The sequence below is a fragment of the Antechinus flavipes genome, chromosome 2 (genome assembly GCF_016432865.1).
Source record: "Antechinus flavipes isolate AdamAnt ecotype Samford, QLD, Australia chromosome 2, AdamAnt_v2, whole genome shotgun sequence".
NCBI classification, from domain to species: domain Eukaryota; kingdom Metazoa; phylum Chordata; class Mammalia; order Dasyuromorphia; family Dasyuridae; genus Antechinus; species Antechinus flavipes.
Window position 1 is genome coordinate 119,646,070 of NC_067399.1, and position 65,191 is coordinate 119,711,260.

Here is a 65,191-nt window from a genome sequence, read left to right on the forward strand (position 1 = left end):
GAGAGAGAGAGAGAGAGAGAGAGAGAGAGAGGGGAAGGAGAGAGAGAAACTGGGAAAATATATGTTGTAGGGTACATTTTCATCCCTAGTTCATAATATAGTATCTAGTACAAAGCAAATGCCTACTAAATGTTTGTTGATTTACCATTTGTCCCCCCCTAAGATAATTCTAATAACTTTCTAGGAATCCTAAAGGATTCTTCAGCTTACTTACACTGTTGGATGAGTGAGTTACCTGGACAGAAGGCTTCTAAACCCTCCAGGGAGAGAAGGAAATTCATTGTTACCCCTATTCTACTTGTTTAAAACACATATACACATACAAACATATATATGCATATAAAAACACACAGAGAGACTTTCTCTAATACAGACTCATGAAGTCATTTTTTTTTCAACAGACATCCCAGATCCCTCCTCTATAACACATACCCCCAAACCTCTTATTATCCTACTAATTATCTTATTTCCCTCTCCAATTAACAATCCTCCACAATTACTTTTAACCATTTTGCTTCTGGAGAAATTTGGACATTCTTGGCTAATCAGCAGCTACATCAGTTGTCTATTATCAAAAGCTTTAGTATCTTTTGTGAAGTCCAACATTTACCTCTGATGATGGACTTAGGTCTGTCACACAAGAAGCCAAAGGGGACCATAGAAATTAACTAACTCAGACTTGCCCTTTTACAGCTAAGTATCAGAGTACTCCAATTTGTCCAATGTCACACAACCAGGAAGTAGAAGGACTAAAATTAGTAGGATATCCCAGAGATAACTCTATCATATGAGTTAAAAGGCAAAAAAGGTAGCTCACTATGGTTATAGCTCTAGGGTAAGGGTACTCTTTATTTTTATTTATTTCATTTTTAATTTATGGAATAAAATAAGCAATTCCATAGCATAATATAATAAAAAAGATGATTGCATGTGAAACGCAAATCTACTACATATATCTTGCTACGCCTTTTAAATACACAATAAAGATATCGTGTAAATTTCTTTTTTCCCCATTTTTCTTCCGTCCCTCCTCCCTGCCCTAGAGATAGCTACCATTCCAAATGGGGCATGCATCCGTGTGTGTGTGTGTGTGTGTGTGTGTATGTGTGTGTGTGTGTGTATGTGTGTGTACAATTACTCTCAAATCTCTTATATCAAAGACCCCTTTGGCAATCTAGTGAGGTCCAGGGACCTCCTTTACAATGCTTCTAAGTCCCAAAACAAAATATATAGGATTAAAAAGTAAATCAATGATATTGAAATATATTTATAAAAAAATTTTTTAATAAGTTTGTGGACCCCAAGTTAAGTATCCCTGCCCTAAAATCACTTCTTGACTTTCCGGGATGATTCAATTTAGATTGGTCTTGATTGCCTTCACTCTGTAAGGCTCACTACTCAGCCAGGGCAAAATGAAGGAAAAAGCAGTAAGGGCAGGATTTCATCTTCCCAACACTAGAAGCAGAAGAAAGCTTTTGGCATTAATCAGGAGTGGAAATGTTCCAGCAATTCACACAATCCCACAATTACCTTGGACAGTTTGACTCAGGAAATGAATGGAAGACTGCTGCCTGTTGTATTGGCTCTCGACTCTAGTATCAGGTTGTACCATCTGCTAGGCAGTTTGCCCATGTGTTGGTCTTACTGTGGCAGGTCTGTATTTAACTACAATAGCTATCTCTAATAGAAGAGGACAGGCTTAGCAGAAAAGGAATTAAGTTTGGCTTCCTTTATTTGATTTTCCAAGATGCCTTTACTGAAGATGATCATTTTCTAAGTGTCATATTCCAGATTCCCAAACATGTATTTGCCTATTAATAAAACTTGCCAAGTGAAAGGCAGTTGAAATATGTGAAAAGAGTTATTGAAAGCTGTCCAGGAAAAGATACCACCTTTCATTTGGATGGCACTGCCACATTTTCAAAGCTTTAACAAATTTATTAGCTTATTTGATCCTTATAATTATGTCATGGAGATGCTGAGACAGTTCAATTTTCTGTAGCACTTTAAAGAACCTAAAATGCCCCCTTTACCCTGTAAGCATAAGCAGGCATAGAATGGGAACTAGGTGTGGTAACATATGCTGGAATAAGCTTTATAAGTGATTTTTCCCCTTATGCTGATGGCCAATGGTGATGTTTAACCAAAGGTGTACCTATATACTGAGACTAGTCATGGGCCTAGACTAGGTGCAGATGTATCTCTGAGGTAGTCATTTCAAGAACTGTTATTTTCATTTATGATTGATACTCAGTCCTTAATATGATTTACTCATATATACAACTGGCAGTTCATATTCTACCTTGTACAAGAGGCCTTTCCTGAAACACTTGTGTCTTCCTTCCAACATTAATTCCCATTTCCACTGTTCACATTTCATACATATGTAATTGCTTGCATGTTGTCACCCTATTAAAATGTATACTGATCAGAGTCAGAAATTAAGTTTTTGCCTTAATATTCATGTGATCTCTCTTTTCTTTTTTAAATAGTGTTTTATTTTTCCAAATACATGCAAAGATTGTTTTCAACATTCATCTTTGCAAATTTTTCTTCCTGCTCTCTCTTTTCCCCATCCTTATGACAGCAAGCAATCTGATATAGATTAAACATGTACAGTTCTTCTAAATATATTGCCATGTTTATCATGTTATACAAGAAAAATCTGATCAAAAGGGAAAAAAAAAGAAAAAAACAGGCAAACAAACAATAACAAAAGTGAAAATATTTTACTTTGACCCATATTCTCTGGATGTGGATGGCACTTGTCATCACAAATCAATTGGAACTGTCTTGGATTAACTCATTATTGAAAAGAGCCAAGTCCATTACAGTTGATCATTACATAATCTTGTTGTTACTATGTACAATGTTCTCTTGGTTCTACTCACTTCACTCAGCATCAGTTCATATAAGTTTTTCAGGCTTTTCTGAAATCAGCCTGCTCATCATTTCTTATACAACAATAATATTCCATTACATATGCCATAACTTATTCAGCCATTCTCCAGCTGATGGGCATCCACTCAATTTCCAGTTCCTTACCACTACAAAAAGAGCTGCTACAGACATTTTTGCATCATGTGCTGAGCCTTAAAAGTTATTGACAGACTCCACAACCAAAACTTTCTCCTCCACATCATGTTATCCTCATTTGACAAAAAAAGTTTAAGGCATAGAATTTATATATTTACTTCAGTCACTTACCCAAAATTGTACAACTTAGTTACTGATAGGATCCCTTCTCCACAAAGGTCACAAACTCTGATGAAGTGGTTCTTTTCCTTTCTCTGGTACTGTCACCAGGACTGTGGCCCACTTGCTAGCAAGGATATACCTATAATCTCCATCTGATCTTGTTTGATCCGCTTATTGTCTGTGGGTTTAAACCTCCAGGAGGAGTCACTAGGGCTGCTGATTTAGTGGCTATCAAGGTCTGCTCCTGTTTTGCTAGGGCCTGGCATGGACTGGCATGGACTGCACTGGACATTTTTCACTTTCACTCAGATGAGACAGACTTTTCTTTCTGAGCATCTAAGCTGTCTTTGGCTGAAAAATTATTTCACTCTATCCTTTTTATGGATTCTATTGCTCCAGGGATTATTTTATGTCACTACTTAAAGTTGTTCAGAGGGGTTAGAGGGAGAACCACAGGACTTGTTATCTGTTCTCAGCTATTTGGTTCTGACCTCTTAATTGACCTTTGTAGCTACAAATTCTACCTTATCCCATTTCTTGAAGTTGTAGAATATCACTTAGGAACTGTTTTTTCATCAAATTCTGCCTAGTTTTTTTTTTCTATTCTAACTGACTATTTAACAGATTAAAAAAAAAAAAACTGCCTTCCCTGCACAATTATCAAGACACTTGTAACAATGTACCAGTAAGGCATATTTAATCTGAGATATGTGAAAATTTAAAAAAAAAATCTGTGATTTTATTAGTACTGGATTTTCTTATGTTGGAACTCACTTCACCCAATAATCTTGAAAACCACTTATAAACTAACTGATAAATACTTGGAATACACGAGACATGTAAGAAGTGAAGTCACTTGTCTAAAGTCACATAGTTTTTGAATTTCAGGTGGCAAGATTTTAAAAGCAGATCTTTCTAATCCAAACCTAAAACTCCAGAAAAAGGCCTCAGGGATTAGGTCCAAGTTTTTAATTTTTTTTAGATAAGGAAACTAAAGTATAGTGAGGTGAAATGACATTTCTTTAATGATTTTTAAGAGTCTGTTTTGATATGTAATAATGAATCTATAACACAAATCTTCCCCATTAAAAAAAAAATCCCTCAAGCTATTAGTTTAAATCTCTCATGGATTTTTTTAAAAAATCTTGAAATGTGAGTTTCTTCTAATTCTCTTACTAATTCCTGAATATTCTGAAATGTAGTTTCCAATCTCACCATTCTCTGTTCTCTTCAAAAGTACCACTAATCTAATTGTCCAATCATAAGATGCTAATTTTTCAGCTGTCCTTATCTTTGTTGATTTTTCTACTGCATTTTACCCTATAGGTCAATCCTTCATTCTCAAATATGTGGGCCTTCCAATTCCTTAACTTTCTCTTTCCACAGTAATATACTGAAAAAAGATGATAAAAATAGGAAATATGTATGTGCAACTTTGTAGTTACAAAGCACATCATGTGTATGTATACACACATACATATATAGAGACATATATATAACAAAATTGAGGTTTTCTTTGGTCAAAATACCACACCAAAGCACTCCGATTTTACCCAACTGTACTCAGTCAGTTATATTTAACAAATATAATAATTTGGGCTAAATGAATGTAAAATACTGACTTTGCCTCCTTAGGCTACTTTTTGATCTAACTATAATTTATATACAGCTAAATCATAGAGGATCTTGGGAGTACACTAGATTCTCTGAAATCTAGGTTGTCTATAATTTTTTTAAAATACACACAACTGGTCTTCTAGTCTAGACAAAGGGAAAAAAACAAATTTTAGCCTGTGGTTCCTCTAAGACAACTAGTGAGGAACAGGCCCAGTGAGCTCAACAGAGCAATGCAGCATCAGACTATATAGTCAGCAAAAAATAGGATTATTGACTGCAGTGTGATAATAACTAGTAGATATCACATATCCTGCAGTATCAGAGGTATTAATTGCATCTGTACAAATATCACCCCCTTGAGGATCCATGCTCCTCATATATGCTCACTCTCCCCCTCTACAGTGTGAATATTCATGAGAGCATAACCTATATTTGGTTCTATCACAAATCTTCTTCTAATGCTATTCTATTAATATTCTATTGATAGTAGAATATATAAGAAATATATTCTATTAATATATTAATATTCTAATAAATATTATATCTCTTTCTATTAAAATGGGAGCTCCCTAAGGGCAAGGACTATGTTACTTCTCTATTTGTATCCCCAGTGGTTGTACATAATAAGTGTTTGATTTTTTTCATTCATTCATTTAGTCAAATGATGGTGCTTTGAGTAAATAAATGTGTCTTCTGGCTCTCTAGGAAAAAAGTAAGCACCAGTAGAAGCTTCTGAACTATTGTTTTACTTAAATAATACATAGAACCAGGGATAATTATTCTGGCATCCTCCTGTGTGAGAAGGAATTCCATCCATGTTACATATAAATTATTTCATTGGACTGTCACAATAACCTTGGATAGTGTAAACATCATTATCTGTATTTGAGGATTGAAGAAAAAGGTTAAAAGAAATTAGTGCTCCTATTTCTCTAATTTGCAATGTATTTGTGTCCTGTCATTACAAATTTACCTTTGTAATGAAGAGACACCATATTCTGGGGTGAACCTATTCTGGGGAGATAGAAATATAGCATAACTGCTCTTCAATTCTAACTTCTGAGAAGTCAGCACCCTAGTGGAGGAGATATAAAATAGCCTACTGAATTGGCTTAATTATAATCATTTAAAAAATTGAATTTAAAGAGCCAAAAAATAAAAAATAATAATAAAACACACACACACACACACACACACACACACACACACACAATGTTCTAGAGGCTCACTCTCAAATGTGCACAAGAGATCATAGAGAAATGCCAGAGACAAAGATCAACTTCACTGAATATCCTTTGTTTTGTTTCAGGACTTCACTGGTTCCAAACCTGGTAGCCTAGATGTCAAAATGGAGATTCAGGAATCAAGGAATTCAAATCTTTGACTTGGGGCAAAAGAATTACCTCAGATAGTTAAGAATGTCAATCAAACATGTTAAAACAATAAAATTATTTCCCATGTAAATTTAGAGCAAATGAATAGACATTATTGTCACCAATCCAAAAGCTCATCCACATTACTTTTTACCATGGATCTTTTGAAGATTATTGAAGAAAACATTTATGGAAAATATATAGAATTTTCCAGAATATAAATTCAGAAACTTTGTAATTGCATAAGTCTGGTGAGACTGTGGTCAATAAAGTAAGGACCTTCAATGGGATCTTCCAAGACCATCTACGTCCAATATTTTCTAGCCTTCTCTATGAGGAAAAAGGATTAACTTTAAAAAAACCTAAATTTTTTTAAAAAGAGTCACTCAATTCCATCTTCTAGTTAATGAATGAATGAAATAGTAGAGGCATGATTTTTGGCCTGAGTTCATGGAAGAATTTTTGGCACCCAGTAGTTTAAATACATATATAGAGGATTACAAGAATTCTGAAAAATCAGCCTGACTAATAATCTCTATTTCACAATATTCAGTGAACATGAGTTTAAATCAAAGTCTTCCTGGGAAATGAAATCCTACATTTGTGGGAGGAGGGAAAATCAAGCAAACTGACAACTACTTTCATCTACTAAAAAGTAACTTATACAACAGATTGAAAGGAGATGACAATTTGCTAACTGTAGAATCCCAAAACACTCAAGAAATGTTAGGAACAAACATATCCAAATTTTTTTTAGAAACTCAACTGGCCATTTTCCTCCTCAAGGATCCCAGTTCCATCATGTCACTTAGTCATTTTAATTTTTTAGGATTTTTTTCCAGCAATCTCTTTAAATTTTACAGTATCCAAAAGTGATATTTAAGTTTCATAAAATCAAATGTAATTTCAGTACACTACTCTAATATTTTCCCATTCCGTCTAATTTTTCTCAAGACTTTCAAAGTCCTCCTTAAGACAATTTCTCTTAATTGAACTACTCCAGTTGTGAATGATACCCTACTTTTATGAAGCAATCATTTTGATTTTATTGTAACATCAGCTGATGCAATGAAAATTCAGGGAAAGGAAATTCTGGTTAGATTTGATTTATATACTTTTTAGGGGGGAAGAAGCTTAATTTGGTTGGTAATACAGCAGAAAATCCTCAGCCTCAAGGACTAAGTGGTTAGATTCCTAAAAAATAAATCAATATTATTTCACAGATTGAGAAGGCATCTTAAAGCTTTAGCACAATCTCTTAGTTTAGAAATCTATTTTGAACCTTCCCTGAGAGATGATTATCTAGTCTTTGCTTGAATACATTTATTGACAGGGAATTCACTACTAATAAAATGGCACAAAATGGAAAAGTAGAGAGACAGAGATATACCACATTAAAAAAAAAGCAAATAATATTGAAATTTAGCCTGGACATTAAAAGGAAGATATTGAGAATAATGCTTATCTTTCTTGCTTGGAACTGGACTTGAACTCAGATCTTCTTAATGGTAGTCCTGTGTCTCTAACCACTGAAACATGTAGCTGCTGTTTTGGCTTTCCTTCTTAATGAGTCTGAATGGATCTTCCAACTCAGGGTACAAAGTATGATGCTCTCTGCCTCACCTACCTACTTTTACTGGCATCTCATTTCCAAAGATATATTGAGATTAACTTCCTTCTGAGATGTTTTGAAGTGAAACCAAAATAAATAATAAATCTTTATTTCAGGTCCTTTGTGAAGATTTTTTTTTTTCAAAAAGTTGGGAGTCAGGGGAAAACAGGGAAAGATTTGAACCCTAGCTCTGCTACTGATTTTCCATGAAACCAGTCAAATTTTATAACTTGACCAACTAACCAGCAAGTGTTTTTATTAGGTGCCTGCCACTGTACCAGGTACTCTGCTAGGGGATGAGGATACAAATATAAAGAATGAAATAATCCCTACTCACAATGAGGTGGGTTTATTTTTATTGGGGGAAGGGTAGTTAGAGAGGTTTGTGATTCAAACTAACTCCTTTCACACACACAAAAAGTGACCTTTTAATTAATGTCCTCAAGTATACCTCATCTCCTTGATACCATAACATTGTTAATAAGAATACTTTAAAAGTATCCATGGCTTCCCTGATATAAGATAGGAACAAATATAGTTGTTGGAGTCATGGAAATGGAGGCAGTTGGTATCTCTCATTAAGAGCTGGTTGTTAAATTGTTAGTGTGAGCATTTATACCTTGGAAATTGGCAAAAAAACAAAAAAAAAACAAAAAAAAAACACTACATATTAGGAAGGGCAGCTAGGTGGTTCAGAACATAGAGTGCTGGACCTGCAAAGGCCCATCTTTGTGGCCTCAGACCTGCCCTCACACCTTAACTGTATGACCATGGGCAAGTCACTAAATTTCGTTTACCTCAGTTTTCTCATTTGTAAAATGAGCAGAAGAAAGAAATGGCAAAACACTGCTGTATCTTTGCCAAAAAAGCCCCAAATGGGGTCATAAAGACACAACTTTAAAATGACTTAACATATAAAAAGCTTGATTTATTGTTATTATTGTCTAGACATAAGAAAGTGATGGAGAAAATGTTAATAAGACAGTCTAAACTTAAAAGTATTTTGTGCATACTTTTTTCCCCAAGAAAGCTAGTTGTTAAACATTTAGAAGAACATCTCAAACACACTTATGTACCATTACTGATCCCAGCCCTCCTATTAGTTGACATACTTTGTGAAATACTAAGTCCATAAAAAATTAACACCTATTGACCAGCCTGACCTGTGGACCTCTCAGAACTTAACTGGGATATTTATTGGATGAAAGTTGAAGACACCCTCTCCAAAGCCCAGTCAGAGCTAGTGTTTTATTATAGCTTTTCAGAACCCATGGCTGCCTTTTTACTACAATGAAACATTGGAAGATTCCAATGCAGCAATATTAAGAGCATTAAAACATCCCTCACTCCAGCATAATCTTTTTTTTTTAAACTTTTCTATGTGTCTTCAATATATAGAGTTCTCCTTGAAGTAAAATGATTTTATTTTTTCCCATTTTTGAGAGGATAGAATAGAGGTTCAGGAAGAATTATCCAAATTCACATGGTTAGTTGAAAACAGATTTAAGATCAGAACCTGCATTTTGAGAGTGAATACTCAAGAAAGAGCCTCAGGGATTGTCTGCAATAGTTTTGAAAATAATTAGCTTCAGCCTAACTCTAATAGGCAGTTGGATGGCACAGTAGATAGAGCATCAGGCCTGGGACTAGAAAAACCTGAGTTAAAATCCAGCATCAGCCATTTACTAGCTATATGAGATGTTTTGAAGTGAAGGAGTCATTTGAAATGAGGTTGTCACTTAACCATGTCAGCCTCAGTTTCCTCATATGCAAAATGCAAAATACTGCTAGCTTTGGATCAAAAGGTATAGAGAATTTCAGGTTTCCCTGTTTTGATCGTCTCTAGGATCTCATCTCTGCCTTTTAGGTCCTATCCTATCCTTTCCTTTTAGCACTGTTGTGCTCCTTTACTATGAGAGCCGATTATTATACCTAGGACTTGGAAAAATATCACTGTCAAACTCCAGCCTCCTACATTTGGCCCTATCCTGGAATCCCTCAAAATTATAGATAGATGCCTTGGGATTAGGTCATATAAGAAAGCTTCATAGGCCTTTTCATTAGATGCTCATGCCTTGATGCCTCCTGGATTCTGACTCTGGTGCCAATTAATGTTCTTAAATATTCATGGCTTCAGATGAGTAACCTAGATTCACCTCTCCAACAAAGGACCTCCTCTCTCCATCTTTGAAAACCCAGCTAACTTCTAGTTTCAAGTACTGTTGGCAATCCATAAGGAGATAAAAAAAGAAAAAGGAAGAACCTTTGAAATGTTTATGTCTGATGATGATAATTAAATTCATGATAATTTTTTTTATAAAAAGGAAGCCACATTGACAGGAATATTGCACAGTATAGCGGAAAGATCTCTAGATTTAGAGCCAGATTATCTGACTTCAGATCTTAACTCTGCCACTTATGATGGTGGGCAAGTCACCCAAAATCTATGGGCCTCAGTTTCCTCATGTGCAGGAGGTGTACCAAGTTTGCTTACAGCTCTAATTCTGTAAAGTTTCCTCAATAAATGAATGAATGTTTCCTTAGAAATTCCAAAAGAGTTTCAAGTAACAACTAAAAATTTCATTGTGGTTTTCATCCTCACGTACAGTTCAGATCCAGGGGAAATTTGTGATAAAAGCAGACTCTTGCAGAAGGAAAGAAGGACCTTTCTTTTGGGGTATCAGCTGAAATTACTTCTATTTTGACAGAGGAAGTCTGGAGTTCCTCTTTGCTCTTCTGTGCCCTGCTCATCTTCATTGATCATTGGAAATACAGCTGACATTACCTAATATTGAGACACAATGAAAGAGTAAGCTTAGAAAATAGAAAAACCCTTTTATGCCCATCCTAGATTTGATCATGATATACTCTAGTGGATCAAGTCTCTCCCTCAGAATTCTTCCAGGCATAGCCAGAATTATATTTTTGGCTCCCAAGATTTCTCTTGGCCAGTTCTCCACAAAACTAGTTGCTTAAATTAAATGCATTAATTTATGAAAAGCAAACTGCACACTCAAGAATCTCCTTGATGCCCAACAAAATACTATGGGAATTATTGTGTCTTTACCCTCTATAATGGGAAACAGTCCCAAGTATAACAACCTCACTAGTTCCAGAAGACTGTGGTCAGATTTGCTTTTAGCTAGAGTAGAAATCAACCCAGAACCCAGCACAAAGGGATTTTCAGGGATGTTTTTCCTATTACCTATCTTTTGCTTCTTTTCCTCTACCCCTTTCCTTTTTTGTCTCTATTTTTCTTTGCTCAAAATTGCATAGAAAGTAAGTGACACAACTAGGATTTGAACCCAGGTACAAATTCAGAGAATTCCACTACACCAAACTGAATATCATATTTCAATTCATTTCAACAAAAAATTCCTAAGTAAAAAATTCCACAGATCCCATTGGACCAAGAACTGGATAGACAAAGATAAGAACAAAATAATTTCCAAAGAATTTATCTTCTACTGGAAACATATAGCACATGTCTAAATGAATATGTTATAAGATATTTTTGGAAAGAAAGAGCTGCACAACTGTGGGAATCAGGGAAGTTTCAGTGAAAAGATGGTACCTGAGATGTTCCTTAAAGGAAGCAAAGATGAAGTAAGAGTGCCCATGAGGCATGAGAACATACATTGTATAAAAACACAGTGGTAGAAAATGATACATTGAGTTCAAGGAATAGCTAGTAGCCTAGTTTAGCTGGAATATAGAGGGTGAGAAGATGAAACTATGAAATAAAGCTGGAAAAGTTGGTTAGAAAAGTGGATGGTCTTTAATATTAAGAGATAATGTCAGGAACTATGATAATGGTAGTGTAAGTGGAGTGAAAAGATGGATGGGTGTAAGCAATAATATAGAAGTATAATCAAATAGACTTGGTAATTGATTATATATGTGGGGGAAAGGAGTGAAGAAGACACAAGAAACAAAGAGGATGCCATTTTACATCTTTCAAATAGGCAATTTGCCACAGTGCTAAGCCACAAAAGCTATTTTTTAAATAAATCCAAAGGAATGTGGCTCTTTTCAAACACGGTAACGCTGAAAGCCTTTTTCCTTGTTTCATTTAACACTGAGCCAGTCTCAACACTCATCATAGTGTTTATAGAGCTTTACTCAGTTGAACTGAAGATCCAGGAAGCATCCTGCAGTTCTCAAAGAGTAATAGGGACTTCTACTGCCAGTTCTGCTAGTCTTTTTGGCAAAGATGTTAATTTGCAATTCACAGGGTACAGATTATTATGAATGTACACAAGATCAACTTTCAAGACCACAGCTCTTACAAACCCCACCTGTTTCCTGAAGCTTCATATTTTCAATCGAGTCCTAAATAGATGATTTTGGAATAATGGACAGATATGCATGGATATTGCTTCTGATACTTTATTCATGGCATGGGATCAATAAAAATTAACAATAATAACCCTCTCAAAACTTCCTTATTATCCACACCTTGCATACAGGACAAGGAGAATGAACAAGTAGAGAATGCCAAATAGGATGATGTACAGTAATGACTTTATGTGTGTTGAGATAAACAAGAGATCCATGAAAATCTGGCAGGATTTCTAACAAGATGATCAGGTAGGTGCTCACAATTCCATTAAGGGGATTACCTCAGTTAGTGAGATGTAACTATTCCTATGAATCTAAGAAATATATGTGACAGTTTAGGTTTGCAAAATGGCACTACTAGAACTTTATGGTTATTGGTCACACATGAAGGCTATTGGAGTGACCAGCAGTCCTTTATAGTGCAGTAACACAAGATTATAAGATACATCAGAACATATTAGAAATATCTACATCTAGGCAGCTAGATGGCATAGTCAATAGACCACCAGCCCTGGAGTCAGGGAGACCTGAGTTCAATTCTGATCTCAAATATTTAATACTTCCTAGGTATGTAGCCCTGGGCAAGTCACTTAACTCCAATTGTCTCACACACACAAAAAAGAAGAAATATCTACATCTATCTCTACATACATGTATAAGAGAGAAATATCGATATATACCAAAATCGATAGATAGATATTTCTTTCTATAAGAAAAAATATCAATATATGTATAACCTGCCATAAATGTTTTGGCATAGATAGCACCAACCACAAACAACAAATCTACATGAAATGGTCCTATGATTTTAATGTTTTATTATACAGTAGAATTATAAGCAAATTGGAAATAGATATTGCCAGTTATAGACAAGGCTTTCATCCTGCTCTTTGTTAATGATATCTTTTGCACTAATAATACTAACAGCTAGCATGTATCTAGGACTTTAGGTTTGTAAAACACTTTACATACATTATCTCATTTGTTATTATTTCTCCAGTTTACAGGTGAGAAAATTGAGGCTAAGAGAGATTAAACGACCTGTGAGAATCCCACAGACAAAATTCAAATTCAGGGTTTAGTAACAACCAAATCCAATACTCAATCTAATGCGCCATCTAGTGGCCTTTTACTATATATTGTACTGCTAAATTAGAAGAAAATAAAGGACAATAATAAGAAATAGTTTCATCCCTAAACCAAGATTAAATTAAATAAAAGCAGAAACTGAGATTTAAGTAAGATTAAGATTAAGAAAGTAAGATTTAAGTAACTTTTAAGAGGGAAAAACTGAATAATCTGAAAGTATTAAAAATTTATTTTCTGATAAATATTACTCAAACCATGTAGAGTTTATACAAAATGGAGGCTTCCAATATTTTCAAGGGCCTCCTCCTTTCCCTATTCAGATTTATGTAACTTCTCAACTAAAAATCTACCCAAAAGAGTCCAGAAGATAGGAGGTAGGTAGATTGAAGAGTTTCTTCAGTTTGGGGAACTCACAGAAGACTTACTTTTGCCAACATAATTCAAAGGTCCAAAATGGGAATTGTCCTTTGTTGTTCTTTGAGGTGGTTCAGATGGAGCTTTTATTCCTCCCACCCTCAAAGAAATGAATTCTTATTGTTGCTAGTATATCATGGATGACAGCATGACAAGGAGGTGAAGTTACTAAAAATTTTGGCTTTGTAAACTAAGTATATGTGGTTCTCCTCTCCCCACCCATGTACTATAAAGGGCACTTAGATTCTGCTTTGTAGGAATCTGACTTTAACCATAGGCCTACCACATAGTACACCACCATATAGGATACATTGACTGGTAAAATTTGAGTGGCAGATCTGGACAGCAGTCACCAATTGTGCAAATAGATCTCTTGATGTCAATAGGTACTCTGGGGATATCAGAAGGAAGTACCATTCCTGTAGATTCATTAGGAAAACAGAGGGAGGTTAACTGTTTGATAGGGGTATCTTTAGATATAGTTCATGAAACAGAAGATAAAGAAACAATTGGGAAACAATTGATTACCTATTGGGGGTTAGGAATAAAACTGGACCATAACATCCAGGATCAGGATCTTAAGCTATGTCCAGGCCTAAGGCAATTCCCAAAAACTACTTAGTAGTCCTGAGCCAGTCAAGTCTCCATATCCAAATTTGAGGGACTTTAGAGATTAATACCTCTAAGACCAATGCCAAGATTGCCCTGTGTCTCATCCTAACTGTAAGATTATGAGAGAACTAGAAACTATATGCCTGAGTTACAATGCTCTAGAAAATTGACGACTGCCAAATATATAAGGAGCTGTTACATACCAATAGCCAGGTTCCTATCATCTGAGGGAACTCCCAGCAGTCTGATAGAGGTACCCCAACATTGTTCAGGAACTGAGGGAAAGGGCATTATTGCTCTGCTGGAAGTGGGTACTACCTGTCTGTCATAGTCATGGTGGCCAATCAGAATGAATGTTATTGTGAAAATAGACATCATGAGCTCTCGGAAATAGGCAATCTTCATTCAGGTTATTGTTAGTAAGGACAAATGGATACCCTTGGAATTGCCCAAACTTGATATTGTAATTAATACCAAAAAAAAAAAAAAGAAGAAGAATATATATATGGATGGAAAGAGGAGAGAGACAGAGAGAGAGGAGAAAGAGAAAGAAGGAGAGAAAAGAGAGAATGAAAGAGAAAGAGAAGAAAGAAGAGAGGAGAGAGAGAAAATGTGTGTAAAGAGAAAAGAGAGACCTAGAGAGAGAGAGAAAGAGAGAGACAGAGAGAGACAGAGACAGAGAGAAAGAGAGAGAGAGACAGACAGAGAAAGAGAGAGAGAGAGAGAGAGAGAGAGAGAGAGAGAGAGAGAGAGTCAGTCCCCAAGATGAGGGGCAAAAAATATTTTCTCCATAAAATAAAGCAGTTTTCATCTTAGAAGGACAATCCCTTCACAATCTTTTCCCAATGCTACCTTTATTCTCCTTCATCTCACCAGAGGCTAGTGGGCTTTTTTTTAAGAACTGGAAATTTTATAGTGTTAAAAGAATAGCACCTTTCATTACCAAATGAAAACTTGTTCTTAGCACTGAACAACAGCTTTCTGATGTTTCTATGAGAATGAAGACAGACAGGGACTTTGGTACTAAAAAATCATGCTTTGAATTAAATCATACTCATCTATGAGAGAAGAAATTAGGCTTCTCTGGAGAAAATCAAAGTTTGGAAACTGTGAAAGCTATTTAACATGTGTAAAGAATATTAAAAACCCTCAAGCTATACTGGTAAGGCTGTAGTCTGGTTAAGTGGAAATCTTGCTTGTTCTCTACGTACTTGTGGATTCTGGGTACCGATTCTTATGCTACATTAAACATTTAAAAAAAAAAAACCCTGAAACATGCCCCTCTTCTGAGTGCATTGATGAACAATAATATCAAAAATAATAGATTCAAAACATGGGATAATCCTGGAAAACAACTTAAGCCCATTATTATTGCCCCTAAATAGAACTGACTATGGCTTTCAAGTCAAAGAGGTAGTCATACTAAAAGAGTGGATTTAGTTACTTGATGTGCATGGGTGGCATTAAGTTACCTGGTTCTACTGAAAATTGCATTAAAAACTATTACATCAAATGGCAACTTCCACCAAAAATATCAAAAGGCAATTTGAACTCAACAAGTATAAAAGTTTTGATGTGCAACAAGGAAGAATACATAGAAAAGTCTTTGAAATTTAATTTACAGATCTTAGGAGCTATACTTGTAAATAACTTCATCTTTTTCAAATAAGAAATATGGTAAAGAAGGCTATTAAGGAGAAAGCTGAGCCTCTGTATATTAGAGAATAACTGAAGTCAAAGCTTAATGGGAAGAGCACATTTAGAGTAATTATGACCTATGCAATACCAGTCTTAAAAAAATTTTTTTTAAGTATGGGTAAAAGAGATGACAACCAATTTTGTACAATGCTAATTAAATGTAATATGGAGATATGTTTTGCATAATAGATAGAATTGATATCATATTGCTTGCCTTCTCAGTGGATGGGAGAGGCACTGGAAGTAGAAACAGAATTTGGAACTCAAAAATATATTTTTTTCAAAAATGAATGTTAACCAACCCTGGAATCAGAAGGACCTAAGTTCATATTCAGGTTCAGACATTTGACACTTACTAGTTGTGTGACCCTAGGCAAGTAACTTAACCCCAATTGCCTTATAAGATATGAATATTAACATCATTAATGAAACAAAATTTATCATATCAAGGTTATCAAAGCAAGATAAATGTTTTTATCAAAAAAGGAAGAAGATTGATAGATTTACTCAGAATATAGGAAAAACAAGTTTAAAATGTTCAGAAGCGCTTTGAGGAACAAACTACTTCACAAAACAATAGTGAAGGCTAACAACCTGCATATACCTATTGATTTATTGAATGTAATAAAAAGTGGCTCATCTCTAGATGCAACCTAAAAACATGGCTAATATTCAAGGGTGAAATCATCCTGTGGGCAACATCCACATTAATTCAACTATTGAGATTTCAATAAAATATCAAATAAATGATTGAGTCATGAAGATTTATTTTTTAAAATGGAAGACTTTATTATAACAATGAAGAATCAGGTCATTACCGCTAGGAATTACATTCATCAATGCAAATTATGCAGAAAAAATAGTGTAAACTGCATATCATATAGCTATAGGTTGCAAAATTTTAGCATCTTCTGAACATGTAAAGGGGCATGATCTGGTGGCTAGAATTATATACTAGAAGCTCACTAATCCTTACATAATAAATATTTATTTCAGTTACAAACTTCAAAATGTCCTTGCAAATAGAACAATATTATTACAGATACAACTTTTGAACACAACAAACTAGTAATAACATTGCTGTATAAAAACTGAAGAAAAGTGATTTTTAAATAAAAGTTATAATATCAAATATTCATAATCTCCAACCTAGTTGGATTTTTAAAAATATTTAAAACCATGCACAACCAGACTAAGATATGTGTCATTTTTCTCTTTAGTCTATCACTGTGTTGTCCCAAAGTTTCTTGTTGTGACTATGCAGATGAGATTACATTCCAATGTTCTTATTCACTTATAAAGAGTAGTGTTTTATCCACCCATACAATAGTAGGCAGAACATAAATGAAAAAGAATAAGAATATTATCTTTAATGGGGATAAGCTAGAAGCCTTCTCAATAAGATCAGAAATAATTATCACCACTTATTGTACAATATTGTACTAGCAATGCTACTATAGCAGTAAAAAAAGAAAAAGAAATTGAAGGAAATAGAATAACCAATGAGGAAATAAAACTATTGTTTGTTTCAGACGATACAATGGTATGCTTAGAGACTCAACTAAAAAACTAGTTGAAACTATTAACAACTTTAACAAAATTGCAAGATGTAAAGCAAACAAATAAATCATCAGTATTTGTACATATTACCAACAAAATCCAGCCAAAAGAGGTAGAAAAGAAAATTTCATTTAAAATAATTACAGAAAATATAAATACTCGGGAGTTTATGTGCCAAGACAGACTCAGGAACTATATGAACACAATTATAAAATATTTTTCACACAAATAAAGACAGATCTAAATACTAGAAGAAATGTTAATTATTCATGGGTAGGTCAATCTAATATAATAAAGACAACAATTCTATCTAAATTAACTTATTTGTTCAGTGCCATACTATAATACCAAATAATCATTTTATAGCACTTGAAAAATGACAAAATTCATCTGGAAAAACTTTTAAAATCAAGAGTATCAAGTGAATGAAAAAAATGTAAAAGAAAGTGGTCAAGTAGTACCAGATCTCAAACTATATTATAAAGTGGTAATCATAACAACAATCTGGTACTGGTTAAGAAATAAAGTGCAGCAAAGTTTTTCAAAGGTAATGTTGAAAATCATCTCTGCATGTATTTGGAAAAATTAAATACTATTAATATGTGTGTGTACATGTATGTGTGTATGCGTTATGCTGCTAGATCTTGTCAAAACCAGAAAATACAAAAGAAGAATGAGAAAGAGGAGGAGAAATAAAGTGCAACTAGGTGGTGCAGTAGACAGAGTGCCAGGCCTGGAGTCAGAAAGACTCATCTTTCACGACAAGATTATTTGAAGATCAGTTCTAATAGACAGGGCTCTTTCCATCAGTGAGATGATTGAAGCCAGTTCCAATGATCTTATGATGAAGAGAGCCATCCACAGACAGAGAGAAGACTGTGGGAACTGAGTGTGGACCACAAAACAGCATTTTCACTCTTTTTGTTGTTGTTTGCTTGCATTTTGTTTTCTTTCTCATTTTTTTTCCTTTTTGATATGATTTTTTTTGTGCAGCAAGACAATTGTATAAATATATATATACATATATTGGATTTAACATATATTTTAACATGTTTTACATATATTGGATTACTTGCCATCTGGGGTGGGGAGGAGAAAATTTGGAACAAAGGTTTTGCAAGGGTCAATGTTGAAAAATTATCTATGCATATGTTTTGAAAATAAAAAGCAGGAAAGAAAGAAAGAAAGAAAGAAAGAAAGAAAGAAAGAAAGAAAGAAAGAAAGAAAGAAAGAAAGAAAGAAAGAAAGAAAAAAAGAAGAAAGAAAGAAAGAAAGAAAGAAAGAAAGAAAGAAAGAAAGAAAGAAAGAAAGAAAGAAAGAAACTAACTCATCTTCTTGAGTTCAAATCTGACCTTAGAGACTTAGTAGTTCCTGGGCAAGTCATTTAACCCAATTTATCTCTGTTCTTCATCTGTAAAATGAGCTGGAGAAGGAAATGGCACTCCACTCCAGCATCATTGTCAAGAAAATCTTTGTGATGGCATCACAAAGAGTCAGACAAAACACTGAAACAATTGAAGACAGCAAGAGCTTACCCTTTTCAAAGCAGGAAGGAAGGGAGAAATGGGAAGGAGGGAGAAATAAGGCAAAGTGTCCTAGGAAAATGTGGGGAGAAAGAACAGGTCAGGGACTAGAAAAGACTTAGAAAACTGCAGAAACTGAGCAAAAGAAGGAAGACAAAAGATGAGAAAGGAAGATAAAGCAAGAGGGATAGCTTGAAAAGATCTATAGAAGCTGAGGTTGTCATTTGATAAGAAATAGAATTGAACCTTGAGCAAGACCAACAGATCCCCAGATCAGCTGAGGAGGGACTTTCTCACATGATACCTAGTGGATACTATCTTATGGTGAAGTTGGAAGGGAGAAAGCTTCATGCTGTTTTCTCCACAGCCTTGCTTACTCTTACACTTGCCCCTAGGATCAGATTGGAGATTACATTAAAGGAACCCTCCTTTCCCCCTCCCTTGTTCCACTTTGTTCCTGTGGCTTTAGTGATCAATAGGCTCAGAGTCTGGATGAAGGGATTTCTTTGTGGCAGGAGGTGGCAGGTCAGCCCCCACCTTGCAGCTACAGAGAAGCAATTATTGTCTTTCATAATCTCTGACCTTCACTTATGCTGCTCTTATTCCTGTTGCACTAACTGCTACTAGCTGTGTGAGTGGAAATGGAGGTAGGAGAAGAAGATGAGAAGTTCTGTCTTTATAGCTACCACTCTAGAAGTTCCATCATTGTTCTCCCTTGACTTCCCCTATGTCTCTATTGTTGTATGAGACTTTCTGCTCTCAGCCTCAAGATAGCTGATCTCTGGATAACTCTGACTGCCTCAGAATTCTGTGAATGGAGTTCCTTGGAGGCAACTGTGAGCACAAAGATATATGGGAGAAGTTAAAGTGGAAGCATCCTTCTCACAGAGGCAGCTAGGTAATGCAATGAATAGAGTGCAAGGCCCAGAGTCAAGAAAACTCATATTCCTAAATTCAAATCTAGCCTCAGACACTTACTAGATATGCAACCCTAGACAAATCACTTAATCCAGTTTGCCTCAGTTTCTTTGTCTGTAAAAATGAACGGAGAAACCACTCTAGTATCTTTGTCAAGAAAACCCCAAATAGGGTCACAAAAAATTCAGCCTTGATTATAATAACTGAACAACATCCTTCTCCCAATATCCTCTTCAGCATTCCAAGTCACCTATGAGAGATCTTACATACTGCCTGGGGATAAAACTACATGTTGCTTCATTTCACCTTTCATCTTTCCCTCCTCTTCTCTTATCTCCAGTTTTGACCCTACCTTCCAAGAAAGCATTCTACCCACCCAGAGCTTTGAGCTTTAAGGTTTCCTCACCCAGATCCCCAGGTGCAGGGAAGACAACTTATACAACACACAATTACAGCTTCCTTTGGGAGCTCATCCCAGATTCCCCCAGGATCATGTTCCCAGTCTTCGTGTCTATGATACTAGTAGCTGTCTTTAGAGAATTAAAAGAAAGAAAAGACTTTTATGCATCATTTTTGTAGTCCATGATTAAATTGGATGTGAATTCTATACTATAAACATTTTTTTCAGGCATTTTCTATGTGCCAGACACTGTGCTAAGCACTGAAATATAAAAAACAAAAATAAAACAATCCTTTGAGGTAATTTACAATCTAAGGTAGGGGAGGGAACAATATGTAAAAGATAACTAAAGGGGAAGGAGATTCCCTCCAAGCTTGAGGCATATAGATAGTGGATTCAAAATCAAATAAAGCAACTAGTAGAATATGAAGAGTTGGCTGAAAATTCTGACCCCTCCCTACAGGGAGGTTAGGGGAGGAGTTGTTTTTTTTTTTTTTTTTTTCCTTTCCAGCTCTCCAGAGGGCAGAAGGAACTGAGGCTACTGATGAGGTATGAGTAGCAAAGCTAAAGAATTTCCATAATGAATTTCCTGGTGATAAACTTATCCCTTAGGGGCATGATGAGGGTGGATTTGATGTCAAACAGAGCAACTGATAAGAAATTAAGAAATTGGGCATGATCTAATCCAAAGTCAGTTAGATAGTGGGCTAAACAAGTTTGCACTCAGTCAAATTGGGCCCTTTTCCCACTAAGTGCTAGATACATAATCTTCTCCAAGACACTCCCTGCTGTGATCCAAAACCTTGCTCTGCCCACTCTTTTTTTATATAATTTTAATTTTTCTCCTATTACAAGATAAAACAATATTTTAAAATTTACCTTTTTAAAAAAAAATTTGGAGGTCCAAATTCTATCCTTTTTTCCCTCCCCCCCAACCTCTGTTGTGCCACAGTCTCCTCTAATTGTCTTGCCCCAGTTTCCCTAAATTGTTCTGCCTCAGTTTCCCTAATGGTCCTGCTCATTTTTCCTAAACTGTTCTGCCTCAGTTTCCCTGAATTTTCTGCCTCAATTCCTTGAATAATTCTGCCTCAATTTCCCTGCTTGCAACCCCCTTTTCTGCTCATTAGACCTGAGATAATTAAGGCTGTGGAGATCTGACATTCCAGAAGATAAGACTCCAGATGTCCTGTTTCACATACCTAATTGGCACTGTCTAAATCTCTAAGTTTCAGACTTCCTGGCTCTAGTTGGACACCTCCTAAGTCCTTTTTTTAAGAATTTATGGTCCCACCCCCAATCTATCAGAACCAGATTGATGGTCCTGCCTAGAGATTCCTGCTCACCAGAGTTTGGACTTCACTCTCCTTTGTCTACCCAAGCTTGGAGCTATGTTGTATATATTTCTTGGGAAACTCACATTTACTGCTGGGTGCTTTGAGACATCAGCCCTAGGAGCAACAAGCCCCAGCACAATCTCTCCCTCTCAAATAAAATATTAAAAACTTTCCAATCTCCATCTTGCCTCAGTTCCTCCAGCATTATATCTCAAGATGGTAAGCAATCTGATATAGGTTATATATGTGTAAACATTTCCATATTAGTCATTTCATACAAAAAGACTAAAATAAAAGAAAACCAATGGAAAAAAGATGGAAAATAGCATGCTCCAATCTGTATTCAGACAATATCAGTTCTTTCTCTGGAAGCAGATAGCATGCTTCATCATGAGTACCCCCTTTCTTCAATATCTCTAGTTCCCATTGTTGAGATTGAGAAGGGACCCCAAAAGGTTGGGGGTCCCAGACGGGTGTCATGAGGTGTCTCAAAAGAATTTTCAGGCTTGAACCGATATCCAAGTCAAGGGGCAAAGTTTATTAGAATTGTAACCCCAATTGAAAAGGGCTAAAGTCCAAAGATTTTAGCAAGAAACCTGAAGCAAGGGGACAAATTTATCCAGTTCATGTCATTGATATGCTAATTTTATGGCCTAGAGGTAGAACTGAGGACTGGCCTCAGGAATTTGATTATCTCTGACTAGCAGACCTAGGACTATCCTAAAGCCAGGAGACTTTAGAATCATTGACAGACAGATTGTCAGAACAATAGCATCCTAAGATTAGAGAGTCTTGGGATCACTAATATATCTTCCCAAAAGTTTAAAGGAAGAATTATTATTATATTCCTAGGCCATAAGACTTTTAAAATCATTGGCAGAACAATAACATTCTTAGATCAGAGGGCTTCAGGTTCACAGATTCCAAAGCCAGAAGAGTTAGAATCATTGACATTGTTTGTTTGTTTGTTTGTTTGTTTTAATTTATTTATTTTACAATAACTTTTTATTGACAGAACCCATGCCAGAGTAATTTTTTACAACATTATCCCTTGCACTCACTTCTGTTCCGATTTTTCCCCTCCCTCCCTCCACCCCCTCCCCTAGATGGCAAGCAGTCCTATATATGTTAAATATGTTGCAGTATATCCTAGATACAATATATGTGTGCAGAACCAAACAGATCTCTTGTTGCACAGGGAGAATTGGATTCAGAAGGTATAAATAACCCGGGAAGAAAAACAAAAATGCAAGCAGTTTACATTCATTTCCCAGTGTTCTTTCTTTGAGTATAGAAGCTTCTGTCCATCATTGATCAATTGAAACTGAGTTAGGTCTCTTTGTCAAAGAAATCCACTTCCATCAGAATACATCCTCATACAGTATGGTTGTTGAAGTGTATAATGATCTCCTGGTTCTGCTCATTTTACTCAGCTTCAGTTCATGTAAGTCTCTCCAAGCCTCTCTGTATTCCTCCTGCTGGTCATTTTTTACAGAACAATAATATTCCATAACATTCATATACCACAGTTTACCCAGCCATTCTCCAATTGATGGGCATCCATTCATTTTCCAGTTTCTAGCCACTACAAACGGGGCTGCCACAAACATTTTGGCACATACAGGTCCCTTTCCCTTCTTTGATAGCTCTTTGGGGTATAAGCCCAGTAGTAACACTGCTGGATCAACGGATATGCACAGTTTGATAACTTTTTGGGCATAATTCCAGATTGCTCTCCAGAATGTTTGGATTCGTTCACAACTCCAACAACAATGCATCAGTGTCCCAATCACTGACATTGTTAAAACAGAAGTACCCTAAGGTCAGGGGACCTTAAAAACATTGCTATCTCCTATAGACACTATATTCCATCACTATGACCTTTGTCTCCAAACTACCTCAGCCACATATGAGAATCATCATCAAACTTTAGATCTTCACGTCTACCATGAATTTTGTCTCTGGCACCAGAATTTCCAGTTATAGCTCTGGCTGGGGATCAGATGAAGACAGAACAATTTTCATCAAGCCTAAGATTTTTAAAAATAATTTACTATTAATTCATCTTTATTTGCATTATTTCATATGTAAAGTTAAGATGTCAATTATAATTGTGAGAAGTGTATAGGCATTTGTTTTCCACACTTATGAAAATTAAATTGGATAAATGAAATTTAAATCAGAATAATGAAATCTACCAAGACATCAAGAAATAATCAAGGGTGGAGTTATCTTCCCCAAAAAGAACATAAGCTCTTTGGGATCAGGGACTGACTTTTGTAATGAAGGGTGGTGGCCTGAGATTTGAAAAGAATCTTTTATTCTTTGCCTTTAGCCCTTTTCTGTTACCCTTCCTGTAATGTTCTTCTGTAAAATATAATGTTCTCTGGAAGCAGCTTTCTTGGGGGACTTCTGGGAACAGCCTTCGTTTCAGTTCAGTGTAATCACCCCAAGTGCAGCCATGAGTTAAAGTCCAAATCCTCCAGAGATTGGCATTGTAATGCCGAGTGGAGATTCATGACTATAACTTCTATAACATCCAATTAATGGAGAATGAGGGGAGGGACTTATGTTTCAGGAGACGAAATAAAATTGCTGCCTTTGGAGTCCCAAAAATGTGTCTATTCCCCTAGGCACCCATTCTTGCAAGAATGTAAAAGAAATGTTTCCTGCATTCAGTGAGTCCCTAGAGTTCTTGGTTAAGATATTTTGTTTCTCATGTATTGAAGAGAACACTGGGAGCAAAGTAGATAGAAGTCAGAAGGACCTGAATACAAATCCAGCTTCAGACATTTACTAGCTTTTTGACTCTGGGCAAGTCACTTACTCTGTCCGCCTCAGTTTCCCCTTCTGTAAAATTGGCATAATAATAACATCTAAGTAAGGCTATTGTGAAGATCAAATGAGATACTATTTGTAAAGTGTCTTGCAAATCTTAAAACATCATGTAAATCCTTTACGTTATTATAGAGGGTTCCCCCCATCACCAGGTTTCAAATAACCTTGAAGCAGAATAAAACTGCAGTGGAAAAGGGGGCAGAAAAAGCTTCTAGTCCCCTATTCAGTATCTCCAGTTTAGAAGGAAAAGGTCAAAGCATTTCTGCGGTCACAGTGACCAATGACATAGAAAAATCCATATCAGAATACTAAGCACGAGGAGGGCCTAGGCGTCTGGTCTGGGAACAGAGGAAAAGAGATGAGACTAAACCCAGAACCTAGTGAAAGGAGGCAGCAATCAGTCTGGGAAAATCTGAGTAGGCGCTCTTCTGGCTAATCGCCACTGGATGGCAGCAGCATCTTACTCTGCCCGGCCAGGTGTTAAACCTGAAGCATCCCAGAAGCAGGTGCTTGCGTTGGAGCTAGGAGCTGGGGAGACAAGTGTCCCGAGAGTCTAACATAAAGATCGGGCCTTTTACTGTGAGTCACAACAGGAAAGAGGAGAAAGCGGAAGGCCTGGAGCTTGGCCTTCAGATTGCGGCTCACGAGTATAGTCCCTGTCCCTACCTCCCCTTTCCTTGTCTCAGAAATCTGGGAGGACAAAGTCTGACCTATCTTCCTCCTACTCCTCCTCTCCAGCCCCCGGGACCCAAGAATAGGAGGCTGACTCAGAGATCAAGTTCTTCTGGAAGTCCCTGCTCCAGGTCCCTTGTCCACGCTTCTGTCCTTACTGGCCTTTCCGGCCCAGGCCAGCACTGTCCGGATTTTGAGTCAGTCCTTCAAGGACCAGAAGTAATTGATGTGGAATTGGAAAGATAATGGGCTTTGCACCTATTTGAGAACAGTCACCCCAACACTGTGATGCAAAGACTAAGATATTTGGTTCTCTTGAAGGGAAAGGGGAAACAGGAAGATTTAAGGCATGTGAAAATTAGTGGAATTATCTGGAATTGTCCCTCAAATCCCCAGAGCTCAGTGTTTATTTAACCACCTTGTATTTATATATTGTAAATGCAGGATATCTTCCTCTTTCTCATGCATTCTTCTGTCTTCCCTTCTTCCCCCATGTAAATTTTTGCAAGAGCAGAAACTATTTCAGATTTGTGTCTTTGTATCCCATGTCTAGGACAAATGTATGTCAAAAGGGCTTAATAAATATACTTTGACCGCCCATTGACAAGGATGAGGTTTTAATTTTATTTTCCCTCATTCTCCTGTCTTCCTTCAAGTCTCAGCTAAAATTCCATCTTCCACAGGAAAATCTTCCTAATTCTTCTATAGCCCTAATGCCTTCCTTGTTGATTAATTCCAACATAACTCGATGTAATTATAGATTACAAAATTGTTTGCATGTTGTCTCTCCCATTATACATGAATTCCTTGAGAGGAGGAGTAAATACACAAACATTTCTCCAATGTCTCTCACATCTGGACTGCTTCAAACATCTGGTCTGGCTTACTTTGGCTACAATCTAGCCATGGATGAATACCCATGGATTCCCAGGTTTGATTCTCCATCTCCTGCACCTAGAACCAAAAAAAAGAATAAATTTTAAAAGCCCAAAATTCAGGTCTGATGGCCTAAATTGGGGGAAAAGGAGGTATTCTTCGGAACTTGCATGGTATCACCTTTATCAGTTGTCCTCCACCTGCAGACTTGAAAAGAAGAAAAACCTCAAATACACCAAGACAGTTTTAAATATTAAAAACAGTTCTAGCCAAACAGTCAATGGAATGAGTCTGTTTCCGTCCATGGTAAACAAATTCAGAGTGTCCACTTAAATGCCAATTTTCCTGTTCCGCAAAAGATTTAAGATTGGAGTGGACCACACAGTACTCCTTCACTGTTGGATGAGATGCTAATGTTCTAAGTGAAAACTCTTCCATGATTCTATTGATGTATAATGGTTGCCCACTGTGATCTAAGAAAAAATTCTAAATATGCATTTCTACAAAGAACATCAAAATTCTTTAAAAGTTCCTATTCCATAGAAGAGCCCCCTTAAAAAAATCCAGAAAAATTTTCTCTGGGTCCTTATTCTAAGGATATTCAAAATTATGGGGAGGGAACCCTGAAACTGTCCTCTGACTGTAGCGGGGGAGAGAAAATCTCCTTGAACTCTTGAGAAACTCTACTCTGAAGAGGCCTGCCTCAGAGAATGAAGATAAAGTGGCTTTATTCTGTTTTCTTGGTAGGACTAGCTGTACCCACTATTGAGCTGAAAATTACTCCAGGATCACTCCTATTTAGCTTGAACTAAGTGTTCTCGTTCAATTGGAAATCTAGGCCCAGGGGCAGTGACAACATTGAAGGAATTTCATTCAATTGATCTCTTGTAAAAAAGGGCAATTTTAAACTCATAATTTACAGAGGCCGAAGTGGCACAGCTGCATATCAGGACCCCTGCAGGCTGTGAAGAGACACCCTCTTCTCAGTGTTAATACTTCTGTTTATCTCTCTGCCAGGACTGACTTCTCAGTGCCAATAAAACTTCCCTTTTGCCATCCAAATTTTTAAAGTTCGTGAATTCTTTTACACACTGGACCTGCATCGACCAAAGCGGGGTTGCCACAACTCTCTGTACTGCCACTAACCACATCAAAAATAGATTTCCCCTAATGCATTTCTAACACTTCAATGAATTTATGTGGAATTTCATAGTCAACAAAAAAGACAAGTGGGACCAGAAAAGTAACAAAGAAAATCAAATACTTGTACTAGCCCTGAAGTCAGGAAGATCTGAGTTCAAAAGTGGTCTCAGATACTTAACAGTTCCTAGCTCCCACTTCTTAGGGGTATATATCCTGAGTCAGGGTTACTTTCAGGCCTTTTTCTATGTTCAAATAATATTTTTTATTAAAGTTTTTTATTTTCAAAACATACACATGTATAATTTTTCAACATTGACCTTTCCAAAACTTTGTGTTCCAAATTGCCTTCTCCCCCTCCTCTTTCTCCTAAATGGCAAGTAATCCAATATAGGTAAAACATGTTTTAAAAAATATGTTAAATCCAATATATGTATACATATTTATACAATTATTGTGCTACATAAGAGAAATCAGATTTATGGGGGTGAATTGTAAAAGGTTGAAACTATGAAAAGGTTTGCTTGAATCAGACAACGGAACACTTAAGGCAAATTACCTCTTTGAAATAAGACAATGACTCTATTAGCATATGTTTGGAAAAATGGCCCTTCTGTTTGATGCTTACTCAATGTTTGGTGTATGCATAGGCAAGGATTAGGGGGTGGGGTGAGACAGGACAGACCTCACTTGGTGGCAGGACAAGGAGGAGAAAGGTGGAGATTCTGGACTCCTGAATCGAGGAGAGATCTTTGGCAAAACTCCTGGCAGTTTGCCTTCTTCTTTCATTCCTCCTCCTAAAGATCAAGGACTTTTATCCTGACTCTGGCCAATCCTGAGGCCTCCAGGGAGGTAGCTTGGACTTAACAGTGATCCTTGAAACTGTGTTCCCTTTAATCTATAAAAGAAGGATGACGAAGGATGACTCGGGGTCTCAAGCTCTACCCTGGGAAAAGCATGCCTTTCCCAGACAAAGCCTTCCCAAGTTAAGTGATTTTATTTAGTTGGAGATCTCAGCCTGATAATACTACTGAGTGGCTGAAACTCCAATATAAGTACTCTCTTTTCAACTACAAATCTAGGCCCACAGCATTGATTGAAGCCAGAGCCTCAAACTGCTAACAAAAGACAATTCTGAATGCCAGATCTTTGCAGAAGTCCAAAACAGGATTATGTTTGCCAATGAAGCTCTCTTCTTGGCAAAGCTGTTCTGCCGGGACTCTTGCCCACTGTGAAGATATTCTCTTCTCGGTGTTAACCTTTGCCATCTCCCTAACAGGATCTTGCCACTAAGAAGTCTGTCTTCCTAGCAAAGCTGGCTTCTCAGGGCCAACAATAAAGCACTTTTGCCATAGAGACTTTTCGTTGGATCTGCATGGATCAGAGGGGATTCCCCACCCCAATTCTCACACCTCTTCACTACCACTAGCCTCATCATTTGTACCTCATTAAGATCAAAAAGGGAAAAAAAGAGAGAAAGAAAATAAAATGCAAGCAAACAACAACAAAAAGAGTGAAAGTGCTATTCTGTGAACCACCCTCAGTTTCCACTGGCTGTAGGTGATTTTCTTCATCACAAGATCATTGGAACTGGCCTGAATCATCTCATTGTTGAAAAGAGCCAAGTCCATCAGAATTGATCAGTGTATAATCTTGTTGCTGTGAATAATGTAATGTTCTGGTTCTGCTCATTTCACTCAGCATCAGTTCATGTAACTCTCTCCAGGCCTCTTTGAAATCATCCTAGTGGTCATTTCACATAGAACAAAAATATTCCATAACATTTATACATCATAACTTATTCAGCCATTCTCCAACTGATGGGCAACCACTCAGTTTCCAGTTTCTTGCTTCTACAAAAAAGGGCTACTACAAAAATTTTTGCACATGGGGGTCCCTTTATAATTTCTTTGGGATATAAGTCCAGTAGAGACACTGCTGGATCAAAAGGTATGCAAATTTTGATAGCCCTTTGGACATAGTTCCAAATTGCTCTCCAGAATGGTGGGATCAGTTCACAAGTCCACCAATAATGTATGAATGTCCCAGTTTTCCTACATCCCCTTCAACATTCATTATTATCTTTTCCTATCATCTTGGTCAATCTAAGAGGTAGGAAATGGTACCTCAAGTTGTCTTAATTTGCATTTCTCTGATCAACAGTGATTTGGAGCACCTTTTCATATGACTAGAAATGGTTTCAATTCCTTCATCTGTAAATTGTCTGTTCATATCCTTTGACCATTTATCAATTGGAGAATGGCTTGAATTCTTAGAAATTTGAGTCAATTCTCTATATGTCTTAGAAATGAGGCCTTATCAGAACCCTTGAATATAAAAAATTTCCCCCAGTTTATTGCTTCCCTTTTAATCTTGTTTGCATTGGTTATTATCAGGGCCTCCTCTTTACTGCAAGGCGTTCTGATGTAAATGAAAGAGTCACTTTCACATATAAATACAAGTAAAGTTCCAACTGTGTTCAGTCAAATAATTTTAAAGATAAAAACAGTTCTGGCTATACAGTCAGTGGGGAAAGATTATTCCCAACCATGTGATAGGCCAGTGCAAAATGTCCATGCATACACCAGTTCTCCTGTGTCCCAAGAGCACAGTTTCAATCTCTTGTAAGTGGATGATACTATCTTTGGGTATGATTTGATTTGGATATGTGCCAAATCTTTTCACATACAATGGAAGTACTTGGATTCACAAAGACCTATAAATTGAGGGAAATTAAAATTATGCTGTATCACTTAAAAACTCTGTAATTAATCCTATTCCCCATTTTGTCAAACCCCATTTCTCAATGTAGCTTAAAATGCCCAGCTCTCCCAGTGCTTACTGAAAGTATGGTTGAATATGATCACTTCTAGCCTCCTGAACATTCACTAGCTAACCATTTAACTTGGGACACCTGTCTTGTTAACATGTAAACAAAAAACCAGTTTAAGCTCTCTCCCCAAGGCCAGCTCTTTAGTCCTAGTCTCTCCTTATCAAAATTAGATCTATTAGTAAAGGGCATGATCAGCCACCTCTAAAGGTCAATTCACTGTTCCCTGAAGCAGCTAACTATAAAAGCTCCCCCTCCTTTGGGGACTCAATAAAAATGGTCCTTTCTAAACCATCAGAGTCTCTGGCTTTGCTGAGATGGCTAGAGTGAGTGACCCATTTATTAACAGCTATTTGAGTGACAATAAACTGTTGTCTTACTCTGAGGTACCACTTCATACCTCTCAGATTGATTAAAAAGAGAAGAAAAGATAATAATGAATGTTGAAGGGGATGTAGGAAAATTGGGACACTGATACATTGTTGGTGGACTTGTGAACTGATCCAACCATTCTGGAGAACAATTTGGAATTATACCTAAAGGGGTATAAAATTGCATATTCTTTGATCCAGCAGCATCTCTACTGAATCTATATCCCAGAGAGATCTTAAAGGAGGGGAAAGGACCCATCTGTGCAAAAATATTTGTAGTAGCAAGGGACTGGAAATTGAGTGAATGCCCAACAGTTGGGGAATGGCTGAATTAGTTATGTTATATTATAAATAATAGAATATTATTTTTCTATAAGAAATGATGAACAGGTTGATTTCAGAAAAGCCTGGAAAAACTTATCTGAACTGATGCTAAGTGAAGTGAGCAGAACCAAGAGAACATTGTATACAGCAACAGCAAGAATGTGTGATAATCAACTATGATAGATTTGACTCTTTTAACAATGAGATAATTGAAGGCAATTCCAATAGACTTGTGATGGAAAGTGCCATCCACATCCAGAGAGAAAACTATAGAGACTAAATGTGGATCAAAACATAGTATTTTTACTGTTGATATTGTTGTCTGTTTGTTTGCTTATGGTTTGGTTTTTTTTTTTTACTTTTGATCTGATTTTTCCTGTACATCATGCATGATAAATATGAAATATACTTAGAAGGCTTACACATGTTTAACATGTATTGGATAGCTTGATTTCTTTAGAAGGAGTATGAGTGGGAGAAGAAATTTGTAATGCAAAGTTTTGCAAAGGTGAATATTGAAAACTACCTTTGTATGTATTTGGAAAAATAAAATACTATTAAAATAAATAAATAAATAAACTGTCTTCCCAGAAAAAAAAAAAGTTTTTCTGTTTGTCTCACATTCTTTTAACTAAACACAAAATTTATTCAAAGAAGGTATATCAGCTGTATGTGCCAAAATGTTTGTGGCAGCCCTGTTTGTAGTGACTAGAAACTGGAAATTGAATGGATGCCCATCAATTGGAGAATGGTTGGGTAAATTGTGGTATATGAATGTTATGGAATATTATTGTTCTGTAAGAAATGACCAGCAGGATGAATACAGAGAGGCTTGGGGAGACTTACATGAACTGATGCTAAGTGAAATGAGCAGAACCAGGAGATCATTATATACCTCAACAACGATACTGTATGAGGATGTATTCTGATGGAAGTGGATCTCTTTGATAAAGAGATCTAATTCAGTTTCAATTGATCAAAGATGGGCAGAAGCAGCTACACCCAAAGAAAGAACACTGGGAAATGAATGTAAACTATTTGCATTTTTGTTTTTCTTCCCGGGTTATTTTTATCTTCTGAATCCAATTCTCCCTGTGCAACAAGAGAACTGTTAGGTTCTGCAAACATGTATTGTATCTAGAATATACTGCAACATATCTAACATATATAGGACTGCTTGCCATCTAGGGGAGGAGGTGGAGGGAGGGAAGGGAAAAATCGGAACAGAAGCAAGTGCAAGGGATAATGTTGTAAAAAAAATTACGCTGGCATGGATTCTGTCAATATAAAGTTATTATAAAATTAAATTAAATTTAAAAAAAAAGAAGGTATATCAGATATTAGCTACATGATTGTCTCCGAGGACTTCCTCCATTGTGGCATAATATGGTCATCTCCATGGTAAACCTATGTTCTCAGCATAGGATTCGTTTTGTGAAAGAAGAAGCTAGTACACAGCACTGAATTTGGAGTCAGGAAAACCAGGATTAGAATCCTATCAACACTCAATATTTATGTGACCCTTAACAATTCATTTTTATCTTTCTGTGTTTTCTTCTATAAAATGGTAATAATAATAATAACTATAGCATTTAATTTTACATGATTCTGTATATAACTATAAGGATATAACTTTGAGAATACTGTACATAAAATAATTTGCATAACTAAAAAAGGCTATAGTCATGTCAGTTATCATTGTGATCATAGGGATGGTATGAAAAAGCCTGTGAAACACTCTCCTGATGCTGACCTCAAAACTGTGTGAATACTACAAGGATATTTTTTTCTCCATAGTCTTTTCTAGTAAAGTGATATCCTAAGGCAAATTCATGCAATCTCTTAGGTTAGTGTGAATGTGATAGCAATTGTTGAATATAAAAAACATCGTAAAGTATGAGATTCAATGTGGGTATCAATGACGAGTATTAATAATACTTTCTACCTCTCCCTTTTTTTTTTTTACCCTTACTTTGCTCTGCTTCTCTCTTTTCTCTTAGATCAAGCAGAGATATTCAATCCTCTCCTCTCCCCTTTCTTTTTCCCCCTTTTCTTTGCATCTACCCCTTCTCCCGTCCTCTTACTCCTAGATCAAGGAGAAAGATATAGTATATAGACATATATCTAAAGCCATAATTCTCTCTCCTCCTCTCTCCTTCCTTTTCTTCCCTTTCTCTTTCTCTTTTTGCATCTTTCTCCCTCCCTTTCCCATTCCCCTTCTTCACCCCCCACCCTCATTCTCAGATCATGTGAAGAGAAATGTATGATACCATATTGTAGCTCAGCCAGTTAAGCCAAGGCAGCCATAATCAACTTTCTGAAAGGGAATAAATGGCTTTATCCATGGAGATGCTGTTAGCCAATAAGCTTAGGAGTCAACTAAGGATTTATTAGGCAGCTGATAGAACAGTCTACTTTCTTACAAAGGGGGCCCCATTCAGACTTTTCTCTAATCCTATTCCCAAAAGTCCTGGCTTAGAACAAATCTATTCTCCTTCTATACCCTTTTTTGCCTTGAACCTCTATGGTAAGACTGTCATGTTGAGGGGCCACTGCCACCAAATAAATCCTCCTCAACATGGTTAGGCTAGATCTTCCTTAAATCAACAAATACAAGACTTAATTGATCTGAGAGGGGGGAAGTCTCAAGTCTTGCCTTCCTTGTTGCAGCTTTTTGGGGACCTTTGACTGCATTGAAGTGACTTCCTGGTCACCTAGGGGCAACTAAGTTAGTTCAGATCTGGCCTCAGATTCTTACTAGCTGTAAGAGTCATTTATTCCTGTCTGCCTCTGTTTCCTCATCTGTAAAACGAAATGGAAAAGTAAATAGCAAACCACTCCAAGATCTTTGCCAAGAAAGCCCCAAATAGGGTCATGATGAGTCAGACATGATTGAAAAACTGAACAGAGAATAAAAGATCCTCCCAGTGGAGTCAATGTCCTTTATATTTGGTAATATACCAGAAGACAACCCAAGTCAACATGTTTTCATATGGAGACAAGTTTAAAGAGACTAAACTGTATCTTTGTTGCATATCCTTTGCCATGTTAGGGCCAAATGAACCTTTTGTTAGGTATTCAAAGAGATCTGAGTACCCTATTTCATTCTAACTTTTAATTTGAACTAACATGGTTATGTGTCAGGTCTGGTTTAATAAGCCCTCACTGTCCAGTGTTTGCTAAGAATGGGGTTGGGATGAGGGCTTATGGCAATTGACATTCTCTAGAAAATGAGAATCCCACCTACTTCTTGTAAAGCTCTTTTGACCATACAGAAATACATAAAAGATCTTCAGTTTGGATCCTTTACTTAATATAGATTAGGCCTATTTAGTCATATAGATTGCACCCTGTCTAGACAGGGTTTCAGACACTATGACTCATTCCTATGTTCCTCTCTAGCTTAGCTTCAAATGAATTTGAACCAGAACAAAAGACTGGCTAGGGAGACAAGGGCAGTGTGAAGGAACAGACAGATAGATTAAAATGATCCACTGAAGGTCACATAGTTATTAATGTCCTTCACCTACCTAGCTAGCCTCAATCCTGTTTCTATTATGCATATCTGCCAGTAACAAAGCCTGAGGGCAGTGATGCTGTATTTCAGTCAGTGAAAACCTCGTTTCCAGTTATATGAGTTGAAGGATAGTTACTGATGTGCATTGCTAGCAGGATTTTCCTCACTAGAAGTTCCCTCTACCAAGGAAATCACTAAGTTAGAGCTTATCTGCCATTGTCAAATCAGTCTTAAACAAATAAGATAGCTCTGACGTTCTAGCTCTAACCTAACCAAAACCTTGGATGTACTGATGTTACTACTTTATAGATGAAGAAACTGTATCTCAGAAAGATCAAATGATTTGCCTTTGATCATATGTCCAAAGTAAGATTCAAATCCGGGTCTTCACTTCAAGGACAACACTCTTTCCATTATTCTGACCATATAAAGAAAACTATGTCAGATATGGATTTTTACAATGTAACCTGTTCTTGTCAGCACAACCCATAGAGAAAAAACATGGTGCAATGCAAAGGGCATAAACTGAGTTAGCAGCTGATTCTGCATCCCAGCTGTGCCACTGGTCTTCTGTGTCCCTTTACTTGAGTCCCTTTTCTAAGATCCCACCTAACAACAGTCTTTCATGGCTCTGCTATTTATAACTAATACTGCCATAACACTTTAGTTGCCTTTTTTTTTTTTGTTTGAGTCCTAGAAAAATCCAGTTAAGTATAGTTTTAGAACAGGTGCTCTTACCCTGGGGATCTCAGACCCCCACGGAGCTCATGGATAAATTTCAGAGTATCCTTAGTGAGGAGAAACAAATTACCACTTTATTTTCACTAATCTCTAACTGAAATTTAATATTAAAAATATTCTGATATCCTGAAAAGCCTGGAAAGATTTACATTGGACTGATGCTGAGTGAAGCAAGCAGAATCAGGAAAGCATTATACATAGCAACAACAAGATTGTGTGATGATCTACTATGATAGACTTCACTCTTCTCAGCAATTCAGTGATCCAAAGCAATTCCATACACTTTTGATAGAAAATACATTCACATCCAGAGAGAGGATTATGGAGGCTAAATGTGCATCAAAGCATAATATTTTCACTTTTTGTTCTTTTTTATGTCTTGGAGTTTTTCCCTTTTATTCTGATTTTTATCTCCCAATATGAACTCACATGGAAATATATAAAAATAAATAAATAAATGTACATGTATAACCTACAAAAAATAAGACTTTTTAAAAGAAATTTTAAAAATATATTCTGAGAAAGCCTCTGTAGGTTAACAAGACCACCAAAAGGGTGACACAAAAAAATTGAGAACCTAATCTTCTCTTCTCCTCTCCCCTTCCGTCCTCTCCTCTGTTCTCTCCTCTCCTCCCCGAAACCCACATAGTGGATATATTATTATCATCTTACAGATGACTACACTCAGTTAAAGAACATTGCTATGTGACAGTCATATAACCAGTGGAAGATTGAGAAACAAACTCAAATCTCCTATTATTTATCATTCAATACTGGACAATTCAATTTTCTCTTTGGGAACTCATTTTCTCACCAATAAAGTCTTCACTTTATACTATACGTCATACTCTTTGGTATAGCAGGATAGGAAGGAATCCTCTTATCTACCCTCCTTCTCCCAGCCAACCTTCACAGTGTTTACTGTTTTATAGAAGAGGTAGAAGAGATGAGAAGAGAATATTCTGTGGTTGTGAGTTATAACAGTAATGGAGAGACCTTTAGGGCCCAATCATTGTTTGATAGAGGCATTTAATAAATGCTTGTTGTCTTGACCTGCTTTGTCCAAAGTAACATAGCTGAGATAAAAGCCATCAGAGCAACAATAAAACTATAGCGTAAGAAGACTGGATTTAGATTCATAGATTGAAAACAGGAAGGAATATCTAGTACAACTCTTTCATTTTACAGATGAGCAAATTGAGACCCAGAGAGATGATGTGTCCAGAATCATAGTTGAATTTGAAGTCAGTTCCTCTGACTCCAGAGCTGGTGATCTTCCATTGTGCCATTATTACTTTAACGACTTCTAAGATTTTGAAAGATGCAAAAGCTTGTTTAGAGTCATAAAATTAATAAAAGGTAAATTGTCCTGAACTGATAATGTTAATAATAAGCCCTGAAACAGAGCAGAGGATTCTTCTAAGAGCACAGAACTTTTTTTCAGAGGGAAATGTCCCAAGGTGTAGATCCAAGGGCAAAGCTCCTATAACCAGGTCTGGGAGAAGGGATCGAGGATTCACTGGAACCTACTGTAGTCCTATAACTGGTCCTCTCCCCCACCTGCCTTTGCAAGGGCTGATTATAGTGTCTTCTTAAATGTCTCAGTTCATTCTCTTCTCTATTTCCCTACTTAGCCTCCCTTTAGTTCCACTTCTCTGGGGTCCTGGGATTAATGTTCACTGAACTGTCAGCACAAATAGCTCCTTATGTAAGAGAGGGGAAAAGATGGATTTATTGTTGGGACTGTTGGGAAACCCAGGCACCAGTGCAGGAGCCTGCCAAGGCCTAGGAACTTCCAGACATTTTAAGAGGGTTCTTCTAGCTTTCTTACATTAAGGGATGTAGGTCACTAGCATGGGGATTAAGGCACCTACACTAGCCAGCATTCCCTTCTTCTCCTTGTTCCCAGCCACAGTATTGTGGAGACACCATAGAAAGAACACGACCCTTCCAATAGCAAGTCAAAAATTTAGGTGGGGATTTTCAACTAAAAACAGGAGGTCCTGGGGCATCTAAAGGAGAAACAGGCTTTAAACTTATGATCTCTTTTAATAATCCAGGTCTTAAAGGAGACTACATTCTCAATTCAATTCTATGAGCATTTATGAAATGCCTAATAAGTGAATCTCTTTTCTTCATAACTCAGTCCAAGTGCCTCTACTATGTGAAGCCTTTCTAGATACCCTCAACTTTAAGATTCTTGGCCCCCAAATTATCATTAATTTTATAGATACATATACATATTGTCTCTCGATAAAAAGTAAGGTCCTTGAAGATAAGTCCTGGTACATAGTAAAATATTGTTGATTGATTATTGATTCATACCAGGCCCTGTGTTAAAAACTGAAGATAGAAAGACACAAATGAAATAGATCTTTAAGAAGTATACTCATTATAATGACTACAGCTCAGATAATTAAGATTTCTGTAACAGGAAACTCTGCTATGTTTTCATTTTTAAAATATTATAATTATGATAATTTGCTTATTATTTAAAAATTATAAACTTTAGCTTTATAAAGTTAGCTATTATTACTTTGTCACTGCTTATCAAACATATCACCATTGGTTCCATAATGTAAATACTAAACATTGACAAATCATCAAATTTTTTACTACCATATTACATACTAATATTGGAACTTTCAGGTGTTTAGAATTATTTTGTTTAGTATTAAGAGCAAAAAAATACTAAATGGTATATCATTCTAGAGTTGAAATTTAAGGAATCTGTAATCTGTTTACTAGCTTTTTACCTGAAGTAGTAAATAAACTATGATCTTTAAAGTGCCTGGGGAAAAAAGATAGAAAGAAAGAAAGAAATACTCATGTCAGCAACTTCTCTTATAATCCAGATGTTGTTAGTTTAAGATACTATTGGGAGAAAAAGTGGATTAGAAAACTGTTTTTATTTTATCGGCCCTGCTTACCATGTGCTGTAATAGTCTGAAGTACTATAATTTAAAATCTAAACTTCCAGTTTTCCCTATATTTAAGAGGAAGTTTCACTTAAAATTATTTGGTTATAACATGAAAATTAGGATACTATTAACTAAATTATTGGGAGTTTTGTTTTAATCTAGTACTTACATTGGTATTTTAAAAAGGGAAATTGATAAGAAAAAAACCTTTTAAAATTTCCTTTGTAAGCCTACAAAGACTCTTGGAACCATTTAGTCATGAATTCTTATCAACTCTAGGCAAGAGTTTTCTGTATTGTAGACTTCCTACTGAGTAAACGAGGATCTTTGCACAAAATGGGGACATAATTTTCAAGACTACTACATCTAAGGATATATTTATATATGTATGTTAATCTGATTGTTTAGAGCAATTGGCCAGAGTTGTTTTTCTAGGGGTTTATATGATCTATCACATATTTATTAATCTATGTGGGATTCCAGAGGGTAATTATTTTCTTGATTTCTAGTAATATTTTAAGACAAAAGGAAGGAAAATATATTGAATAAATTTTTAAAGGCCAGTAAATTTTGTTATTGTAATAAGAATAATTGAATTGTGTGTGTGTGTGTGCATGTGTGTGTGTGTGTACACGCATGTGCTTAGAAAAATGGATTTAGAAATAACCTGGGAAGAAAAACAAAAATTCAAGCAGTGCATACTCATTTCCCAGTGTTCTTTCACTGGGTGTAGCTGATTCTGGTCATCACTGATAAATTGGAACTGATTTAGTTCATCTCATTGCTGCAGATATCCACGTTCATCAGTGATCCTCATATAATATTGTTGGTGAAGTGTATAATGATCTCCTGGTTCTGCTCATTTCACTCAGCATCAGTTCATATAAGTCTCTCCAAGCCTCTCTGTATTCATCCTGCTGGTCATTCCTTACAGAACAATAATATTCCATAACATTCATATACCATAATTTACCCAACCATTCTCCAATTGATGGGCATCCATTCATTTTCCAGTTTCTAGCCACTACAAACAGGGCTGCCACAAACATTTTGGCACAAACAGGTCCCTTTCCCTTTTTTAGTATCTCTTTGGGGCATAAGCCCAATAGTAGCACTGCTGGATCAAAGGGTATGCACATTTTGATAACTTTTGGGGTATAATTCCAAATTGCCCTCCAGAATGGTTGGATTCATTCACAGCTCTACCAACAATGCATCAGTGTCCTAGTTTTCTCACATCCCCTCCAACATTCGTCATTATTTTTTCCTGACATCTTAGCCAATGTGACAGGTACAACACATTATATCTTGCCTTTTCTCTTCCCTCATGTCCTACTGCTCTTTTTAATTGCCTGGAACATTTTTGGTGTTGTTCAGTCTCATCTGATGCTTCCTGATGCCATTTGTGTTTTTCTTGGCAGAGATACTGGAGTGATTTGTCATTTCCTTCTTCAGCTCATTTTACAGGAAACTGAGTCAAAGGAGATTAAGTAACTCGCCCAGGGTCGCACAGCTAGTAAGTATCTGAAGCCAAATTTGAAAAGGAAAAAAACAAGAATCTTCCTGGTTCCAGGCCTGGGTTATCTATTCACTGATGCCACCTAATCCATACTTCCCTTCATAAATAAATAGCCCCTTATAATAGATTTGTTCTGCTTTTACTGTCCCTATCCTTAATAATACCCTCTATTTTAAACCATTTTCCCTTCTTCCCTATCGTCACTCAATTCCTTTTTTTATTTTTACTTAAATAGGCATAGTCCTTTTTTATTAAAGTTTTTATTTACAAAACATCTGCATGGGTAATTTTTCCAATATTGACTCTTGCAAAACCAAATAGGGATAGTCTTAAGCTAAGCTAGCGAACAGGCAAGCAGGACTACCAGTCACTCTAACTCTCAAATGTTTTGGGGAGTGATCTACTCCTTTCCATATGAATCTCTACTCCTTTAGCTATTGGTGGGCTCAGAGCAGGGATGGAAGTCCTACTCAGTAATAACCTATTGAATTGAAGTAGCCATAAATTTCTGATACAGTTCTCTAGAAAAATTCTGGTAAATGTATTTTCTACCCTGGGAAATGGTAAAAGTAAAAAAATTTTCTTCATTAGTTCTGGGGACTCAGACAGGAATCACATGCTGACTAAATACTCCATTATTAGAGTTCTCTCTCTCCTTTTCTAGAACATTGTGATTGCCTCCTATCGAGAATATTTTATCTTTTAAAAAATGAACATAACAATTCTTTTTTTGCAGTGGCGAAGAACTGAAAACTAAGTGCCCATCAATTGGAATTGCTTAATAATTATAGTATATGAAAGTAATGCAATATGCTGTAAGAAACAATGAAAAGGATAAGTTTCAGGGAAATTTGTAAAGATATATGTGAATTGATACAGATTGACATGAGCAGTGTCAAAACATTTTATATAATATCAAAAGCAATGTAAAGAAAAGCAACTTTGAAAGTCTTGAACTCATCTAAGCCTTTCAAATTGTTCAAATAAGTTTACTTTTCAAGGCTCCTCTTGTCTCCAGTATCTCCCATTCAAAGGTCCTATTTAACTCTGGCTTTCTCAACAGAAATGGATGGAAGTCATTGATTCTATTAGAGGTCCATTCCTTATTCCTTCCATCCCATCCTCCCTGTAAGATTTGATAGATTAGTTTGTAGGGGGGGGGGAAGGGTTGGGGGCCTTTTAACCTGTCTTATTCCAAACTTTGCTTTTTGTGTTTTTAAATAATCTTATGTGATTCTGAGTATAGTTCCTTAGTATATAAGTTTTTCATTCCTAGAAACTTGTGCTAGTTTATATTATATGGAATGCTGACATTTGGTTGTTGGGGAGTAAAGATCACCAACTTTACTCAGATTATGGTAGAATCCAGAGAGTTCAAAAGACAAACAAACGCCTTATGACTTCTCTAGCTAGCTGGGCTGGTTAGCTGAAGACTGAAATCACAAGCCTTGGGTCTCAGAACTGAGACTCCCATAACAGTGACTGTAGTTTGCTGATGTTACCAGAAGGCGGCAGAAGAACATAATTCATCAGAGATGCTTGTTGAGTAGTAAAGAACAGCTCTGTCTGCATAGAGATAAAAGCTCAGTGGAGATGGCAGCTTACAGGTAGATGATGTCTCTTCAAGGGACAACAACATTGAATGAATGGATGAAGCATGTAATTACTATGTGCACAAAAATGTACTAAGCTTCAGGTCTACAAATATTAGAGTAAGAATGAACCTGCTCTCAAGGAGCTCACAATTTAATAGGAATTTCAGCTACAAGTTAGACAGAAAGGTCCTATGGTCCTTAGGATGGAGCAATAAAAGCAAATTACCAGTTCCTCTTCTTTAATGTCATTTCCACTGAAGAAATCACATTGAAACTTTAGACAGTGGATTTTGTTGACAACAACTTTCCCTTCTGATCTTCAGTGGCTATGATCATAGTACTTGTAAGAACTGTTACCAAGGACACAGACTGGTCAACCAGTGATAGTCTAAACAAGTGATATTTTTTCATCCAATTGATTTTTCTTATATTAATTACTAGATTTAATTTAGAAAGGCATATCATACTCTTGGACCAAATACAATCAATATAAGGTCTTCTAAGAATAGGAGCACCTATTAAAATGGAAGAATTCACAATCAATAGGAAATCTTCCTTTCACTTGGAAATAAAAGACCTCTTCTATTGCAGGAATAAACGCCTTAGGGAACATACATCTCCTTTTTTCAAATCATGATGTTAATAATCAGTTATCAAACAATTCTTTCTCTGCTTGTATTTATCAAGTTTTGTGTGAATTTAATGTATGCATCAGAGACTTCAGTGTGGAAAAGAGGCTAAAAAGCTGAGTTTTGTTCTAAAAAGTCAAATACTCTATGGTAATCAACAAGTAATTAATATAGCAGGTTCATATTATTTCTTGCACCTTTCAACCACATAGTGTAAAAATATAGTTTGTTGCAGAAAGACATTTGTAAAAGCCAGGATGTTCCTTTGTCGTATTGTCATTGGGCAATACACTCATTGCATGTGCAAAAATTTCTTACATTATTTTTATAATGATTAAAAAGAAGGTATATGAGTCATTAATTAATATTTCATTTATTGCTTTTTGGAGGATAGTGTTGCTTTTTAAAGATTTTTTCCCAATCTCTTTTGATCATTTTCTTTTTCTATAATTTATAAAGTAATCCGTCAATGCTTTTAAGATTTTGTCATCACTAACACAGATCGCACCTATGTATACTTGATCTGGGCCCAATTCTTCTTCTTGACTTTGTCTTCATACAAGCCAGTTTTGTTTCCTCATAAAAGTACATTAGGGCCCATACTCTATCCTACTCTCTGGCTGCACTCATTCCTCTCCTAGGCGGAAATTCTCTTAAATCCCATTCATGCCTTCTGCCAGCCTCCAGATCCTGGGCATAATCCTTTCATTACTCGGCTCGATATCACTGATAGTGTTTTGTGCCATGTGGAAAATCACAACCTCCATTGGCAATAACAGTGTAGTGTCCCAGGTGATGTGGGAAGGCCTCTGGATGTCTTTTGTGGTCCAGCTTCTTAACCTTCTTTTGTGGTACTGCTTCTTAACATCCTCTTCCTTATCTAGAACCCTGAAAACACCTTCCCCACCCTCCCACCATGCTGTTGCCTTCCCTCCTCTTTTTGTAGAGTTTCCATGATTACGGATTTTTTTAGAGAATAAAGTATGTCTTGCCTTAAAAAGAAAATAAAAAATAAAGCACATCAGGAAGTGAGTCCTCATAGTTTAAATGCAGTAGTGTCATTGTCCTTAATGATAAAGATTGATTGTTATAGAAAACCTACATGTTTTACATAAGGGGTATGACAAAGTCCTGCAGCCAGGTGGGAAATTGTGCGGTGTCTATTTGGGAATAAATAGAGGATACGAGAATAGCTCTCCAATGTCTACCCTCCACCTTCTCAAATCAGAAGAAAGGAATGGCTCAAGGGACAGGAAGTCCCGAGGAAGCGTGAGTTGCAGAGGTGATTTGATCTTCCAAGAAGATGAGTTTCTAGAAACAATAATAAAATCCAAAAAAGCAGCCATGTGGGAAACACTTTTCTCACAATCCTATTAATAAGTCATCATCATGGTTATCCTCATAGCATAAAGTTAAGGGAATATCTACCCCAAGCATGTGAAGATTTTCTTCTATAGAAAGGAGAAATGAGAAGAATTTGTCCCAATGGCCAAAAAGGCAGCTGCAGCAGACACTGTTGAACTCTTAGAGCTTGGTCAAGTGTCTGAGATACTAAGGTCATCCACTGAATCCTGGGTCACCTGGCTTTTCTCCTGCCACTGAATTTCAATGATTCTGGAAGAAAGAGTAGGCTGATGACTTTGTACAGTTCTGCCTCACTTAAATCCAATTCATGAACAAGTCAAGACACTTTGATGTCATTGGTTCTTTTTGAAAATGAAGGATGAACAAAAACAACAAAGAACAAGAGAGGAAGAAATTAAAGTTCAATGATTTTGTGTGTTTTTTTAGGGTCATGGTAATTAGCAAAGCCAAAGGAACCAAATCTGAATCCTGGCTCTGATTCTAACTATCTGTGTGACTTTGAGCAAGCTTCTGCTCTTCTCTATACCTTGCTTACCTTATGTATAAACTGAAGAGGACATTGGGTCACCTTCATGATGAGTCCTTTTCTCTACTAAATGAAAAGCAGAACTAATAAAGTCATTAGACTTAGAATGAAATAATAGGATAAAACCCCTTCTGGATTGAAATCTTACGATCTATGAACTATGATATGTCAGACTGACACATCTCAAAAAATTAGAGACTCTTAGAGATGGAAGAGATTCTCTAATACAATTACCAACCATCACTAGGAATTCATTTATAATATCTCTATCAAGCAGTAATAAAACCTCTACTGGAACACTTTTGAAGAGGGAGTGGGACAATAGATAGAGACCAGACTCAGAATTCTTCATTGAAATTCTACTTGGGTTGCTTATTGTCTGGGCAATGATGGGCATGTCACTTAATCTCCCTAGGCCATAATTTCCTCAGGGTGTTGGAGTCTTCCTGACTCTAAATTTATCAGCCTATGAACTCCAACAAGAGGATATTCCCTACTTCCTGAGGCAGCCCATTCCTTTGTCAAAAACCTCATATTATGAGAAAATTCTTTAAGCCAAATAGAAATTAGCTTCTCTAAGACTTCAGTCCACTGATCTGAGTTCTATCCCCCAGAACCACCCAGAATAATTTGAATCCCTCTTCATCACAAAAGCTCTATGGATATTTTGAACATTCATATACAAAGTACCTGAAGGCAGGTACTATATCTTATCTGAACTTTATATCTTACTAAATGCATAACAGAGTGTTCCACCCATTCCTAGAGTGTCATGACCATAAAAGAGCCATGGAAGGTTGTTTGTATTATTATTTTGTTTTTTGGGTTAAATGAATGAATCCATCTTATCTAAGTTGGACATTCACAATTCCCATATGACATGGTCTCCAATCCTCTCACAGTTTTATGACTTTACCATATATACATTCCAATTTATTAAAGGTCTTCCTAAAATGTGGTGCCCAGAACTAAAAACAATGCTCAGATGGGGCTGGAACAAAACAAAGCTTTAGGAACTTACACTTCCCTTGTTCTGTCTCATGCAGTCAAAGAAGGGAAAGTAGATAGAGAAAAGTAAGATAGAGACTTTCTATAAGTCCCTTCAAGTTGTCTTCATTCTAAATCTAATATTTGAATCTGTTCATGATATGCACATGACATGTATTTCAACCATTAGATAGGTGAAACTGATGAGCTCTCTTAAAGGATGCTGTGATGATAGAGTTAAAGCCTGGCTTTGGCATTAGAGGAGCTGACTACAGATTATCTCTCTGCTATTAACTTTCTCTATAACCTGGTGTGAATCATTTAATTTATCTGAGCCTCAGTTTCCTCATCTGTTAAATGAAGAGATTAGATTAGGTGATCTCCCAAATTTCTCCCAGCTATAAATCCTGTTAGTATTTAGTAGATTCAATCCTATCTAGCTCTTGGTGACCCCATTTAGGATTTTCTCAGGCAAGATATTAAAGTGGTTTGACATCACCAGCTCATTTTGCTGAGGACAAACTGAGGCAAATCACACAGCCAATAAGTATCTGAGGTCAAATTTGAACTCAGGAAGATGAGTCTTCCTGATTCTAGGCTCTGTATTCCCTCTACTATGGAGATCCCCTCCTTAATCAGCTTTAAAGAACTGAATACGAAAGACCCTCTAGTTTAAACACACATACATAATTTATAAAAATAAAGATTGTTTTTTTTCTTCTTGCCTGGAACTACTATTTTTAGGGGGCATTATCACCCAAGGACAGTGTGCTAAATCTAGAAAAGACAACTTAAAAATTAGACTTCTAACCAAGCCCAAAGCATTTTCCTGTCACTGGGTTTGTGGACCCACATAGTTATCTCTTTCCCAAGAAGCACCAACACTGCCCACACATAGGTCCAATTACACATAGGATCTCAGATTCAGAACTAAATTAGTCTTCAGAAGTCAACTAGTCCAATCCCTTCATTGTACAGAGAAGGAAACTGAGCCCCAGAGTGGCTAAAAGATTGCCTAAGTCTATTTAACCATATTTCCATCTCAGCAGCATGCATACATATAACAGAAGTTCTTTTTCCTCTAAATAGTAGGTCTCTCAGTAGTCAGTGAACTGAGTCATTCAATTAGTATTTATGAAGTGCCTATTATGTAAGAGGCATATATGAGGAGACTTTTTTTTTTTAAGGCAAAAAACAAGCAGTCCCAGATCTCAGAGAAGCTAATGAAAAAGCTAATAAGAAAAGCTAATGAAAGAGACAGCATGCAAGCAACTATAAGTAAACAAGATATACAAAGCATAAATTGAAGGTAGTCTCAGAGGGAAAGCACTAAGATTTAAGAGACTTGGAAAGGCTTTGTGCAGAAGGTGAGAATTTAGCTGAGACGGGGAGCCAGGAGACAGAGATGAGGAGGGAGAAAGTTCCAGGCATGGAGGAGGAAATGAAGTTGAAGAGAGTGCAATACTATCCAGCTAAGCCAGTGGCTGAAGGTGGTAAAAGCTATTGCTGCTACTCATTGGAAAGATATAGACAATAGTTAATATAATCTTGACTGGGTGATAAATATGTACCAAATGACTCTCAAAAGAGAAATTACTGAGTAATGGTGGCAGAGAAAGAACTGAAGCTAGCAACTGGGAACAAGAAGTAATATGACTCCCTTACCACAGTGAATCTGGGGAATGAGGTAAAATGCAACCAGTGTTGGAAAGGGCAGCCAGGAAAGTTGTGTCATCAAGAAGGGAGCTGAGTTTCAGTTTCTGGACGGTGATAGGAGAAGAAAAGAATAAGATTTAAGGTGAAGTGAAGAGAACTAAGTCAAATTTATAAGAATACAAGCCATTCCTCAATTAATAAGTAGTCAAAAGATATGAATTGAAAGTTTTCAGATTAAGAAATCAAAACTATCTATAGGCATATGAAGAAATGCTCTAAATCACTTTTGATTAGAGAAATGCAAATTAAAACTTGAGGTACCACCTTATATCTATCAGATTGAATAATATGACAAATAATTACAAATGTTGGAGAGGATGTGAGAAAATTAATTAATGCATTGTTGATGGAGTTGGGAACTGATCCAACCATTCTGGAGAGCAATCTAGAATTATGCCCAAAATTCTTTGTAATGCTTTTACAAATGTCTATCAAAGTCTGATGATTTACCTCAAAATCACTGAGGTTTTACTTCACTTTCTGAAAATTGGTAAAATTGATAAAGATTTGTTGTTACAAATGGCAATAGTCAATATTGGACGGGTTGTGGAATTATAGGTATGTTAATATACTATTGGTAGAGCTGTGAAATGGTACAATCATTTTGCAAAATAACTTGGAATTATGTACCCTAATAGAGTGACCAACCATTCCTTTTGAAACAAAAACTGCATTATTCCCAAGGAAGCTATTGATAAGGAAAAAGTCCCCAATGTGCTCCAGCATATTTACAGCCACACTTTTTGTGACAACAAAGAATTAAAAACAAAGTAAATGCCTAATATAGCAAATGACTAAAAAACTGTGGTATATGAATGTAATGGAATACTACTGAGTTTGTAAGAAATCATGTGTGCAATGAAGATGGAGAATGGTAGAAAGATCTATATGAACTGATGTAGAATGAAGAGACTATATATGTATATGTATGTGAATATATATGTATAAATATACATATGCATATGTATATATACACAAAAACTACAGTAATAAAATGGGAAGGAATATCATACACCAAAAAATTAAAAGTGTATGAGGACAAAAAAAATTAATGGAACAAAATTATTAAAGATCAAGCAGGATTAAAATGAAGAGATTGTGAAAGGACATTCCTAACCCACCTCTTTGGAGATAAGAGATCTCTTATCCACAGCTGTATTAGAAACAAGCTGATTGAAAGGTAACAAAAAAAATTTTATTGAGAAAGTCCAGAGGAATTGGATATTTCTGGTCAGAAGTGGCCTCTGTCCCTCTGATGGGAAGAGGAAGCACTAGGCACAGAAGCAGACAAGCTTTATACTCTTAATTTATCACAGTTACCTCCTCCCCAAAGAATGGATTGGTTAGATCCCCTTAGGGTTACATCATTTATTACATGCCACTCTTTAACATGTCCCCTCTCCCTTGTCATACATCCTCTGTTCTGTTAATGAGGTTCTAATTCTATTCAAGGTGTATCCATTTATATGCATGAAGCTTATTAAGCAAGCACAATAAAGAAAAGCCTTTTTCTGGATCCTCAATTCTGGTCAGTTTAAACCACTTTCTAGCCTAGACATCTTTATCAAAAGTTTGGAGTCAAGTGAGTCCCTTCTTTTGAAAGCTCATTGGTTAGCTCATTATCTTACATTTCCTTGAGGCTTATAACATTCTGTGGAAACTTAGCTTTTCAGTATTTCTTATTGTCTGCTCAAAGTTTCTGAGGAATTGAATTTTAATTGTTCTGTGATAACCCTAGTTTGTCTTTCACAATTGTTACACATTATACATGTTTTCAGAATTTTTCAAAGTATTGATCAGATCTGATTTTTCATGCTTTTTTTGTCTTTTTTTTAATAATTTTTTATTGATAGAACGCATGCCAGCTTTTTTTGTCTTTAAAAAATATTATTTATCATAAGGCATAGCTTTCTGAGGGGGGAGGGGAAGAAATACTGGGAATAATTATGGTAACAATAAAAAGAACCAGAAGACATCAATAAAAACTTATTTTTAATTTTTAAATTAAATTAATTTTTAAATGTATTTTTGTTTGTTTATTTAAATAATTTAAATCATTTTTTAAAAAATAAAATAAATGTCCATTGACTTGAAAAGTCCCTGATCATATTGTTTAGTCAATGATCATTTGGTGAAGGAATGGCTCTTATTCTTATAAAGTTGAATCAATTGCTTTTACATCTTAAAAATGAGATCTTTATTATATAAACCTCCCACAAAGAAGAAAGGATCTGTGATTTAATAAATTTTGTGAATGTGAAATCTAGATAATTGCCTACAGCAACCAGAGGCTAAGCCATTTGATCCTGGCCATACAGCTGCTGAGTTCTGAAATTAAGACTTTTTGATTTTTAATCTAGAACTTTCTGTTAATGCATTCTATCTCCCCCACACTATGATACACCTGAGATAACACATGCATTGTTTTGCCTGGAATAAAATGCTGGCCACCCAAATTAAAAGGCTGCAACTGGCCACTCTTACTAGAATCTAGATTTCTAGATTTCCCCACTCCCACCTCAACTTACTTTGGAGATTCTTAACAGAAGCTCTTTATACTTATGAGAGGGAAATGCTACAGTGTTTAGATAAAGAAAGCTCTCTTCTGCTCTGACACCTCCCACCCCCACCCCGAGTAAAGGATCCAGGGGCAGAAGGGGCTAGTTCCTCTCGGCTACCACTAGTTTCTGGTCCATCCCTGGTGAATATTCATGAGCTTGTCTGGTTTCTAGGAGCAACAGTAAACACACTAGAGCAACCCTTGGCATTGATGGAACCCTCCCTGTCCCAAGCTCTCCGACAAACAGACAGGATCAGGTCGTCTCTGAGCTCCAGCAAACTTCAGCCGGCCCCGCTCATGTGGACTGAGGTTTGGAAGGGAAGCTGAGACAGAAAGGAGAGAGAGGCTTTATAACTTACAGAGGGGATTCTGCCCTGGCCCAGATCAGGCTAGATGAGCTTGGAGATTTGTTCTAGCTCTCAGATCTCAGGGGCTCAGCGGACCGGTGCAGAACCAGGAAATAACAAGCCAAGAAGCTTGCTTTAATATTCTTGGATGCAGGTGGTTCCATCCTTGCATCTTGGATGCAAGAGGGAGCAGCAGATACCAGAAGACCTCTCTTGACAGACACTTTAAGCAAGATACTTTCAGAATGGGAAGTCCTTCTTCAGCATTGAAGAGACCTACATTAGCTGGCCGCAGACAACAACCACCCAGGCCCTTTGACTCAGCCCTGGTTTCTGCCCCTGCCCTCCCTAGTATTCCAGCAAGTATCAGCCCCACCAGGACACAAGGGGCCCAAGCCCGGGAGGCTGAGCAGGCTGCACTGCAGGCAAACCAGGTCCATCAGGATAACCTGTGGAGGGAGCTGCTGGAGGCTGAGCTCAGAAGCAACAAACGCTGGTAAGCAAGCTCCCTTTCCATCCTCTGTGGCTGGAGGCAGCCTAGCTGTTCTCTGTAACTTCATCACTTTGGGGCACTTAGTGAGCTACTTAAGCAAAGTGCGAAACAAAGGCCATACATTCAAACCCCCCATCCAGGCATAGTACACCCCTACCTCATCTCCGCCTTTCAGAGTCCTACCTTTCTCGGTTTAGGTACCAATTCCTCCAGAAAGCCTTTTCTGATTTCGACCCCAGCTCCACCCCTACAGGGATTAGGGTGGGCTCCCACCTCCAAATACTTATTGACTAGTGTATGTGTCATATCCCCCAGTAGAATGTAGGTTTCTTGGAGGCAAAGAATGTTCATTTTTGTCCTTATCTCCCAATAACTTATATATTGGAGCTCTTTGATAAGGGTTTGTTCAACTGAATTAAATTATATTTAATTTAATTTAATTTAATTAATTTAAATTACTGAATGTTAGGGGATGGAGGAACAGGAAGCAGACTTTAGAACAGAATGTTAGAACTGGAGGAAATTTTACAATAGAGAATTTTAGAGGGGGAAGAGACAAAATAGAGAATGCTAGAACTGGAGGAGACCTTGGAACACAGAATTCTAGAATTGGGAGAGGCTTTGTAACAGAATTCTAGAACTGGGGGAGTCCTTGGAATATAAAATGCTAAAACTGGGGGAGACCTTAGAACACAGAATGTTAGAACTGGGATAGACCTTGGACCACAGAATGCTAGAATTGAGGCCTTATAACAGAATTCTAGAACTGGGAGAGTCCTTGGAACATAAAATGCTAAAACTGGGGGAGACCTAAGAACACAGCTTATTAGAATGGAGGGAGACTTTAGAACACAGAATGTCAGAACTGGGGAGACCTTAGAATCAGAATGTTAGAACTGGGAGAGATTTTAGAATCAGAGTGTTAGGTCTGGGGGAGACTTTAGAACATAGATTGTAGAGCTAAGAAGAACATGAGAGATCATGTAGTCAAACCTCATGTTACAAAGTTGGGACTCAGGAGAAAATGAGATCCAGAGATGAACAGTGTTATGCCCAGGAGCACAGTCAATAAATGGTAGGCTAGGATGAGGACTCAAGTTTCCTGATATTCAGGCCAGGCTCTAGTCTAGCAAAACACTCATTTTAATCTCATTTTCTCATAAGCTTATTTTATTTTCATCCTAAAATTCAAAATAAGGGATTCTGGAATACTTCTAAGGCAAACAAATCATCATATATCATTATAAAAATAACTATGTCTTGTTTTTTTTTTTTCTTTGTTTGTTTGATTTTTCATTTTGGAAGTTCCTAGCCCCCAGTAGGTGCTCATGATATGGTACTATAAATCTTAGATTTGAAGTCTGGGAAACCCTTCAAAAAGTGAAAGTTCTTCTGTTATGAGAATAACAGTAACTCTCATGTCTCTAGATTCTATAGTCTACAAATGTCTTTCCTAAGCCCAGGACTATGGGGAAAGTGAGGGGGAGCAGGGAGCAGTAAGCTTTATCATCCCCGTTTTATAAATGCAGAAATTGAAGTCCAGGAATAAGATGGTTTGTCCAGGATCAGGGAGCTAGCAAAACTAAAGCTGAGACCTGAACTCATGTCTCCAAAATGCACTAGCTATTTAGTCATTCATTCAACAGATAAACATTTATTAAGTACCTAGCCTGGGCATCTTCCTCTAATTCAGTTTGAATCCCAGATCTTCCACTTTTTATTTTTGTTACCTTAAACAAGTTATTTCTCCTCTCTAAGCTTCAGTTTCCTCACCTATAAACATGGGGCTTAGACTAGTATCCCCTTTTATGATCCTAAGAGGTTCCTATTCTCTGATGTTCAATACCATTCTTCAGCAGGGAGATGCTTATATTCAATGAAGGAAGGTTAGGGTGGGCTAAGGAGAAAAGTCAAGAACATGTATCCAAGAGCTGGCATCAAATACAGAAATCAGTTACCTTTATTTTTACTGTCAAAATTCTTTGACAATTCAAAGTCCAAGAGATTTTGTGGGAAGAATACTAAATTGATCAATGAAAAACCAGTTTAACTCCCATACCCACAAGTCACTTATCTCTCTGGGTTTTAGCTTCCTTATTTATAAAAAAGAAGGGGAGGGGACTAGGTGCTCTCTGAGATCCCTTCCAGCTCTAAAGCTTAGTATATTAAACATGCAGTTCTTTTTTATCCCTGAAGACCTGGAATTTCAACATGCTTCAATTTCTCTCCAGTTATTTATTATGTTAGAATTTCATTTGGGAAAATAGAATTTTTTTAAGTCAGTAAGAAAGCTTAGTTCCATACAAATGTAATTAATTAGTGGTCTAATCTTTTAATAAAATGACAAGAAGGGGAAATCTTCACTGTTATTTAATTTAATACATAACATACAAAGTCTTTTAGTAAAATGCCATTTTAATTCAATGCAATAATCATTTATTAAAGTCCTACTCCAGCTCTGTTCTGACTACTGGAGTGACAAAGAAACAAATTTTATCTGCGACCAAGAAGGTTGTATTTTCTTGCGGGCATCTCTGTACAGGGCATAATAAACATATGGTCATTTGAAGAAGGATTGGAAGCTAATAATAACTAGAGAGTTAGTCGTATTGTCTAACTAAGCCTTATAGGAAGCTAATGATCCTTGAAGGCAGAGCTGAAAAAAGAAATGCTTTCCCAGTATGGGGGAAGAGTTTCTCCTGGGGCTGAGAGAAACCTTTTGAGGTCAAGGAGTAGCTGTTAGTTCTTTAGCTGGAATAAAAGCATACATAAAAGTATCTTGAAGTCAAATTATAGAGAACTTTAATTTCCAGGCAAGGGGCAGCTAGGTATCCCAGTTGCATACAGCAGCAACAAACAAAAACAATTATCAAGATGAAAAGTTTGTACCTTACCCTCAAAGCATTAGGGAACCATTGAAGGTTTTTTAGAAGAGGAATGACTTAGGCAGGTAATTTTAACCTGTGTGAAGGATATATTGGAGAGTGGAGAATCTATTAGGAAAATTAATTAGGAAATCATCGCAATGATTGATATGAGAAGTAATAGGGGCCTGAACTAAGGAATGGCCATGTGAGTTGAGAGGAAAGGAAAGATAGAAATTGCAGAAGCAGACATGACAAAACAGATAAAGGGAATGATCAGAATGGGAGAAGTACAAGATGACACCCATGAAACAAGGCCAAGGAAGAAGAGAGTCTACATCAGGAATTAGGGATCTTGAAGGAAGAGGTGGTTTAAGGAGAAAGATGAGTGCAACTTTAAACTTGATCTAATTGCTAATGAATCAGAATCATCAATGAAACTTAAAGCATTTTAAAATGTAGTCAAAAGTGGGATGAGAGGAGGAAGGTAGATAGGGAGGAGTATGAGAAAAAAGGACAGTTTACTTTGAAAGACCAAAGAATTGTGATCAAATCAATGATTAATTATAACTTCCAAATAATGATAAAGAAATACCTTTTACCTCTTGTCATAGCAGTGATAGATTAGAAGTACAGACTCAGACATAACCAATTTTCAGACATGGCTGATGTGTTGATTTATTTTTCTTCACTCTACATATTTATTACAATGAAAGACTTCTGAGGGTGAAAGTGAGGAACAAGGTGGGTTAGTGGATAATAGGTAGTGATAGATACTAAAAGAATTATCATGAGACATTTTTAAATCTACAGAAAGAAAAAAGTAAAGAAGGGGATTCCATTAAAGCAATTTTATTACTACCCTGATTAAATCATACATTTATCTAATCTCTCATCTATGTCTATCTACATATATATACATCTATATGATGTGTGTGTGTGTGTGTGTGTGTGTGTGTGTGTGTGTGTACAGGGTGTCCCTAAAGTATTAGTGCATTTTAAGCTTCTGTGCTTAAACACCTCATATATTTGTATACACACATACCTGTATGTATATGCATATGATATAATAGTAGTATTAACTGAGAGCACCTGTGATAATAGTGTCCTATGAAGGGAGGAGTTTGAGAAGACTGCTTTGAGAACAATCATGATAACAGGAAAAGGAATTATTTTAGAGAGACAGTGAAATATGGATAGGCATTCTGTAACCAGTTTACTACAAAAGGGGAATTAATGTATTATGAAAGGTAGAAAGAAAAATATCTCTTCTAGATTTGATTTAATCTGGTTTTTCTTCCCAGGGTTGAAAATTGGAGTTTTTTGAAAGACTATGATCAAATGGTAAGATATATTTATGTATGTTAGTGTTGTCTACTCAGTATCTTCTTCTAATGTGTCATCATGGAGTAAAGATAACCCTGAGTTCCCAATAATGTGCCACCAGAGCTAAACTCTAGCTGGTTCCCCAAAATTGGAAGGGCCTAAAATATTGGCTTCATGACAGACAGACTGTGTTTCTGCTATCCCTGGACCTTCCTAAACAAATGCACCAAAACAGGAAATTCAAACACTTCTTAAGTACCTATCTACTATGTACAAGGCATTGTGTGAGGCTCTCAAGATCCAAAAGTAAAATCCCAATGGTATTAGACCTCAAGGAACTTAATTCTGATTGTGGAATATAGTATGTAAACAAGCAAATAAGCCAAGTACATAAGCATAGAAGATTTCCTCTAGTGGAACAAGTAGATAAGAACAATTTGTTCCAATGGCCATGAAGGTGGTGGAAGCAGGTGCTATGGAACAATTAGAGCTTGGTTAGATATCAAAGACACCAAGGTCATCCACTGGATCCCAAATCATTACCGATCATCCTGACTTTTGTCTTGGATTTCGATGACTCTGGAAGAGAGAGGGAGATTAATGACTATGTGCAATCCGCCTCACTTAAATCCAGTTCACTCATAAGTCAAGACTACCTCATGATGCCATTGATTGTCTTTGAAAATAAAGAACAAACAAATGATGAAGATAAAAAATTTGTTCTTGGTTCTCAGGTACCCTCTCTAGGAAGGATGTCTATCATCAGAAAACCTTTCATGATGTCATCAGTTTTGGTGCTCTTTCCCTTTTCAAATAAATCTGCATGTTTACTTGGGTGCTTATCATATTTTTAGAATAGAGGAAAATGGCATTTAGTAGACAGAATCCTAAGCTTGGATTCAAAAAGGCCTAGACTGACCTACCTTCAAATTTGGTCTCTCATGTGGTTACTAGATTATTAATTAGGTTCCAATCTGGCTATGTTTAGAACTGATGGAGGGGATTAACACATCAATATTTCCCTGTGTGAGTAAAATCTCAGATCTCTGGAATAGCCTTCACATATGTGTATGTACATGCAGAATCCCCTAAGTACAATATAAAATGTTTGCAGGCAGAGATTGTTTCATTTTCATATTTTGTGTCTTCAGTAAATACCAGTGTCTCCCACATAGTAGACACTTAATAAAATTTTACTGAATTAAATTTAATCACTACTTTGGGATATTCACAATTTGGCAAGGGGTAAACAATATTTTATTGCTGCAAAACCACCCTGGGTTGACACTACTTTAAAAATGGTATGATAGAAAGAGCTCAATTTGCTCTCAAACCCAGGTTCAAATTCCATCTCTGCTATTTTGGGGGAAAGTTCCTTTTCCTCTCTCAGCCCTCAGTTCCCTTACCTATAAAATGGAAGGATTAAACTGGACAGTACCTTTCAGCTCTAAATCCTGTAAATTAAAAGATACAAAACTTGGGGGGAGAGGGGGTTCCTCATGGTTTTTTCCCTTTTGTTCTGATTTTTCTTGCACAACAAGACAAGTATGGAAATATATTTAAAGGACTGTATGTATTTAACCTCTATCAGATTACTTGCTGTCCTTGGGAAGGAGAAAAATTTGTAACACAAAGTCTTACAAAAACAAAGTGTTACAAAAAAAATATTTTACATATATCTGGAAAACTAAAATACTGTTGAAAACTTAAAAGGGATAAAGGTACAAAACTTTAAAAAAGAACCCTCCCCCTCTCTAAAAAATAAAAATGGTAAATCCTGGCCTACACAATGAAACTTACATCTAGCAAGCCTTCCTTGGGGATTCAATGGGTCCAAAGAATGCATTTAGCCTATTAATGCCCAGAGACTGGCAATATTGATTTAGTATAGATACAGTTTCTGATCTCAATCAAGTCCTTTTAGCAGTGATTCAGATAGTATGCTCCCTCTTGTGCTATCCCCATGGAAAGTAGTTCTGGTCACCTCCTACAGAATGGGGTTTTTTTGGACCATAATTGAAGCCTTTGAAATAGATTGAAAAAATTTTATAGAAGTAGTTTAACTACCTAATTAAGTTGAAGATGACATTTCTCCAACTTTTTTCCTCCAGGTTAAAGAAGTTGAATTTTTTCTTAACTTTCTTTTCATCTGAACTTTTATGCCAAAGGAATACTGTGAGAATTGGAAAAGGGCTATATTAGAAATAGCTGATGTATTTATTTTGACAGCACTTTAAGGCTTGTAAAGTAGTATTTCATATGTCACCATATTTGATACTTATAAGAATCCTATCAAAATACCACTTTAAAGTGGAAAAAAAAGGCTCAGAGTGAATTGCTAAAGGTCACACAGCTAATTTATCCAATTCATGCATGAGTCAAGGCATCACTCCATGATGTTATTGTTCCTGTTCAAAAACGAAGGACCAATAACAACAACCACAATGGCTAATAAGGGCCTGAGAAAGAATTTAAACCTTGATCTTGGTTCCAAGCCCACTTCTCTTCTGAAGTGCTTTATTTTTTTTTAATTTACTTTTCTTTCTAGCAAAAATATATTTTTCTCCCTATCGTTTCCTCCTTCTTGGGAAAAAAAAAGGCAAATCAAAACCGATGTAACAAATATACAGTCAAATAAAACTAATTCCCACATTAGTCATATCCGAAAAAATTAGATATCTCATCTTTTGTACTCTGAGTCTAAACCCACTATTCTTTCTATTACATAATGCTGAATCTAGAAATGAAATCATTTGCCACTCTAACTACAGTTTCTAAGACCTTAAAAAAAAATAAATCAGCAAATTCCTTCTGAACAAAATACTCTCATTATTGAACTTAGACCAACTAACAAGTTGTATGATGAGGAGCAGGTTGCATTATTTTGCTATGCTCTCAGTTTCCCCATCTGTCAAAAACATGAGTACCTACCAAACTGGGTCATTAGAAAGATCAAAGAAAGTAATGTATATAATAAGCACTTTACAACCATCCACCCATATATGTACACACCCCTTTAAAAAAAAAAAAAAGACATTATTTCCTCAATGAAGAGGGTGTTCGCTGAAGATCTTTCTTGGCCAATGCAGATCTATCATCTCTTTGAAACCTGGAGTCTTAGAGATTTACTCTAGTACAAAGAAGTAACTTACTCAGGTTCCCATAGCCAAAATGGTGCAGAAGCAATATTTGAACCTAAGTCTACTGGACTCAGTCCAACTCTTTATATAGAAATCTATAGGCAGCATTGAAGCACAGTAGACAAAGCAATGAGCCTGGAGTCAAATAGACTTGAATTCAAATGCAGCCTCAGATATTAACTAGTTGTGGAACCCTGGAAGTCACTTAATTGTTATCTGCCTCAGTTTCCTCATCTGTAAAATGGGTATAATATTAGCCCCTACCTCACAGAGATGTTGGAAGGATCAAGTGAAATAATAAGTTTAAGAGTCTAGCACAGTTTCTGGCATACAAATAGGTGCTTAATATATTCATGTTCCCTTTATAAATCCTTTAAGCACTTATAAGTGATAGCTGCTGTTATTATTATATTGTTGTCATCAGTATAATACCAAAATGCCACATGATCATATTTTACATAACTTATATGAAATGTGGTTTTATTTTTCAGGGTAATAAAAAAGAACATCCAAAATTACCAGAATACATCTCCTTATTTTCTGACACAGTTCCCAGCACAACTAATCAAGTTATTGGCAGCAGGGTGAATACAGAGCTAGGTAAGAAGATAGCAAGTATGGATTTCTTCTTTGTGGAAGGAAACCGTAAGAAGAAACTTAAGGATGATTTTCAATCCATCTAGTATCCCAAAGAAATATTGCAAAATTCCCAAAGAAATTTGTCCCCAAATGTGCAGCAAGCTTAAGCTGAAATAGATGACAAAAAACAAATTAATGAAAAACACCATTTCACAACAATGTTGTCAAAGGATCTATCAGCCCTACTGAGCTTATCAAGGCTGAGCTCCAAGGAAGCAGACTGGAATCATTGGGAGAAAATTAGAACTGGCAAAGACTATACAGATCACTGAATCCAAATCTCTTGTTTTATATAGAAGGAAACAAGGCCAGGAAAAGGGAAATGCTTTGCCCAAAATCATACTATAATTTAATGGCCTCGCTGGAGCTTGAATCCTCTGACTCTTGTCTAGTTGACTTTTTTGCATCAGAACTGACAGCCTCTAAATCAACTGTCTATGACAGCCTTTCCAAAGAGATGTAAACATCCATTGTATAAATTTTCAAGGGAATTATTAACTTGATCTTATTATTGGCAAAGTCAAAGTATAGGAGGATTAATGTTTCCTGATTCCTTGGGGGAAGGCGTTATTTCTACCTTTGAGAGATTTGACCATTCAAGATTGCTCGGCAACCTGCAGTGGGCGCCCCACACCTAGGCATGTCTTAGGAATCAAGCTAACTTTCCGGTGTCATAATGAAAGCTCCCTGTGTACTTCATACAAAAGACATGAAACAGGATCTGGAATCATCAGGAAAATGAATCATAGGGCTCCATACAGAAGTCTTCAATTCCTCTTAAAAGTATTTACAATGGAGGCCCCAAACCTAGGAAGCTCTCAGTCTTGTGCAGCCTCTCTGATAACATTCAGCCAGGTTGCCTAAACAGCTTGGAGAATGGGCTTGCATAAATATACCAAAGGCAAGCTGATGCATATGGGAGATGGAGGACCGGAGAAGGGGCAATAGAGGAAGGGTATCAAAATAGAATAGGAAATAATTTTGAAGACACCTAAGTAAGAGCCATGAGAGAAATACTAATCACAGATTCATTGCTTCTTTTTAATTCCTTCACCATTTGTATATTTACCAACATTTATTAAGCGCTGACTTTGTCCAGAGAGAACTATTGAGACTGAATGTGAATCAATGCATATGCTACTTTTGCCTTTTTTTCTTCTGTTTTTTTTTTTAATCTTGTCTTTCCTTTTTGTTCTGATTTTTCTCTCCCAACATATCTTATATGGAAATATATCAAAAATGAATGTACATGTATAACCTAAAAAAAACTTAAAAAATGATTAAGGAATTTTCACATAAGTAGGAAGGAAGGAAGGAAGGAAGGAAGGAAGGAAGGAAGGAAGGAAGGAAGGAAGGAAGGAAGAAAAAGAAAGAATGTTCCAACATTCGTGTGAGTCTCTAAGATAGCTGCCTAAAAACAGGTCAGTAGTAGTGAAGCTGATCCAAAAAATTTACACACTTGGCCCCCTCACACCCTGGTTTTAAGTCACACAGGACAAAAATGACAGAACCATCCTCTAGGAACTCCCCCCCACCTTCACTCCCCTGTCATACACAAGCACACATTACCCCCCTTTTGCAAAGGGACCAGGACCAACAGCCCAGCTATTCAGTTCTGATCTCCACAATATCACCCCACTACTTGTCATCTTCACTATCAGTAATAATAACAATAAAAAAAGGAAATTCATGCTACATATCAGTTTGGAGAACCGTGGTTTCCCATCCCCCCCATCGGGGAAGCTAACACCTTCAAAGGAGCCAGCTATTTCAAGAAAGGAGGAAAGGGAGGGGAAGGAGGAAGGAGCAAGGAGAAAAGACTCTCCTCACACTAAGAAGTCCTCATACTTCTAAAACACACAGCACTATCATAACAATGTAATGACTAACACTAACACAGAGCCCTGGCTTTTACCTACCTATTCCATCAGTGCCCAGCCCCCTTAATTCTGTGGTGTCTATAATCATGATTTCCATTCCTAAAGCATATTATAATAGCAGTCAATATTCTCTAATTTATATATTTTAACTTTAGTGATCCTTATATCTTCTTTATATCTTCAAGCTAAAATCTGACCTTCAACAAGATCATTCTTGATCATTCTTGGTGCTAGTGCTTTCTCTCTGTTGATAATTTCTCATTTATTCTGTGTATGGCATATTTCTATACAGTTGTTTACACAAAGTCCCCTATTAGACTTCAAGCTGCTAGAGAACAAGTACTGTCTTTGTGCCTTTCTTTGTATCCTCAAGCTTAGCACAGTGCTTGCCACAAAGTAGGTACTTAATAAATGTTTGCTGATTAATTGTATCTGTGTATGCAACATGAATATCAAGGATACTGTGGTTGGACTGACAATCCAGTGCTGGAGGTATAAAATAAGTGAGTCTGTGGTTTAGGGGCTGCCATGAAGAGACAATTTGAAAACAATTCTGGATCATTTCTTGACGTTGAATTCTATAGAAACCATAGGATGCAACACAATGTGGTGAAGAAATAGGAAAAAATGCTTTGGCTGTCTGTTAAATAAAAGGCCAATGGCCCTGAAAATTTTTTTTGAGGATTTAATGCGACTGCTACAAGATCAGTGCATGACCTTGTTTTCACGCTATGGAGCAGTTGACAAGATACTATTCACAAAATTTTAAGTTCCTGTCAATTATAATTATAATTCCCCAGTCTTACCAATCACCTTCTGCACCAATTCTCCTGATGGCTGAATCCTTCTTTCAGATGATTACTTCAAGAAAAACTCCAGCCAAGATTCATTTCATTCCTGCTTCTCCACTCATCTCCTTCATAGCCTCAAATACCTTGCCCTTCCCCCACCACTCACCCCCACAGTAGGTATCCTCCTCGCTAGTATATCTCCAAACAGAGGGGAAAAGAGGGAAGGAAAGGAAGTGGGAGAGGAGGACAGAAATGAATTATGACCATATCAAGTCTGCCACTGTTTCTGGACGGGATGTGCCAATTGTTCAGTTGTAAGTTTGTCTCTTCAGGACCCCATTTGGGGTTTTCTTAGCAAAAATAAAAGAGTGGTTTGCCATTTCCTTTTGTAGCTTATTTTACAGCTGAGGAAGCTGAAGCAAACAGGGTTAAATGACTTGCCCAGAATCGTATAGTTAATAAATGACCGAGGCCAGATTTGAACTCACAAAGATGAGTCTTCCTAATTCCAATCTTAGTGCTCTATTCACTGTATCATCAAGCTCCCTGGGATGTGTCAATATATTCCCCTAAATCTCTATCATCATCCTGTAACTTTCTGGATCTAAGTACCTCACCTAGGATGTCAATCTTCTTTGGGTATTGTTTTCTCATTTCCCAAGAAACTGACATCATTTTCATGTTCCTATCTCTGTCTTTGCTAAGTGCTTGAAGTATAATACTAAATAAATGTGTTTTTTTTTAAATTTATTCTCCAGAAACCAAAAGATATATAAATAAGTACATGACCAGAGAAGATGAATCAGGAGATTTGGAAGACTCCACCCACAGACATGATGACAGATTAGTGCCCAGAGAGGTTATGGAACACAAGCAGTCACAATAAAATGACTGGAACATTAGGAAATGAGGCTGAGTCACACAAGCAGTCAACTCCCTAGCACTTCCTGAATTCTGACTTTCAGTACCAACTCCCTTGTCTCAGAATCTTTGCCTAGCAGTTAGTCTTTTCACTATACTCTGGCTTTTTTATTTCTTCACCCTACAGATACCCTGGGATAAACCCAATCTGTCTTTGTAATTTATGTTGATTTTTCTTCCAACTCAGATCTCACCTTCTCTTTCTCAGATTGTCCTTCTACCCTACCTAGGGGTTTGTCTGATTCTCAGTATTTATGGGCCCTAACAAAGAGACAAAAGATGGATTCCTTTTCTTCATTTCCTGATTCAGAAAAAAAACTTCTTAGATCACTTATTTGCAATGAAAAATATCTCTTCAACCTTTCTCCCCTTCCAACTTCATAAGATGTAATCATTTGTGTCCCCTTGGAACTTCAGCAGAGCTATACTCACCACTCCTTAGTAGAGTCTATGCCTCCTCTCCTATCTTTTTTAAATCAGTAGTCCCCCTAAACTAATATAATGGCAAAAAAGCTGAGAAACATAGGGTTCACATTCATAGGTCTTCAACTTACTATTTATAAGTCATTTCACCTCATCATTTTCCTCTTCTATAAAATGAGATGGTGGAACTAGATTATTTCAAAAGTCCCTTTTAATTCTGACATTCTCTGATCCTACTTTATGGTCACCAGTAAGACCATTTCCTGTGTTCCTTTGGTCATGGTAGGAAAGATGCTAGCAAAGGCATAAAGTAGGAGTTAGTACTTGACCAAGAAGGAGAGAAAACCCCTGAATATGCAAGTAGCCTATAAAAGCTTCTTTATCTGCTCTTATTGGCAGTGAGAAAACATCAATTATAACCAGGATTCAAACCAAGCCTGAGGCATTTTGAGTGAGTGTCCCTTGATCCTACACTGGTGAAAAGAATTCTGAGTGTATTTTGGCATGGCTAGGTGATTCAGTGGATAGAATGTTAGGCCTAGAATGGAGAAGACTTGGGTTCAAATGTAGCTCAGACACGATATTACCTCAGGCAAGTCACTTCACTGCTGTTGGTTTTAATCCACTGGAGAAGAAAATGGCAAACTACTCCAGTATCTTTGCTAAGAAAATCCCATGGATACCATGAAGACTCAGATAAGACTGAATGTCTGAACACAGCCATCGTTTGGGAGCAAAAGATTCTTTGGGAGTGGTTCTAATGTCTCTTTAGGAAAGACATATAGAAAAGTAGCCAACATGTAGGAGAACTCAACTCCTCAACTTGTCCCTGATTTCTGTCTTGACTCCTTAGAAATTGCTAGGATCCCCTAGAGAATCAACTATTAGAAGCAATCTACAACTTTAGTAAAGTTGCAGGATACAAAATAAATCCACATAAATTATCAGTATTCTAACACATCACTAACAAAATCCAACAGCAAGAGATACAAAGAGAAATTCCATTTAAAATAACCGTCGGTACTATAAATATTTGGAAATCGATCTGCCAAAGGAAAGTCAGGAACTATATAAGCAAAACTACAAAACATTTTCCACACAAATAAAGTCAGATCTAAATAATTGGAAAAATATCAAGTGCTCTTGGATAAGTCCAGGGAATATAAAGATACTACCTAAACTAATCTATTTATTTAGTGCTATAACAATCAAATTCCCAAGAAATTATTTTATTGACCTAGAAAAAAATAACAACAAAATTCATCTGGAAGAACAAAATGTGAAGAATTTCAAAAGAATTCATGAAAAGAAAAGCAAATGAAGGTAGCCTCGCTGTACCAGATCTAAAACTACATTATACAGCAGTGGTCATAAAAACCATTTGGTACTGGCTAAGAAATAGAGAAGTTGATCAGTGGAACAGGTTAGGTTCACAGAACAAAATAGTCAATAACTATAGTAATCTAGTATTTTACAAACCCAAAGACTCCAGCTTTTAGGATAAAAATACACTATTGACAAAAACTGCTGGGAAAATTGGAAACTAGTATGGCAGAAACTAGGCATAGACCTATACCTAACACCATATACCAAGATCAAGTTGAAATGGGTTCATGATCTAGACATGAAGAATGATACTATAAACAAATTAGAAGAACATAGGAGAGTTTACCTTTCAGATTTGTGTAGGAGGAAGGAATTTGTGACCAAAGAATTAGAGATCATTATTGAGCATAAAATAGATAATTTTGATTATATTAAGTTAAAAAGTTTCTGTACAAACAAAACTAATGCAGACAAGATTAGAAGGGAAGCAATAAACTGGGAAAAAAAAACATTTTTTACATCCAAAGGATCTAATAAAGGCCTCATTTCTAAAATATAGAGATAATTGACTCAAATTTATAATAGTTCAAGCCATTCTCCAGTTGATAAATGGTCAAAGGCTATGAAGAGACAATTTTCAGATGAAGAAATTGAAACTATTTGTAGTCACATGAAAAGGTGCTCCAAATCATTATTGATCAGAGAAATGCAAATTAAGACAACTCTGAGATACCACTACACACCTGTCAAATAGACTAAGATGACAGGAAACAATAATGACCAATGCTGGAGAGAATGTGGGAAAAGTGGGACACTGATACATTGTTGGTGGACCTGTGAAAGAATCCAGCCATTCTGGAAAACAATTTGGAACTATGCTCAAAAAGTTATCAAACTGTGCATACCCTTTGATCCAGCAGTGTTTCTACTTAGGATTATACCCCAAAGAAATCTTAAAGGAGGGAAAGGGACCCACATGTGCAAAAATGTTTGCCTCTTTGTAGCAGCAAGAAACTGGAAACTGAGTGGATGCCATCAGTTGGAGAATGGCTGAATAAATTGTGGTATATGAATGTTATGGAATATTATTGTTCTGTAAGAAATGATCAGTAGGATGATTTCAGAGAGGTTTGGAGAAACCTACATGAATTGATGTTAAGTGAAATGAGCAGAATCAGGAGATCATTATACCTGGCAACAAGAAGACTATATGACAATCAATTCTAATGGATGTGACTCTCTTCAACAATGAGATGATTTAAACCACTTTTACTTGTACAGTGATGAAGAGAGCCATCTACATCCAGAGAGAGAACTGTGGAAACAGTGTGGAACACAACATAGCATTCTCACTCTCTGTTGTTATTTGCTTGCATTTTGTTTTCTTTCTCAGTTTTTCTTTTTCTTCCTTCTTGATCTGATTTTTCTTGTGCAGCAAAATAACTGCATAAATATGTATACAAATATTGGATTTAACATATTTAACATGTATTGGATTACCTGCCATATAGGGGAGGGGGTGGAAGGAAGGAGGGGAAAATTTAGACTAAAAGGTTTTGCAAGGGTCAATGTTGGAAAAATTACCCATGCATATGTTTTGTAAATAAAAAGCTTTAATAAAAAGAAAAAAAAAAGAAAGAAATTGTTAGGATTGATTTCCTTAAGTGAGACCAGACTTTCTTATCTGATTTAAGTTAAGATCTCATGTCACTTCTAGCTAAAGAATTTATTTTGTGTATTCCTTACTATATTGTAAGCTACATGATTTTTCTGTATCCTGTTGTTTGCTTGGATAAATGGGTTTACCCATTATTTCTTATCAGTGATGGCATTTTGTGTAACCAATGTTCAGAGGGAAGGAGTTAAGCTAGAAAAAGTGTAAACTTATTGTAGTTCACTCATTTCAGTTGTGATTCTTTTTGACCCCATTTGGAGTTTTCTTAGCAAAGATACTAGAGTGGTTTGTCATTTCCTTTTCCTGCTCCTTTTTACAGATGAAGAAACTGAGGCAAACAAGGTTAAATGAGTTGCCCCGGAGTCATACAACTACTAAGCGTCTGAGGCCAGATTTGAACTTCCTGACTCTAGGCCCAAAAGTCTATCTACTATACTACCTAGCTGCTTGAGAATAAGTTAAGGGGTATTTTAAGGTTTCATCCTCAAGAGTAATCAGGGAAAGTAATGTTAGAAATCCTAAAGTTTCAGTCCTCTAGATCAGAGATATT

The 65,191-nt window shown here is 36.5% G+C and overlaps 1 protein-coding gene across 1 annotated transcript; it reads left to right on the forward strand.

Moving 5' to 3' along the window:
* Positions 1 to 49,112: 49,112 nt before the first annotated feature.
* On the forward strand, positions 49,113 to 57,715 carry C2H2orf50 (chromosome 2 C2orf50 homolog). The gene is made up of 3 exons (XM_051975420.1): positions 49,113 to 49,659; positions 53,825 to 53,864; positions 57,478 to 57,715. The coding sequence occupies exons 1-3, from the start codon at positions 49,409 to 49,411 to the stop codon at positions 57,667 to 57,669; spliced, it is 483 nt and encodes a 160-aa protein (XP_051831380.1). The 5' UTR covers positions 49,113 to 49,408; the 3' UTR covers positions 57,670 to 57,715.
* The last annotated feature ends 7,476 nt before the right edge of the window (positions 57,716 to 65,191 follow it).

Excerpts from the sequence above, each read along its gene's own strand:
- C2H2orf50 (XM_051975420.1), top strand. The coding sequence starts at position 49,409 with ATGGGAAGTCCTTCTTCAGCATTGAAGAGACCTACATTAGCTGGCCGC. Across the intron at positions 49,660-53,824 it reads CTCAGAAGCAACAAACGCTG|GGTTGAAAATTGGAGTTTTT; the intron begins GTAAGCAAGCTC and ends TTTTCTTCCCAG. Across the intron at positions 53,865-57,477 it reads TGAAAGACTATGATCAAATG|GGTAATAAAAAAGAACATCC; the intron begins GTAAGATATATT and ends TTTATTTTTCAG.